This window comes from Erigeron canadensis, chromosome 8 (assembly GCF_010389155.1).
Source record: "Erigeron canadensis isolate Cc75 chromosome 8, C_canadensis_v1, whole genome shotgun sequence".
NCBI lineage: Eukaryota > Viridiplantae > Streptophyta > Magnoliopsida > Asterales > Asteraceae > Erigeron > Erigeron canadensis.
The window spans coordinates 7,435,444-7,507,532 of NC_057768.1; the positions used below are offsets into that span (position 1 = coordinate 7,435,444).

General features: G+C 34.5%; 3 protein-coding genes across 3 annotated transcripts; all 3 read right to left on the reverse strand.

Annotated features, from left to right (window-relative positions):
• Window positions 1–9,420: 9,420 nt before the first annotated feature.
• Window positions 9,421–11,566, reverse strand: LOC122579168 (AAA-ATPase At5g17760-like). Its single transcript, XM_043751281.1, has 3 exons — window positions 11,167–11,566; window positions 10,322–11,096; window positions 9,421–9,959 (listed from the first exon to the last, which is right to left on the reverse strand). The coding sequence occupies exons 1-3, from the start codon at window positions 11,448–11,450 to the stop codon at window positions 9,528–9,530; spliced, it is 1,491 nt and encodes a 496-aa protein (XP_043607216.1). The 5' UTR covers window positions 11,451–11,566; the 3' UTR covers window positions 9,421–9,527.
• Window positions 11,567–26,115: 14,549 nt separating this feature from the next.
• Window positions 26,116–29,027, reverse strand: LOC122609681 (AAA-ATPase At5g17760-like). The gene is made up of 3 exons (XM_043782631.1): window positions 28,588–29,027; window positions 27,773–28,517; window positions 26,116–26,645 (listed from the first exon to the last, which is right to left on the reverse strand). The coding sequence occupies exons 1-3, from the start codon at window positions 28,869–28,871 to the stop codon at window positions 26,223–26,225; spliced, it is 1,452 nt and encodes a 483-aa protein (XP_043638566.1). The 5' UTR covers window positions 28,872–29,027; the 3' UTR covers window positions 26,116–26,222.
• Window positions 29,028–29,741: 714 nt separating this feature from the next.
• Window positions 29,742–33,658, reverse strand: LOC122611294 (AAA-ATPase At2g18193-like). Its single transcript, XM_043784298.1, has 3 exons — window positions 33,304–33,658; window positions 30,421–31,183; window positions 29,742–30,294 (listed from the first exon to the last, which is right to left on the reverse strand). Exons 1-3 carry the CDS (start codon window positions 33,582–33,584, stop codon window positions 29,899–29,901), a joined length of 1,440 nt encoding a protein of 479 aa, XP_043640233.1. The 5' UTR covers window positions 33,585–33,658; the 3' UTR covers window positions 29,742–29,898.
• Between the last annotated feature and the right edge of the window lie 38,431 nt (window positions 33,659–72,089).

Consider the following 72,089-nt stretch of genomic DNA (forward strand, 5'->3'; position numbering starts at 1 on the left):
TTAGGGGAGGAATTTGTTAGATGTGTCGAGTCTTTAATAATGTTTGGGCTGGGCTTAGTACAGTCTCTCAAAAAGGCATAATGCCAATGTTAGAGTCAGTTAGGGTATCTAGTCGGTTACTGAGTCATGGTTAATGTGGTGCTAAAATAGTGGGTAGTTTTCTTTTATGTGGGTAGTTTTTCTTTATGTTGCAGTTGCAATCAAGGCTTATATGTAGCCCTTTTCAGTTTAATGAAGTTATCACTTTTAAGAGAAATTGTATGTGTGTGTGTGTTTTTCTGTTGCCATTTTCTACAATATATATATATATATATATATATATATATATAGGGGTGGGTTAGATTAGGGACTCTTTATTTTAGGGATTGTTAGGGACTCGATCTAGACCGTCCATTTTCATCAGATCTAATCACCACTGATCATCTCCGGCCATATTCATCTCCGGCGACATCTCCGGCGAGACTTACACATGTGTAAGTTTTACACATGTGTAAGTTGAATAAAAATTATGATTCGGAGCGGGTTTCGCCCTTAAGGATATTCATAAACCAAAGCTGGTGGGGGTGATAGGTCATTGAGGGTGATAGGTCATAGTGTGATAGGTCATAGTGTGATAGGTCATAGAGGCTGATAGGTCATAGGGGGTGACCGGAGATGGTAGTTACTTACACATATGTAAGTCTCGCCGGAGATGGTTGCCGTTGCCGGAGGATCATGGTGGTGGCTGAAGATGATCATGGTGGTGGTGGTCAGAGATGATGGTGGTGGTGGTCGGAGAAGGATGTAGAAGGAATCCCTAACAGTCCTTAAAATAAGGAGTCCCTAATTTAACTTTTCCATATATATAATATTATTAAAACAGTAGTTAACCTAGCCTTTTAAAGGCCTCTTCAAATTTAAAGCTATTTTTAAAATTTGCCACATAGGTTTTTATCCTATGTGACATCTTTATAATTTTTGACAATATTTATCTCTATTTTATATATGTCTTTTACAAAATTCAAAAGCAAAGAAAAAAAATCATAAACCATATAAACTTAAAATATACTTTTAAAACTGGAAAATATTTAATTTTTAAAATAGTTATATTATATCCTACGTATTATAAACTCTAACCATATATCACATTTATCATTTGATATATTAATTTAGTTTTTCTTTTATTATCTTTTTCTTGGTGACCATGTAAAAATAACTTGTTTTTATTTAATATAAGGTTTTTTTTAAAAAAAATTATAAACATGGAAGACTTTTCTCTTTAATTTTTATATATGTTCTTATTATTATGATTAATGTTCATCAACTTAGTTGGTAAAAACCTCCATAATGCCCAATGAACATTTTGAGAATATTCAATTATAAACATCATTTTTATTTCATATTTATCTTTAATAACATTTTGATAGTAGTATATTATACCCATATTTAACATTTTTTTATTTATATTTACATGCTTACGAATTTAATAAGAACAATCACATTGAACTAATTAAACAAAATATTTGATATTGTGTATGTCTATATCAAAACATTTAAATCTACACTAATTGAACAATAACTTATAATAATACGCGCATCGCGCAGGGTAAAAGACCTAGTATATATATATATATCTATAACTCTTATAAAAAAGTAGTTAACCAAGCTTTTTAAAGCCCTCTTGCAATTAAAAACTATATTGAAAAAATGCCACATAGGATTTTATCCTATGTGTCAACTCCATATTTTTTTTCAAAAATAAACTATATATTTAAGAAAAAAATGAACTTATATATATATATATTAATTAATTATTAATAAATAAATAAATAAATATATTATAGAAATCTATGATCTTCTCATTAGATAAAATGATATCTTCTCTTTAACTAAAAAATCACGTCTATACCTAATGATATTTCATTATCTTTTTTATTCAACTTTACATAAAGTTCTTTTCCTTTTTTTCTTATGATGATTATATGAAAGTTTTTAAAACTATATGAATATAAAAAAATAAAACAAATTAAGTGTAAAAAATAGATTTAATTAGTTAAAAGATAACATCAATAAACTATATATTTAGAAAAAAAATGAACTTATATATATATATTAATTATTAATTAATAAATAAATAAATATATTGTAGAAATCTAAGATCTTCACATTAGATAAAATGATATCTTCTTTTTAACTAAAAAATCACGTCTATACCTAATGATATTTCATTATCTTTTTTATTCAACATTACATAAAGTTCTTTTCCTTTTTTTCTTATGATGATTATATGGAAATTTTCAAAACTATATGAATATACAAAAATAAAACAAATAAATAAAACAAATTAAGTGTAAAAAATAGATTTAATTAGTTAAAAGATAACATTGAAACTCATAAATCTTAACATTATATTAACTACACCTTGAATATATGTTCCAAATTTAAACTTTTTGTTTTAATAAGCAATATCCTCTTTTAAGTATAAAAACTACCTTGGTGTATACCTTCTTCTTTGCCAATAGCCGGTAAGTACAAATAAGATGGGTTTTATGGTAAATGTATAACTAATTAATACATTTTAACAAAAACCCTTAGGTTTCGTTTAGCAAAACCCAAAAAAAAATTGAGTCATATAAATTCAAGTAATTGTAAATCACCCGGAGTCCGAGACCTACCCCACCCTTAAACCAAATTCTACATCCTAATTAAGGCATAGTCAAATTATCCTCTTTGAATTATATATCCAGCGAATTGTAATTTTTCATATGACTTTTAACTTTTTTTGAGAGAAATGTAGTGGAATTGCCACTCTACATTAAGGATCAAATTGTATGTCTTTGAGTTCTGTTGTAACAAAATGACTACATGATACATGTTCTAGATGTAGATAATTTAGTGGCAACAAAAGGCAAATTACTAGAATTACTAGAAGAAAAACATATTACTAAATTCTTAATGATAATTTAAAGTATAGCTTAATAGCTTAAGTCCTTCTATCTCTTTAAGTTCATATTTTGTCAAGCTTTTGGTTGAATCTATTTCTGTTCAACCATATGTTTATATGTTACTAAACTATCTATATAGTTCACATCACGTAATTCTAATGAAATATGTTCGCTATCGTTTCTTCATATATAAAGTGTATTATATAGTTTTTTATACAGCTCGCACATCGCGCGGGTCAAAAACTTAGTATATATATATATATATGAATAAGCAACAATTAAACGAGGCAAAGAACCACTAACTCCCTTTTTAGTTATTTAGAATTCTAGTAAATGAAAATAAGTGAAATAAAGCATGAATCATTATTTTGCATTTTCTAAAGAAATTTTATAATAAGGTTAATATTGATTAATGATTTTGATTATGTAAATGATGGAAACGGATAAATACATGTAAACCCATGTTTATGTTGGGTAAAACAAGTTCATTTGAATGCATTAAACAAGTTCACTAATGAGTAAGTATGACCTTAGGGCGGTGCCAACGGCTCTTCGTGAGCTTGTTCGTGAAACTCGTCGATGGGTCCTCCGTTGGCAGCAGCTCGTCGACAGGTGGTTCGTGGGCATGCTCTTCGACTGGTGGAACGAGAACGACGAGAGAAAGAGGAGCGGGTGGTGGGACCGGATGAAGAATCAAACAAAAAAAAAGTTTTTTTTTTAAATTTAAGTTTCAAACGGTTCTCTTTTTTTTTCCTATATTCCTTTTTTATTTAAACCACAATTTCACTTCTTTCTCATTTCACTTTTAATTTTCAAATAACACACACATATACATTCCTTTCTATCTTTCAAATCTTTATTTCATTTTCTTCCCCTTAACCAAAATCATGAACAACAACAATGATAACTTCAACCAAAATCAAAACGTGGGTGCCGATATGTGGCAACAAGTATTCGACTACCCGGCACCAGCGAGTTCATCAACAAACCAAAACCAAACAAGCCAACCCACAAGTTCTTCCAACCCGCTGCCCAATATGAGTCCTTCTGCAAGTTGTTTCGTGAACCCATATTCACAACCATTTTATAACAATATGGGTTACAATCCAATTATGGGTCATAATTGGAACGAACAACAACGAATGGCGTTAGCCCAAGCTCAGATGGCTTTCCAATACCAAAACCAACTCCAATTTAACCACAACAACAACCACAATAACTCCAATACATCATTTTATGTGATGTAATGTTTTTTAATAAATAAAATTAAGTTTGTGTCTTTTATTTTGATATATTGAAATAAATTAAAAGTTGAGGAAGAGGTGGGGTTGGTAGTGAATGAGGAAGAGGTGTTTTAGGAGAGAGAAAAGCTGATGTGGCAGTGAGGAATAGGAAGGAAGAGGTTCATGGTTGGCAGAGGCCTTAGTGACAATTTGAGAAGTTTGACTTAAAAGTCAAACTAGTCATCATGGATAATAGGCCGAATATTTGTTTTAGCGCTTTTTTTAAGTGGGGAGAAGCTTGTGCTAGAGTTGTGAGGATGAAACAACGGAGAAGCATGCCGAAAGGAGTTTAGAAAGCATCAGTGGATATGAAGCAACAAGACAAGATCAGAAATAGGAAGACAAGAAGTATGAAGATTAAAGTTGAATACATTTTAACATTGAAGGGGAGATGTTAGACTCTCATAAGTCATAATGCGAAAAAAAAAAAAAAAAAAACAATTACTTTGGGCCAAATTAGTATTGGGCTATTCGAATTTGGGCCCGAGGCCTCAAACCCATGTACAATTAAAATAGGTGTACCAACAATTTGTGTTTTGAATATTATTGTTTAGAGGTTAGGATTTGTGTGGCTGTTAGACATCTAATTTGGGTGTAGAACCTCTCACATCTTGTTTTGTTTATTCATAAAAAGCATGGGGAGCCAAACATTTATATATATATATATATATATATATATATATATATATATATATATATATATATATATATATATTAAAAAAATATTATATGAGGGGTTCTACACCTAAGCTTGGATGTCTAACTGTCACGTACTCCATTTTCTCTATTGTTTATTATTATTTCATGTTCCCTCAAATCATTAATTTACATGATCAAAATACCAGATCTGTGTGTATACTTTGATGAAGATAAAACTAGTAAACACTTTATAACCCGATGATCCCGAATTTGAACCCATAAACGGTGTGTTTGGTAAGAAGAGTTAAAGTTGGAGAAATGTAGATGGATACATTTCCCTGTTTGGTAGCGCAATGAAATGGAGAACACGGAGATATCAATTTCCAGAGAAATCCTCTCCTATGCATTTTCATTTCCATGTATTTTTGAGAGAAATTGAGTTTTAACTAAGCAATTCTCCGTGTCATTTTTGTGGAGAAATTGGTCCAACTTAAAAACAAAAGGATTATTTAATTTAAAATCACGTGACAATCACATTTCATACAAAACTAGACCAATACCCGGTCGTTGACCGGGTTATGAAATTGACCTAAAAACAACTGATTTGACATACTTAATCAAAACCAATCCACTTAAAAGCATACTTGACTAACCAAATTATCTTACTTATCAACCCGCTAACCTATAATTTAATCAACTTATTTTACTTATCAACCCGCTAACCTATAACTTGACCAACTCTGTAAACCCGGGTCGATCACGAGTTGAACTTTTGAACATGAAACTTTTAATGTTTAGAGTTAGATCAGAGAGTGCAACATGTCAACATAACTGGGTCGTGCTTATATATTATATATTATCGTAATTAAAAAGTCAATATAACAACAAATGGTAATGTAAAAACAATACAAATATAAATTCAACTTTGTAGTAAAAAAAGGTAATTGGATGGAAATCATCTCATGTACCATTTGGTATCCACTAATCCTCCAGTCAGGCTAGTGTCCAGATGATTCCCAGTCACTTAATAATCCTTTGATTATCTCAAATTTGACCTCCCGTGTAAAGTGGTGGCTAGTGGCTACTGGACTATTACCCAAAGGTTTTCAACTTTGTAGTATGATACACCTTAAACTCTCTATGTTACATAACCCTCACGGATGCCAGCAGCCAGAAATCGTCACTTACTTTTTAACTTCATGTCCTTACGATAACATTTAAAAAACATTTGGATGTCATGTATTACACGAGCACATTTCTAATCTATGTAAGAACTTTAACATCTAGTTATTTTTGAATCTATGATTACAAAATTTTGCATGTAATGGGCTCCCTTTGGGGGTACCAACGGTGTAAGGCGTCTCGAACCCAAAACATACTGCCCGTTTGGATGTCACTGCTCAACTCGATGGAATGACCTTCCCATCCACCGTTTAAAAAAAAAATTCTATCATATTCTTTCTTATAGTATTTTTTTTTCTTAGAATTTATAAATTTGGTGTGAGAGTTTATAAGTTTACCATTTACCAAATTAACTAAAATAGAAAACTTCCATTAATTTGAAACTAATCGATCAAAAATGTGAAAATATCAAACATTATTCATCATATATAATTCAAAAATAATTAAATTTTTCCCCCCATTGGGTAATTGAAATAGGCATTTCTACTTCGAGTGAGCTCTCTAGCGCGGACACGGTTAAGACAACGTATGCTAGACCTCTCGCTGTCGAATCACGACACGAAATATTCAAGAGAAATTCACCTTTAAAAAAAAAAAATTTATCTACTGTAGTGTAAGAATAACTAATTAAAATATGTTGTTATACACAAACACTCTTATCATTGTCGTATGATTTGTTTTTTTTTTAGTGTACTATGTACTTAAATTTTTTAAAGCAATTAGTTAGTATGTTTTATACAATTGAAAAGTTACCATGTTTATATCTTTTGACTTTTATAATTTTAGAAATTTGACTTTGAATTCTAAAGGCCAAGATTTAAAGGATTGTGAATTTTAATAGTTAGGATTAAAAGTTAGTTTTATTTTTTTCTCTATGCTATAGTAGCCATATATATATATATAATTTACACACAACTCCAAACCCTAGCCTCCAAAATTGGTGACCCTCCAAAAAGTCGACCTTCTCCTCCAGCGAATGCATCTCTCCGGCATCTAATCACCTTTGAATCTTCAGTAGGGGCCTTTAGTCTTTTGATTAGAGTAGGGGTCGCGAGAGAGCAGAGCGTACGGCCCTGCCATAGTCGCGAGTCTGTTTATAGTCACGACTGTTGTCATAGTCAACAAGGTTGAAACTTTCAGGAAAAAACTTCGAATTGGGAGGGCGATCCTCCCGGTGAACTGACCGTACCCCATTGGTAAAGTGAGCCAATAAATCTTCTTCTTTCTCCCTTCACTTTTACTTTGTATATTTATGGCAGATTTGATTCATATAAGAAACTTAACAAAAGAACTTGGATTATGGATAAAGATGAAAAATTAATAGATGCTTTAATGGAAAAGCATTAAACGAATTGATTTCTTGAAGGTGGTCTACACTCTACAGTGAGCATGATTTACCAAACATCACTTTTGATGTAGCATATGAGGCGATGGACGATATCAGAACATATAATTATGGTTCTATATTTATATATATGTCAAACTTTTGTTCCTTAAAAACCACTGTAGTATTATGTTGGGATTTAATGTTGTAGTTTTTGGAGATCATCATGGAAGTCGATGATTTTTATGTTGATAGACTAATGAATTTAGGATTAAACAAAATGGAAGGTGATGTGTGGTTTTATGAATTTGAAATTTCTTTTGTATGAATGTATTGTGTTTGTCAACTGCCTGAAATTATTCGTGTGAATATAGTTAAAATTAAAATGAAACAGATGAATCTAACTGGGATGATTCACAGATACTAGCTAGTTCTCATTTCTTTACTTTTAATCTACCAAACAACAGAATTCATTTCTTTTAGATTTCTTGTTAATTTCTCTATTGATACCAAACAAAGGATTTTATTGAATTTCTCAGCAATTTCATTTCTCTGTTCATTTCATTTCTCTTAATTTTTATCTACCAAACGTGCCCTTAGTTTTGTGTGTTCATTGAATATCAAGTATGTGTCTTGTGTAGTAAAATTGTGGGGGGGAAAGAAGGAAATATGATTAATAACTGGAAAGAAATGATTCCTTCTATTAACGACATTACACTAGTATATTTTCTTATTCAATATTCTAAGGCAAACAATGAGGAAGAGATGGAGAAAAATGGACGGATCCGAAATTCTATTTGGCTTCAATTCATCTTTTCTTCTTCACTGCATGTGTGGTGAATCCGCAGCCGGAGATTGGGATGGAGATGGAGATGAAGGAGCAAGCCTTGAGTATTGTGGAGTTTTAGGGTTGAACCTGCATAAAACAAGAGAGGAATGTTAATAGAATTATTCAGATAATTCTATCTCCATTTCTATATTAGAAGTCATAATAAATGAAAAATGTCTCTTATTGGTAAGTAGTTCCTATAATTACATGTTGCAATCGAATAACTCTAGTCGATCAGGGTCAATATAGCCCATATCAAGATCTATATGACAAAGCTTCGGAATCTGCAAAGCCCTGCGCACATCTATCCAAAAAGAATTTGCAGCTTGCTTTAAGCATTGGCAGAGAGATGTTCGTTCTTCGGGGTTTGCGTTAGCCATTCGTCTCATTTTTTTTGCACGCCAGCAGCATGGAATATTGACGTGGTCTTCTCCCGACAAGAATTCTAGGCAAGGCGACAACGTACTGAGCTATGACATATTCACAAGAAATTGCATGCACTAATAGGCTTGCACTATTCATAGCTAAACATAAAATCACTAACACCATTAGCATAGAAGAAGAACCTCCCACCATTCTCAATTGTATTCTATAATAACCGGTTACTATTAAAGAAGCTATGCAAGATATATAGAAGTGCAGACTTATTGTTTGCTACCTAATCTATATTTACAAGGGTAAGTATTTATCATGGACATAACCAAACTTTGGACGAATGACTATAGCGTGACATAACCAAAGTTGTGTTTATTGTATGTAATCATCTTTAAATTATGTCTATTGTATGTAAGAAAATATATCTGACCAATAAAAACTAACAAGTGGCCCTATATATGGGTGCCACGTTTGCCTTTTTACATACAAATTACATAATTAAAGATGATTACATATAATGAACACAACTTTAGTTATTTCCCATTATAGACATTCGTTTAAAATTTCTTACATTCCAGGTTATCCTTTTTATAATGAAAAGTACGGTGTAGTAAATTAAGAACATACTATTTATAAAACTCACATTATTCGTGTGTGAGTATTCAATTCAAGTTTTGTATTGTTTTTGGATGGCTGACGAAACATGTGAGCATATGCAATAATCGCAAACCAACATGATTTCGACAGAAAATTAAATCATGATTACACACATCTGTAATTGTTCAAGATGTGTAAAATGCGAACGAGCTGTAGTACTGCGATTTCTTTTGGATATACGTGAAAATAGCCATGAATTACTAGTGCTGGTCACATAAAATAAAGTTATCCATATATAAATTAGCATTAGTTTACAAACTTCATCATAAACTTCATCAAGTATTAAAACCAGACAACCATATCGAATTCTTGAGTCATGGTACAATTTTGACCTTTTTAGCCTCATGAACTTCACCATTTTCGTCACTGATCACATCTTTAGGTTCATCTTCTTCCGTCCTCTTACGTTTCAAAAAGTTCACAAGTCCTTCCAACACAACCTCCACATTATCAGACTTCATTAATTCCTCGGCCACCTCTGCTGGTGTAACCTTCTTGCAATCGATTAACTCTTTGATTTCCCTGAATCGCCAATGGTGGTCGTGAATGCTAAGGTAATTAGCCGCTAGTGTCTTGAACCCATCACCGGTCAAGTAGGACATGTGAATATGTACATCCATCCGCCCTGGTCTAAGCAATGCAGGGTCAAGTCTTTCTTTGTGGTTTGTTGTAAATATTATTATACGTTCATCCCCACAACACGACCATAGACCGTCTATGAAATTCAAAAGCCCCGACAAAGAGAACTACGAAAGCAACAATTTTTATGTTAATAACTAAACAATCAAAAGGCTCGCTTTATTAAAATTAAATTTTGCCTAATTGATGAATATATTGTTAGCTTTTTATATATGATAAACCAAAAAAGATAAAACAGAATCTAGTAAAGTAGCATAAAATCAATCTTCTATGATACCATAAAGACTCAGCATTGACGCAGCATTCACAATGGCAATAAAGTACCAAGATAAAGCAATGATTTATGAAATTTCTACGAAATACACCAGAAAAACATATGATAGACCATTCAAGATGCATTATTGTACTTTGCTAAAAAGACTATCAAAACGACCAAAATATTAGAAACCAAAAAAATATCAAAACTAACCTGGGGATCACGAGTGGGTTTATAATCAAGATAATTAGGCTGAAGAGGAGTTCCCTTCCGATCAGGCAATTGTATGCTACAATCGATATCTTCAATAACAAGTATGGACCGATTTGATGTTCTTAACATCAAGTTCTTTAAGCCAGAATCACCTCCAACATTCATCAACTGCAAATCATATATATCAAACTTAAGATAATTGGCTATGGCCGCAATCAAACTAGATTTCCCTGTCCCGGGCGGACCATACAACAAATACCCTCTTTTCCAGGCTTTCCCAACTTTTTTATAAAAATCTTTCCGTCTCAAAAACAAATCCAAATCGTCAATGATGGCCTTCTTCATCTTAGGGTCCATCGCGAGCGTATCAAACGTTGATGGATGATCTAGATTCACGGATTCTTTAGAACCACCTGGATTACCTGGATACGGGAGCTGTAGGTTATGTAACTTGACGTCTTTCTTTTGTTCCTCTAGCTCTTTAGCTTTCCTAATAATATATGGCAGATAAGAACTTATTATTATCTCTTTATACTCCTTATCAAATTTCAACTCGAAATATCTTTTCTCAATGGAAAAACCACCACTCGAGCTTCTGTTTCCATTAGAATACCCAAGATGATAGACACCACCACTGCTGCCGCCACCGCCACCACCATGATTTTGTTCACGGACATACGTCCATGTAACAGGGATTCCTTCAAACAAATCTACTACTTTCTCAGATTCTGCAAACTTGATATTGATGTGTTTTTCTTTAACAGTCTTGGTAATCCTGTAATCATTTAAAAAAATAAGTACAAAATACTAAAATATAACAACCAAATTTATTTATAATAGATTACCTAAGACGGTTGGAATCAGGGTTGATTTTAGTAAACATAAAGGCTTCAGCAGCATCAAACATGTGGTTACTTGTTATGCCATCTCTTTCGTCGAAAACTAGAGTGAGCTTTGATGATTTTGGTTTCCAATAAAATCGAATCGCTTCCATGACATAATTCCGGAGTTCTCTAGGAAAGAGCTGGTCGAACATCGTTCGGAAAAGCATGATTGAAGTTGACATTGAGGCATAGGCCGACAGCAGAGATGAAGGGGTCGGCATGTCCAGAAAGTTGCGAGTTGCCATTTTCCTTTCTGACTAGTTACTATTATGAGATACCAGAGAAAAATAAGAATGAATGTCAAATGTGTGTTTATTAGTTTAGAATAGTAGAGAAAAAAGCTTAAAGTGATGAAATTTTGTTGAGCTTTAGTGGGAAAGGAGCTTCCTCCACCCTTGTACAAATGCTGAACTTGACATTTGACATTAAATACAAATGCTGAACTTGACATTTGACATTAAATACGACTCAAGAGTATTGGGTTGGATTACAAATTGGTGTCCCTTTATGCAATCAATCCAACACGAACAAGTTATATAATATTTAGACGGTCATCTATTAATTCATGTAATTATAACTTATTAATTAAAAAAATTTTATTTGACATATCAAGTCAAAAGGTAACATATGGAATTGCGTTCACAATCTCAATTAGAGAATAATCACCAATGAATATGATTTGATCCAATCATTTAATCTATATCTATACTATCTTATAAAAAGTATTGAATTTCTAAAATTCAGCATTTTTTTTTCTTTCTAAAATACCCCTACTTAAACATAATACCCTTATATACCATCCTTTCCCCCATTTTCTCTAATCATTACACACTCTCATCGACTTTCTATCACCCTCTTCCGCCGCTGCTCTCCTTCTCCACCGTCTACCTCGCTCTCCACCACCGCCTCCCTTTTATATTGTCGTCACTCTCTAGGCGCTGCAACGCGCGGACACTATACTTGTTGCAAAGAAACTATATTCACCATGTTATCATAATTCCTTGACTATTCTAACATTTGACTTAAAAAGTCAAAACCTACAAATAATTATAGGAATTGATATCGTACCATTCTTTTTGATTATTTTTAACAAACTGTCAGTTGATGCATAAGTGTGATAGCTTTATTAAAATATATCGTAATAATATCATCTCCCAATAATTATTATAGTATCATCCAATCAAGATAACCAACCAATTGAAAAAAAAAAACCAAAAAAAATTATTACCTAAGCAAACTATTAGTCAAGTACTCAAAATCCATAGCATAAACATAAATCATCGTTGATAATGATCCTCTAAAGTAACTTTATAGGTAAGGTTAAAAAAAAAAATCTTAACTATTGGATTAAAATCAAAGAGTTAAGATTTAAACAATAGGAAAGTGATAAAGATACAATAAGTTGTAGCCATCTACAAAAATGTCTGCTTTATACAGTTGTACACTGCGCAGTAAAACATGTACATTTGTTGTGGATGACTAATAATTGTTGTAGAATTATCACTTCCCTAAAAAATAATTTTTTAATCTTTAACCATTGATTTTAACCTAATAGTTAAAATCACATGAATTTACCTATAAAGTTCATTTAAACTTTAGAGGATATCCTCATATATAGACATATAATAATCAAGTTTATAAATATGAAAGTTAAGTAAAAATTTAAACCTAAATGATGATAAACTGAATGATGATGGATGGTTTTTGGATCTTTGAACTTTTTCAATATTTTCAACTTCAATTGAGTAGTGGATAAAAAAAGTTCTCTATTTGGTTTGGCTCCATGAGTGATGTGTGGCAGTGTGAGTTTGTGATTTCCAAAATGGAAACAAAGCTACACTTACATAGAAAATTGTGAAGTAGGGTTTGTTCTCATTCCACAAACTCAGGTAGTGGACCAAAAGAAAAAGTAGTCGGGCTTTGTTGGGCTCGGCTAGACTAAAGAGAAACCCAAAAGAAATCAACCCCAATGTATAAAAAATTTGTGAAAGTAGTGGATTCGTGTATGTGTATGTTTCGGCTAAAAGTGAAATAAAAGTGAGAGTTGGTTTATGGGGGCTCGGCTAGCCAATTAAAATGAAAAGAAATAAAACTGAGGTGCTTCGGTTTTTCTATCCCCCCTAGCCGATGAAAGTTTCTTTTCCCCTTGCTTTTTGTCTCAAATTTGGCATGAACTAAATCTGAATAGCGCCACTTCATTTGATTACTATTTTATGTAATCTTTTATCCCTTTTAACTCCAAATTGCTAAACTTGATGACGTTTGATATAACATACTAATATTAGCGAATGGGCAAATTCCCTTTTACCAAAAAATATTAACACTACTTATTGAATTGAACTAATGTTAGCCATGGTCATGTATATTTCTACAATGGGTTACAATGGAAAGGTTTATAGCCTTGTCCGTAATGTAACTTTTACATTTACTTAAATTTATATTATACCCGGCATTTGAGCGTTTAGTGTTTATTTGCTAATCAAGGTGATTTTCATGGCCCCATTTTTTTTTTTGAACAACATAAAATTAAATATATATATATATATACAAAGGACAAAGCTCAAGATGAGCTAGCCTAAAAGATTACATCACGAGAAGAGGATTTAAAAGCCACTCTTCCCATTTAATGTTTATCTTACGATTCCTACTAACAAACCAATGGAAGGAATAATAGACAATACTATCAAAAATCTCGTCATCTTTAGTCTTTGTAGGCTCGAAGATGCAATTGTTACAAAACCTCCAAATAGTCCACCAAGCGATACAGGTGATCGAGAAAATTAGATCTTTGTGCATGCACTTAATATGCCAGCTATCAATAGTATCTACAAGACTACAACCATCTTAGGGGAGCCCCATTTGATTAATGTTTTTTTCGTGGGGAAAAGAAACTTTTGATATGTCATGGTTCATTGTGGTCCCTTTACGGGCCGTGGTATTATTCGTCTCTGTTATGGGCCGTGTTCATATTGGGTTTAGCAACAGGCCTTTGTTAAATGTTCTTGTCTTATTAAGTGTTTGATACACCTTACAATTGCAAATAAATGGTTTAGTTTTTCATTTTTATATATGCCATATAAAACATAAAAGTGATTGTTGGGCATATATGCTACCATTTAGCTCATTTTCACCCATTATCAAAAATTCTAAGTCGTGTGTTACCTAAGACGGTTAAAATCAGGGTTGACTTTATAAGTAAACATAAAGGCTTCAGCAGCATCAAACATATGGTTAGTTGTTATGCCATCTCTTTCGGCAAACACGAGAGTAAGCTTTGACGATTTTGGTTTCCAGTAAAATCGAACCGCATCCATGACATATTTCTGGAGTTCTCTAGGAAAGAGTTGGTCGAACATCGTATGGAAAAGCATGATTGAAGTAATGAAGTTGACATTGAGGCGTAAGCAAACGGCAGAGACGAAGGTGTAGACATGTACATATAATTAAAACCATTACATTAATTAAAATAGACATAAATAAATATATTAATAATACATAAAAGTAAATCATATATAAACCAGCCAATTATGTTTAGGTGGTGATTTATTTATTTTTTTAACTAAAACTTGTTGTATGAATATTATTTTTTTTTTAAATCATTGTTTTGGTGGTGGTATAGTTTATTTTCAATCTGGTTAGTTTACTAATAATTGTTATGGATTTGATGATTTATTAAAAAGTGGTAACAGAGCATTCTAATAATATTAATAAAAAAACTACATATAAAATAGTAAAGAGAACGACAAATTAATCCCATGTAGTTTGTAGATAAGAACAAATACACCTTCATCAAACAACCTTAGTAAAAGGAATCTTGCTTTTATTTTAAATTGAAAATATGATTACTATAAAAAAACAAAGATACTAGAAAAAAGATAAGAAAGCCTGGTGATTTCAATCATTGACCATTGTTAAACCTACTACCTACCTCTTTCATAACCATAATAGTTCGCTTGACACGTCATTCTTTTCACCAAGCTTGTCCACCTACTGACCATTCTTAACCGTTCTTATTTTTACACTTTTTCCATCACGTTAGTATCAGCTTCACATCACAATCACCTTCTATTTTTCTCACTAATCATTCACCTTCAAATAAAATACCTCACTATACCCCATAATACATCCAATCAAATCAAAATATAACAAATTAAGATAAAAAAGACAAAGATTATGGTATACTATACTATAGGTAAACACTTTCACCTTCTTCACTTCACCTACTAATTTCATATACAAGGCCTGTCTATAGGGTGTGCAAAGTGGACGACGGGCCGAGACCCATTTTTTTAAGGAGCCCGATTATTAATTTTTTTAAAAAAATTATATATATAAATTAAAATTTATACGGCTTCTGAAAAAGTCTACGCAATCAATCGAACCGGTGCTCATTCCGTCATCACACAGATCCCTTGTCCCCACTTTCTTATTAGGCCTATACTTATAAGTCGTCTTCACGGCGTCGGACGCACAAAACGAAGAAGACACTAGTAGCACTGGCGTCTAGCCGCATCTGGTGCTACTGCGTTTGATATTGGACGCGGAGAAGGAGTGCGTGTGGGGCCCGAAATTAAAAAAAAAACTATTTTTTAATCCAAGATTTTGAATTCAACGGCTACTTTCAAAATAATTTTTTTTTTAAACCCTTATTTATTCTCAACTTCACACTTCCATTTCATATCACAACTTAATTTCTTTCTTCTCCTTTCCAACTTCAATAAACCATTTCATAACCCATTTTCCATAAACCATTCAGAATGTTTAGAACTCTGTGGACTCAAAAAGAAGATCTTTGTTTGTCGAGATGTTGGGTGACGAGGAGAGACCCTGTTACGGGTAGGATTGAAACGATTAATCCCGGAAACTGCTTTTGGACTGATGTTACTAAAATGTTCAACGAGGAGACCAATGAGGAACTGCAAAGTCACTGGAGCAAGATGAGGAGGGAATGCAAAGAGTTTGAGGTAATTTGGATGCAGTTGGATGCACAAGTGAGGAACGAAGACGATGAGGAACAATATGCACTTGGGCAGAATCATTCCACGACAACTGCGGTGAAGGCAAATCAACATGGGAAGTGAAATGTACAGAACACGACAAGTGGTGGGCCAATAAAACGGTTCACCGTGGAATCGAAAAAATGTCAATCAAAAGACGACGAAGAGTAACCGTATCATTATTATGTATTTCTTTTTTTTTTTTCAGTACTGTCTTTTTTATTATTGTAGTATCTTTTATTTTTAAGTAATATAATGTGTTTTAATTATAATAAAATGTGTTTGTTTAGTTTTGTGGAAAATAAAAACGAAATAATATAATAATGGATGAGTAGTGTTAGAAGTGGGTTAGAAGTGGGGGTTATAAGGAGGGGGGTGTTCTTAGTGTGTCTGGAAGTGATGAATAGTGTTAGAAGTGGGTTAGAAGTGATTCCTTATAAATATAGGTCTTAGTTGCAGGTGATGCACTCATGCTTTTCTCTTCTTCCTTTTTATTTTTATTTTTATTTTATGGAGATAAATAATGAATGATTGATTGTAAACTTTATCCATATTTGTCTTTATAATTTATTAATTATTAATTATTATATAAAATGTATAATATTTTATACAGTTAATAATAGATATAGTATCATATCAATGGTATGATTTTGTTTTTTTTAGCTTCTTGAAAAATAATTTTTGCTATGTTTATTGGTATAATATTTATCGTCGTTTTTAAAAATTAGGTTATATAATATAAACTCGTTATATATATATATATATACAATTTCTTGCGCTTAGCCTATGGGTCCTTTTTTGGTGCTCGGCCAAGACCCATAAAACTTCGGAGCCGGCATTGTTCACATATATCCATTAGCAATTCATCAATTTCACTTTTTCATTTCACCTACCTCTTTTACCTAACCTTAACAATGGTCTTATAAATGATCTAAGTATGTTTCTATGGTTTTTATTGATATGACAGTTTTTTTTTTTTTTAATTTTTTGTTAATTAGTAATACTCCTTCCGTCCCACTAAATGTATCTAATTTTGAACTTTCAAAGTCTTTATTTATACAATATATGATGAAATTTATACCAATCAAAAATACATTTAAAACTCAATCAATTCATATAACATTTATCAAATACTATATAACAAAAATCAAGATACACAAGTTCAAAGTTTACGAAAGAAGACTTTAAAATTTTAAAATAGAGACGGATGGACTAATAAATAATGAGGAAAAAGTAAGGAAGAAAAGAAGAAGAAATATTGTTGGCAGTAATGTGTAACATGTAAAGGTGTTCAAGTCGGATATTCGAAGTTTCGGATATCCAAATTTCGGATAGTGGATTTCAATATCTGAACATATATCCAAAGTTTCGGATATACGAAATTTCCGGACCTATCCAAAATATCCAAATTTTTAAATATATATATTTGGATATTTTCGGATATTGACTATATATTTTTCGGATAGTACCACATAATTTTGGATAGTTTTGAATATTTTTGGATATTAAATAATAAAATATTGAATTTTTTTTAAAAAATAAGATTTTCGGATACTTCGGATATTCAAAATTTTCAAAAATCACTATCAGAATCCGAATATATCCAAAATTCCGGATATCTGACTTTTCGAATACAATTGGATCGGATTTTCGGATACAGATAGTTTTAAACACTCCTAACCTCAGGGTATAAAAATGTATAATAGGTTACATGGTGCTGATGTGACGATGAGGAAAAAAGTGACAAAGATGTCTCTGTTGGGAAGGCCTTAGTATATATAATCATCAAAAGATCCATCCTTTAAAAGTCCTTGGTGAAAATCCCTTGCAAATTCCTTGTTTACTGTTCGTTGAAAACTCTTTAGAAACGGCTCGCGTAACACGACCAGAGAAAAAAGGTAACCCCGACCAGGCAGTATTAGCGGCGACGTCGCCGCTAACTGCTGACCCCATCTGACACAGCAGAGACTTGCGACCGATGACGCGACCTTTGCCTTTTTCGATTTAAACAAGCATAGAGGATGGAGAAGAGGGAACCAAATAGTTTATGTGGAAGAAGCCTGATAAAAATCAAAATCAAAACCCATATTATATGTAAAATAGAAAATAAAAAATGAAGAGCAAGAAAAAAGATGAATTACCAGATATTGATTTCAAGAGAAGGCAAGAAAGTGAAGCAAAATTTGACTTGTTATATTGAAGTATCATCATGATTCACGAATCATGAACAAATCCTTAACACCAGCGTTGCATAAATAACAAATAGATCATATAAATACCAAAAATTGTTTAACCTCTGATTCCATGACAGAGAGAAAAGAAAGAGAGAAAGTGTAAATGTAGCAAAACAAAATATAATAAATTGGTTAAATATCTAGATTTTAAACGGTGAAGTTGTGGTCTTGTGGATATGATGACTAGATGAGATTTTTATGTAAATTTTCAGTTTATTGGGAGGAAAAAGAAAGAAATGTAGAGATGGTCAATATGGAGTTTAAGGGTGAGTTGATATTATTGATACGTTGGATGGTATCATGGGAGTTGGACTTTATCCGTCAACCACTACATCCTTTCAATAATATAATGTTTACATTAAGCTCATACTTAAGAGTTATCAATTTATATAAAAAAAAAATTTTAACTACTTTTTTTTTGTCATTGTTTTAGGAAATTACAATGCAATATAAAGTTACCTGTCTACAAAAGTGAACTAGATCAATACCCGGTCGGTGACCGGGTTATCAAGTAAACAAAAAGTCTTAGGGTTTTTTTCCTCCGAATACTTGTAACGGCCTATGGTCAACATCTCATTGTCTAGGGTACGTACAAGGCTTCACCATTATACGGTGAATTTTCCCTGATGTCGCATACCGACTGAATGTTCGGATAAAAAATAAGTATTAAATAATAATAAATGAATTCAACTCTTTGTAGCCACATCTCTCGAAAGTTGCTTTTCTCCAAGGCTACACGTCTTGCGTGTAGCGCTATATAGCCACATGTCTCAAAAATGAAAATATAAAACTGCTCACACATCTGAAAAACGGTGGGCGTGCTTTATTTTCCATTTCTACTTCTATTTCTAAAACCATTTTCATTTTCCTCCATATCTTACAAATATTCTTTTTACTTTTTCTGAATCTGTTTGTGCGACTTGCTCCGTTATTCACTAATTAAGATTGAAAAAGGGAAAGTAATATGTGATTATGTCCAATCTCCGGTCATAACTTCGTCAAGGTAGATGTCCCTATCAAATAGCTTTCCTCCGTTGCGTAAGTGAAAGGTTGTGCAATTCTCCAAAAAAATTTTTACTTCATACTTTCGGCAACCACTTCCGTACTTCAATCAATCAGACAAGTTGATGGTAACAATTTTCATTTATTTATTAAAGGAACCCATGTTGTGTAATCGGAAGAAAATAATCTCAAGATATGCCACGTCATAAGCATTAGCGGCGACGTCGCCGCTAATACCTCTGACATGGATCGGGCTTTGTCAGGCTTTGTCAGTCATTATTGCAAGGCTTTGTCAGTCATTATTGCAGGTGCGTCGGGTCCCACTATTAGCGGCGACGTCGCCGCTAATATCATGGTCGGGTTGATGTCCATTGGAAACACTTGCCTTGTCCTTGGAAATCCCTTGAAAGCTTATCTTTATTTCTCAAATGTAGGTTCTATTGTTATCATATTTCCCTCATATATTGACAAATGACAATACACAAAACTTCAACTAAATTGATAAAGAGCAAATACCACATTATGAACAATGATGCGTGCCAAATGAAGGGTTACGTAAGCACTAAAAGATGTAAATTTAATTATTAATATATTTTTTCAAAAAAAGCTAAAATTAATATAAAATGACACATAAGTTAGAAAATGAGTTGTAAAATATAAAAGATAGCTACATAAGATTTAAGATATTCTTAGATATATATTAGCTAAATATAATATAAATCTTCAATACATATTTGTAACACCCCAAGTTAGGCCCGAGATATTACTGAAATTATATAGCACACAGTGAAATTATCGTAGAACATAAAATACATGAATAAAAAGGGTTCGGTGAACCTAAACCAACATTTAAAGTAAAGGAGTGCAAAACAAACATAAAGTCATCGATGGGTTCAAACAACTATACAATACAATCTAGAAGGTCCTGAGCATAAACCCTTAGACGGCAAATAGATCACGGATCAATGAAAGTCCTAGTCCATGCCCTAGCAAGATCAACAAATAGCCATCAAGTCTCCAATTTCACACGAATACCTTAAAAGTGCACTAAACAAAGTCAACACTAGGTTGGTGAGTTCATAATGATGGATCACAAGGAACCATCGTCAATAATCAATGTAAGTATAGGGAAAAGTAAGCAATGACTTACAAGTAGACGTATAAATAACTAAGTCAACCGAGATAGGTAAACTTAGAGTAAACCTTGTCAAATATCAATCTGATAATGTATCAACAATAATGCGAGATGAGTGTCATAAATATGCATAAGTGATGTCAATATCAAATAATATGAGAAACAAAGAGGATGTATAAAGTAAACGTGCATGAGATATGACCACACAATGTTTGAGTGCATAACATGTATGTCTCCCAACATAACCAAATGCAACGATACTCACATGTCATCCCAATGACCAATGTGGCATCTCCAAAACATCAATGTATATACGTTATATACTCGGGGTTGGTGTGCGTCCCGCACAAATATCAAGTACTTGAAAGTACAGGGCTTCGCAACGGGGTGATAATGTATATGCACTCAATCTCACCAAACAGTCCACCAACCGATTCCCATAAATCGGTCTCCCCAATTTAAACCACAAGTCAGGCATTCAACCGACTGCCATAGATCGGTTTCCCAAATCCAACCACAAGTCAACCATCCAACCGACTCCCATAGATCAATTTCCCCAAATCTAACCACAAGCCAAACATTCAACCGACAACCAAAACAACATGTACATACACTTCGGAGGATTCTACTTTCATTGATTCATAGATGCTTATATATAGGGTGACCCGCCTTCTTCCCATAACATCTATAACCCTTTGAAGGCATAATCGACTTCCATGTATGTACAACTATCCTAATCACAAATAATCATAAATGAATGCATAACAAATCAAACAATCCAATCAAACCACCAAAAAATCAATCAAACACGTATGTGTGCACTTTCCAACCCGTATCTCAATCGAGTAGGGAGCTACGGAACTCACCTTGATCAAGCAATTACAAGTCAATATGAAGCTATGTATGTCTAAACTTCGCAAAAAGTCCACAACCTATCAAGATATATCATAATACAAGCAAATATCAACACATGCTCCTTAAACAATAAGGCCTAGCTAGTTAGTGTCATGCCAAAACCCAACAAACTCTTTATAAGCTTCCCCGCCCAAGAACGAGGGCACTTTGAACCAATATTTTTAGAAGTGGAGTTAGATTCATCCAAAATGGATGAAACCATAAGAAAGTAGACTTTTACATGATTCCAAGGATAGCTCATACGTTAAAAACGGATTTACGGTTTAAAAGTTACGATTGTTAAACAAAACGATGTTTGGTTGAACAGGGAAGGATATGCGGCGCATATTTGATGTATGCGACACATATTTCAGTCATACTGAAATATGCAGAGCATGCCTTATTTATGTGGAACATAAATCGCGTTTTCGAAGGTCATAAGATTTTGCACTAAAAACTTATGTTGCGCATTCTCGGAGTATGTTCATGAACATTTGAAGATTTGGCACGATATGCGGTGGATATCTGCTCTTAAACATCAAAAAATCAAGTTTTTGACGAAAATCGAACAACCTAGGAGTCAAATCAAGTTACCAAACTTCAGCACAACATATTTCTAGTATAAACAAGCACAAAAATCAGTTGTTTTCTATAACCCACTTCCAAAATCACTAAAACCCACTTTGAACCCAAGAACTCAAGTAAAACCGATGCGATCTAGAAATTTGGCCAAAGGAACTCAAGTTCTAGTTAAAGAATACACCCAACAACATACATATGAACTTTTGAGAGTAAATTTGACCTAGTTGATGAGTTTTCTTACACCTTGATGATCCAACTTTTGATATGATGGGAAGAAGATAATGATGATGATTATTCTAGCACTAATCTTGCCCAACTAACAATAAATGATGAAGAGCATTTAGAGAGAGAGAAAGAGAGAGAGAGAGGTGAGTATGTGTTATTGAATGAGAGTTAGAGAGAGAAATGAAAGGGTGAAATGAATGGATGAATGAATGGGTGGTGGTGGAATGGGGGATGAATAGGGTTGGGTTGTCTTGTGGGTTATTGGTCATGGATAGACCCATGGGTTGAGCCGATTGTGTATCTAGTCACTTAAACGTCGTCTCGTATAGTACCGTATTATAAGTTGATAAATCGACTCGTGAAGTTTATCACTAGCCATTTTGTCTCAAAAAGATGCAATTACATTAATAATTTACTCCTTCCGTCCCCTAAACTTTTCCACTTTCAAAATTTCAAAGTCAAACTTTACCAACTTTGACCACAAATATTTTTATTTGTGTTATATAATAGTTGATGAAAGTTATACCAACAAACACACATCTAAAACACAATCAATTCATATAACTTTCATAAAATATTATATAACACAAACAAAAATATTTATGTTTAAAGTTTGTAAAGTTTGACTTTGAAAATTTAAAAGTATACAAGTTTAGTGGAACGGATGGAGTAACTCTTTAGTCAAATCTCGTCTAAAGTCAGAAGGTTAAAATTTGCGGATGTTTACAATAATATAAAATAGTAGTTATCCTGACATTTTAAAGGCATCCACATCAACTCAAAACAATCATTAACAATTGCCACCTAGGATTTATATCCTATATGTCATCTCTATTTTTTTTTTTACAATATTACATACCAAAAAAATAAAAATAAAATTTTCTCATATTTACCAAATAAAAGCTTAAATATATGTTTGAAAAAAAAAATATTTATGTAAAACATAAATCAAATTTTCAATTGAAAAAAAAATAATAAAAAAAAATAAAATAAGCCCGTACCATGATATTATCAAATCCCAAAACTATCCTATTTCAAATTTCTTACATCAAACTAAGCTAACATCGCTTTAGGAACATTCAAATTTTTAGAATATCCATTGTGGTTGTGGTTTATATCAAAGGTAATTTCTTATTGTAAATCAATGTAATCACTTATTATTTTTTTGTTTAGTCTATGCAAAATATTCTTTATTTGATTTACAACTAAAATTTATGTAGTTTTTAGCTAATAAATTAGTCATCCATTGATAAGGTCTTAGACTTTCTCAATATTTACATCTGTATGAGTGGATTGTTAGAGGGGGATAATTCGAGAGTCTTGTGTTTCATCCAAACATACGTAGTTCGAGTTCCGCATACAAATTGAAAATGGTCTAATTTCATGACATAAAGCAATTACAGAGACAATCGAAATTTATAATACATAGAGTTTATGCTTGACAAATATGTAGAATATCAATTCCAAATGTAAAGATAATATTACAAATTTAGTGATTCAAAAATAACAAAACACAGTTTAGTAATCATCAATAGCTATATTTATTTAATTTTTTTTTTTGTCATTTTTTGTTTCAACAATAGTTTATGATAAGCAACGGACGCAACACATGAATAAATATTTCATTTTTAACCATTTTCATACATATGGATCATCAAAATTTATGTTATTTATAATTTTTCATTCACTAATTTTGTAACACAACTAGAGTAATACATTAATTTTGAAAGTATTGTGCATCATGCGAGTCAAAACCCTAGTGTGTGTATATATATATATATAGGGTAACACTCCAGTAAAAACACTTTTAAAATAAGAACGGTGAAAACACTTAAAAACATCATTTTGATGCATTAAAAGTCCATAGAACTAACATAGTGCATAACTAATTATCATTATTTAAGTGTTTAACAACACATTGATCCGTCAAAATCGAAAAAATCACGTTTTTTGTTTTGTTCATCCATCTTGGATGCATATTCATCAAAATGTTGCATCCAACAAAAAACGTGATTTTTTTAATTTTGATGGATCAATGTGTTCTTAAACACTTAAATAATGATAATTAGTTATGTACTATGTCACTTTTATGGACTTTTAATGCATCAAAATGTAGTTTTTAAGTGTTCTCATTTGTTCTCATTTTAATTTGGTTCTCATTTGATAGCCACCCTATATAGAGTAACACTCCGGTGAGAACAATTTTAAAATAAGAACGGTGAGAACACTTAAAAACATCATTTTGATGCATTAAAAGTCCATAAATATATCTATATATCTAATAAAACAGTAGTTATCTTAGTATTCTAAAGTCATCCAACTCAACTTAAAACTATCTTTATACTTTGCCACATAAGATTTTTTCTATGTGTCATCTCTATGAATTTTTCCATTTAATATATACTACATTCTTTTTTCGTTACAATATCAATAAAATAAAATAACAATATATTAGATAAAATAGTCAACTTTTTATTTGTTTCCAAATAAATAATTGCTAGCACCTTTTTTCAATATATAAGTTTGTTAATTACTAACCTATAAATACGTCTATATCAATATGTGTTTTGTACGAAGTGTCTAAGTCAGTATATCAAGTTTATTTCACAAAATTGTTATTGCTAAATGTATGTATGTATTCTAATATTTTGTTTTTCCACTCATTAATGTAGTGAATCTGATATTAAGAAAATTTTTAATATTAGATTTTTAAATACTTTCAATTAATTTTATATAATTTTTTATTTAAATGTTGCTATTTTTTATTTAAATGTTGCTTATTAGAAATTTTATTGATTAAATACTAAAAGTTTTGAAAATATAATTCAAGAACCATGCATCACACGGGGCAAAAATCCTAGTATATATATATAAGATAAAATGAGTCCACCTAAAAAAAATCTAAAAAAAGTTCATTGATTTTCGTAACTTACACACTACCATCATCATGTACTACGATATACAAGATTTTTTTGTAAAAACACTAAAACTTTCTGGTTACGGGCCCGCCGGAAAATCATGTGTAAGTTATTTACACATGTGTAAGTAAGGCCGGAAAATCATGGTGGTGGTCGGAGATGATCATGGTGGTGGTCGGAGTTAACTTACACATGTGTAAGTTACATGGACTTTTTTTAGGTTACACTCATTTTATCTTTCCCCTAAAAATATATAGATATAGATATTAATATAAATTTTGCGTACATTTATGTTTTGAAAACCATGTCTCTAAAATGTGCCGTGGTTCATTTCGGTCCCTTTATGGGCCGTGCCGCCGTAGTATTATTGGTCTCTGTTATGGGCCGTGTTCATATTGGTTTACCAATAGGCCTTGTTAAATGTTCTTTAAAGTTCCAGTATCACCTTACAATTGCAAATTAATGGACTAGTTTTTCATTTTAATATATGTCATATGAAAGTGATCGTTAGGTACATATGTCATAAAAAATCTAAGTTCGTGTGTAGCCAATACTTTGTGCCATGTGCCTTAAGTGACCAAATCTTTTATGTACATTCATTAAATTGCTAATTGCCACAAGAAAAAAATAATGATTTCATTGTATATAGAGATGTACAAAGAATATTGTACATTTCAGCGGTTAGTGGGAAAATTACCCTATAGATAGGGGGCTTAAGCCACGGATCTCTAAGTAGCTTCTTTTCACAAATCAGTTGATACCGGTTTTTCTGTAGTTGATTCTCCTGGCTTATAACGTGTAATTTTTACTCTAATGCTACGATTGTTATGTGTCACCATAATGCACGGTTCCATCAATATTGGTAATGTACGTATAGTAGTAGATTTGTCATAAGCCTGCTATACTCCAATACTCCATCATAGTAATGTTTCAATGCTAAGTTTGATCTTTATGAAATATCTAAATATAATATTTGGCAAAGCCACTAAGATATGATGATGAGAAAGAAGTACTATCAATTACATGAAATTCACGGTACAATTTTGATCTTTTTAGCCTCATGATCAGCTTTATCATTTTCGTCATTGATCACATCTTCTTCCATCTTCTTACGTTTCAAAAAATTCACAAGTCCTTCTAACACAACCTCCACATTTTCAGACTTCATAAGTTCCTCGGCGACCTCGGCTGGTGTAACCTTGTTGCAATCGATCAACTCTTTGATTTCCCTGAATCGCCAATGGTGGTCGTGAATGTTAAGGTAATTAGCCGCCAGTGTCTTGAATCCATCAATGGTCAAGTAAGACATATGAATGTGCACGTCCATCCGCCCTGGTCTAAGTAATGCAGGGTCGAGTCTTTCTTTGTGGTTTGTTGTAAATATGATTATACGTTCATCGCCACAACACGACCATAGCCCGTCTATGAAATTCAAAAGCCCCGACAAAGAGAACTACGAAAACAACAATTTCTATCTTAATAAAAGAGTTTGCATTAGAGTCAGTTAACAATAAAAATAAACTCGATATATTAAAATAAATTGTCTATATATATAATCAACTAATGAAACAGAAAAAAAACCCCACATATATCGTTGGATATCCTCATATGATAAACCCCAAAGAATATATGAGTATTAACTACATTTTAGACCCGTGTTCAATACTGGACACGAAACTTACGATATTATTAATATTAGATTTTCATACATTTAAGTCATAAAAGCTTATAATTTTGAAGATATATACGGTTCCAAGTATTATACTTTGTAAATTGTAGTATAATAATCACATGTTTGTCACTATCATTATTAGCTAAGACGTATTAATGGAATTGTTTATCGTAGTCATTTTACAATGCACATGTTGCTATAATACCTCTATTATAGAATTTTTCTAAACCAGTTGTACTCATAATGTGATATTATTATAAAGATAATTAAGAATTAAAATATAAACAAACATTCAAGTATATGTAACCAATAACACGAATAAGTTTATTTTGTATCACATATCTTATGATAATTTAAGTGGAACCCATTTGTATCCCAAGATCGATCCTTCTTAATTTAGGTGGAACTTTATGCTTAATAATATAGTTAATGTACCTATCAAGAATTTTATTACTCATTTTCAAAAAGGGGTGTATTCATCAAGAATTTTGTGTCGACTACTATATTTATGAGTGTAACTAGCTACTTAATCAAGAGGTTCAGTTAGTGTAAGTGAAATTACACACCATATTAAAGTGGTTACTAGCTATAGACTCTAGTCTTTATAAAATTTCGTAAGTGAAATTAAATCACTTCTATGATACGATAAGACTCGCATAGAAACAACGCATGTAGCAAAAATAATAATGTCCGATAAATAAAGTACCCAAATTAAAAAACCAATGACTTGTGAAATTTCTATGAAGTAGACCCAAAAATTATGCATGTTTGACCACTGAAAGTGCATTATTGTACTTGCTAAAAAGACTATCAAAATGACCAGAAACAGATAGAAAAAGACTATCAAAACGACCAAAAAAATAAAATAAAAGAATTGATAACAAAAGGAACGTCATATCAAAACTAACCTGTGGATCACGAGTGGGTTTAGGTTCGGGTAGTCTAGACGGAAGAGGAATTCCCTTCCGATCGGGCAATTGTATGCTGCAATCGATATCTTCAATAACAAGTATGGACCGATTCGATGTTCTCAACATCAACTTCTTCAAACCAGAATCACTTCCAACATTCATCAACTGCAAATCATATATATCAAATTTAAGATAATTCGCTATGGCCGCAATCAAGCTAGATTTCCCTGTCCCTGGCGGACCGTACAACAAATACCCCCTTTTCCACGCCTTCCCGACTCTTTTATAAAAATCTCTCCGTCTCAAAAACAAATCCAAATCATCAATTATCGCCTTTTTCATCTTAGGATCCATCGCGAGCGTATCAAAAGTCGATGGATGGTCTAGATCAACGGAATCTTTAGCGCCCGGTCCACTTCTATAAGATTGCAAATCATGTAACTTGACAACTTTCTTTTGGTTCTCTAACTCTTTAGATTTCCTAATAATAAATGGCAAATAAGAACTTATTATTATCTCTTTATACTTTTTATCAAATTTCAACTCTATATATTTTTTCTCAAGATAAAACCCTCCACTCGAGCTGCTTTTTCCATCACCGTCGCCGCTGCTACCATGATTTTGTTGTGTATTCTGACGGACATATCTCCATGTAACAGGAATTCCTTCAAAAGAATCTACAACTTCCTCAGATTCCGCAAACTTGATATTGATATAGTTTTCCTTGACATTTTTTGTAATCCTGTAATCATTTTAATATATAAGGACAAAATACTAAAATTTAACAACAAACTTTATATATATTATATTACCTAAGACGCTCCGAATCAGGATTGATTTTAGTACAAATAAAGGCTTCGGCAGCATCAAACATATGGTTAATTGTCAAGCCGTCTTTTTCTTCGAAAACTAGAGTGAGCTTTGACGATTTCGGTTTCCAGTAAAATCGAACAGCATCGACGACATATCGTCGGAGTTCTCTAGGGAAGAGCTGGTTGAACATCGTACGGAAAAGCATGATTGAAGTTGACATTGAGGCATAAGCCGACAGCAGAGACGAAGGGGTCGGCATGTCCGGAAACGTGAAAGATGCCATTTTTTTGAGGAATTACTAGAGAAATATAGATATGAATGAAAGGCGATCGAATGTGTGTTTATACTCGTTTAGAGTGGTGAATAAATAAAATCTTATGATTGTGAAATTTTGTTGGTTACTTTTTAAATTTAAAAAGTGACAAATGTATAGAAATGATTTGGTAATATTTCTTGTAATTGTTTTTTAATTATACATAGTTTGTCGCCTGATAAATACTTAATTGAGAAGACTCCAACGTACGTACGTTCCTGCCACTTGCTTTATCCTGGGTGGGAAAGTAAATTACTACTCATAGTTAACTACCTTGTTCAAAAGTAAAAAAATAAAATATATATATATATATACTAGTACGTTATGCGGCGGTGATCGTGGCGGCGACGATGTGGTGGCAGATGCGACGGTTGGTGACATATGATGCGTCGATTGATGTAGATTATTGATATAAATGGTTAATGGAGATATTTTAAAAGATAAAGGATTGATAATGTAACGTAATCATTAATGTTACGGGTTATTGTAACTGAAAATATCTGAGTGCTAAGTGAAAATATTATATATTTTAAGGGTAGTTGATTAAAATATTACATGGAAGGACATTTTAGACATTTTCCCCCATGTAACTTTCAACATGAGGGTATTTTCTTTAATAAGTAGTATATATATATATAATAGGACTATATTAATAATTAATAATATTAATAATATGAAAAACCTAGACAATAATGAAGATCTTGGGTTTAATCCATGGCAAATGATACCATATCGAAACCATCTCCACTAATGAGTATTCTACATGTTTTTATAATTGGATTTGTGTTGTCTATTGTAATACGATTCATGTAATTACTTTTATAAGTATGATGATTGATAAGCCTCAAATATTTATGTATTAATCTTTCTAACTTCAAGATGAATATACATGATAAGCTCAAGTAATGAGATACAGAAGAAATAATGGGTTGCAAAAGACATAAAGTTGTCATTTTAGAAAGATTAATTAGTAAGATGGTTTGTTTAGAAACAAAAATCATTTCTCTGCTTCATTTGGCAATGTATTAGTTTCACCTTCTTCCATCTTCTCAAGTTTCAAAAATTTCACCAATTCTTCCAAAACAACCTCCACATCATCAGACATCATAAGTTTCTCTGCCACCTCAGCTGGGGTAACCTTTTTGCAACTGATCAACTCTTTGATTTCCTTAAATCGCCAATGATCGCCATGAATGTTGAGATAGTTAGCAGCTAATGTTGTGAATCCTCCAAAAGTCAAGTATGACATGTGAATGTGCTTGTCCATCCTTCCTGGTCGAAGCAAAGCCGGGTCAAGTTTATCTTTGTTGTTTGTGGTGAAGATTATGATCCTTTCATCTCCACAACATGACCATAACCCGTCGATGAAATTTAAAAGCCCCGACAAAGAGAACTGCGCACAAACAATATATCAAGGCATAATCAAACGAATAAGTTAAAAAGTATGTTTTTTTTTAGTTTCATCTTAATTGGAAAATAGGTTCACTAATTTAGCACGTGTTTATCTAATTAAGCAGACCTGGGGACCGCGAACATATTTTGATCCATGAGACTTAACAGGAACAATTCCATTCCGATCAGGCAACTGTATGCTACAATCAATATCTTCAATAACCAAAATCGACCGGTTCGACGTTTGTAGCAACAGTTCTATCAAAGCCGAATCACCCCCAACATTTGACAACTGCAAGTCGTAAATATCAAACTTCACATAATTTGCCATAGCCGCAATCAAACTAGATTTTCCTGTCCCAGGCGGACCATACAACAAATACCCTCTTTTCCACGCCTTCCCGACTCTTTTATAATAATCCTTTCTATTCAAAAACAAATCCAAATCATCAATTATCCCTTTTTTTGCCTCTGGATCCATTGCCAACGTGTCAAACGTTGATGGATGGTCGAGATTCATTGACTGCTTAAACGAACCATGTCCTCCACCTCCGTATGATTGTAACTTGTAAAGCTTGACAACTTTCTTCTTGTTTTCAAGTTCTTGATGGTTTTTTAGTATCAATGGCAAGTAACTTCCTATGATTTCTTCTTTATATTGTTTGTCAAATTTTAACTCAATGTATTTTCGCTCAGAAATGGAGCTGGACTTCATTGGAATCCCAGACTCATGGTATTCATACATTGAACCGTTGTCGCCGCCATGCTTTTGATGTGATTGCTTACGAACATAGTTCCACTTAACCGGGATATCTTTGAACGAATCGGCGACTTCTTCAGATTCAGCAAACTTTATGTTAATATGCTTTTCTTTCACATCTTTAGTAACCCTGGGATAATTGTAGCATACTATTAGTATGAGTACTAAATCATATTGCACATACAATTCTTCATTGGTGTCAAAAATTTGCAATTCTGTTTTAATTTAATGTGTCCCCTAATTGTCCTTTAAAAGTGTACCATCCACATAATCACATAAAATCCACACTATCTACAAAGTTGTAAGCCATGAACTAAAATGCACAAACTATTGGTTTCTGAGTCATGACTAAAGGGTAAATTGGGTATTTCAAGCTCATCACTAAGGTTTGTAACAGACACAAACTAAGTAATCCTTGTAGACATGAAAGATGCATTCCTGTTATAATTGTCACACAAAAACATATATTAAGTTTCTCATATTAGTAACCACAAAACCTAAAGAATGAACATGTAAATGGCTGGCAAGCAGAACACAGCAAAAACAGTCAGTTTCCCAGAAAGCAGGGGAGGCCCGTGGAGAGGCAAACCCAACCAGTCCGGGCCCATTTGCTTCAGGGGCACAAAGTTTTAAAAGTTTATAACATAGTTGTTATTTGTAGAAAAATTTATTTATATACTTCAGATCATTTAGGACAGAGGTTTTTTTCACCTGTTATTTGTAACTTATTTTCTTAAAATTCTGAAAAGGTAACATATTCATGTTTTGATTATTATTGGGACAATGTTTTCAATTTGTAAGAAATAAAGGTAACAACGTTAGTTTTTAACGTTAGATATTCGTTAAGTGTCAACGTGACATGCCACATCATTAAAAAAGTCTACGTGACGTCGTGACATTTATCTTCGTAATACACATCCCATTTCTTTACACATAGTAGTTCGAACCCCATTTCATACCCATCAACGATCACCAATTTTTCTTCCATCATTTTTATACTCATCACGTATTTATTTTATTTCACAGGTCATGATACCCGATTGTCAGAAATGACGATATTGATGTGTATACTCTTTAGATCGACCATTTTCTTTGATGATGTGGCCTTTTTTATTGATGTTGTATGTCACGTTCACACTTAACGAATGTTTAACATTAAATCTAACTATGTTACGTTTAATACATACAATTTGAAAACAGGGTCCCCTACTCCCTTTAATAATCAAAACATAAATACGTTACCCTTTTTAGGAATTTAAAAAAATATGTTACATTATTATGTATTTATCCCAAAAAAAATTAATATTAGTAACAAATCATATATAACATAATATTTTTCCTTTCTTTCGAAAATTTCTATTTCTACTTTAGTTTAATATGTACCCAATTGTTTTTTCTTTTTTAAAAAAAAAAAAAAAATGAACCATCCACATAACCGACACAAAATCCACACTATCTATTGGTTTGTGAGTCATGACTGAGGGTAGATTGGGGCTTACATGTTTTATAAAAAAGTAATAGGTTTGTCATTATGGCGAGACCAATTGTCTAAACGGGCTAGGTTCATGAAGGTTTTGGAATCAATTTATATACTGAATCACATGTAATCACTTTTATTCGATCAATAATACTTATCCATTATCACCAAGGTTTATATGACAGAAAACTATACATGAAAAATGAATAACCTTTATTATTGTCACACAAAAATATATTACTCCGTATTAGTTATCACAAAATGACAATACCTAAAAAACCAACATGTAAATGGCCGGCAAAGCAGAAAAACAGTAAGTTTCCTAAACAGCAGGGAGACCCGGGGAGCGGCAAATCCGACCTGTTCTCGGCCCATTTGTTTCAGGATACAAATTTTAAAAAACTTTATAACATTAGTTGTTATTTCTAAAAACTTTTGTTAATATACTTAAATTCATTAGAGATGAGAGCTTTTTTTCCCGGCTTGTCCTAAGCACTTAATTTATCTGCTCTGCTAAACTGTAAACTACAATACATAATTGTGTTATCGTAAAAGCTCTTCTGTATATAATAAGACTAATTATTTCACAAAATGTGACAAAACTTGAGAATTTTAGTTGGGGCAAAAGTCTTTAAGAAAAAATAATCAAGAAGTCCATCTTAAAACATGACAAAACTTGAGAATTTTAGTAGCTGCAAAGGTCTAAAATAATAATAGTAATAATAATAAAGAAAGCTCTCTAAGAAAGAAAAAAAAAAAGAAAAAACACTTACCTGAGGCGGTTAGAATCAGGGCTGATTTTGGAACAAAGATAGGCTTCACAGGCAGAAAACATATGGTCAATGGTCAACCCATTTTTCTCTTCAAAAACAAGAGTAAGTTTTGATGATTTTGGTCTCCAGTAAAAACGAAAGGTGTCGATAATGTAACGTCGAATTTGTGGTGGAAACAGCTGATCGAACATTGTACGGAAGAGCATGATTGAGGTTGTTATTGAGGCATAAGCCGATAACAAGGAAGAAGGGGTTGGCATTTCAGGGAAAGTTCTAGACATTTTTGTTATTTGGTTTTTTACAAAAGGAGTATATGTTTGTTTGGTATTATGGAGAGAAAATGAAGTGAAGAAATAGGCAGTTAAGTAAATGACAATATCTATAATCCTTTATAAAAAGGATTGAGATTAAGAAATTAAACAAAAAATTTCTTCCCAAAATACCCTTTCATAAAACATAAAACCCTTATATATTTTCCTTTCTCCAATTCCCTCTAATCATTACACACTCTTATCGACCTAGCTTCTATCACCCTCCGTTGTCGCCCCCCTTCTCCACTGCCTCCCGTGATATCCACCACCGTCTGCCTTTCTCACTTTATATGCTCGTATATAGAAACAAAAACAAAAGGGTCTGAATTTAGCCAAAAGATGGAAACAATAATGTCATGGTTTTTATCTAGTGATTTGAAGTCTACAAACAAAAAAAAATGGCTTTTTTAATTTTTAAGGATTACTTTTGTTAATTTTTTTCTATTGTATAATAACTCTTTTGTTTATCCAAGTTTGTTTTGATATCTTTAGGAAATTGATATGCTCTGTTTATTTTATATTTCGTATAAAAAAAAAATAACAAGTAGAAGCTTTATAGAATTCTTCATTATTTTCTATCAAATTTTTTCTATTTATTTTTTCTTATATATATGAGTAAATCCTTTAATTATTTAAATCGTTCAAGAAGAGTCATCTCATTTCATCATGAATAATATTTTACATAATAAATATATATTGTTCATTGGACAAGTATAACTTAGTATTTAAATAAATAGTCCAACACGCAAACAAGCTTTTCCTTGTAACTTACCCAGGTTATTGATTGAATTGAATGATATGAACAAAAGTTATTACTTCCACTAAAAGAAAGTGATTGCTGATGAAGCAAATAACAAAAAAGTGGAAAAAGAACAAACGAAAGCTAGTTGCCACGAAATTAATATAGTACTGAATTATTTTACTTGTTTTCTCTACGCTTTTTAATTAGAAGTTATCAAATAGAACTCAAAAGCCTAAAGGTCAGTTTGATTCATGTTTTGAAAGAATATGAAATCTATCAAAAGAACTAAAATATGCAGGGATTAATTAAAATCTTAATGGGTTGAAATATCATGAAATTGGACAAACGAAAGCTAGACTCCGGCCAATTCCATCCCGTTTACAAAATTTAATGAACTAAACATGCCTTAATAATTATTTGGGGGAGTGAATGGAGTTCTTATATAGGAAGAGGAAAGTAATAATATTTTGAAAATAAGAAAAAAGGTTTGTCTGTTAAAAGCATCTAGCATTCGCTTGAGATGGCTTTCAACATTATATACATGAAACCGGGCATCGCACATGCTTATACTACTGCTTCTTTTCAGCGTTGTCTAGCATCAGGCGTACGCTGTGGACTACTTACATATGTTATGCGCATGCAGTTCGTCATAGCCAGTGGTGGATTCAGGATTTTAACTTAGGTAGGTCCTTGATTTTGACTTGACGACTTGATTGAGGTAAATAAAAAATATATGTATGTGTCGCAGCTACATATCGGGTCATAAATCCATACATATAACATGAATTCGCTGCATGAACAATTATACTGTGTTAGTAATGCATACATTACCAATACCACTATTAACATAGCCATATATAATACACTAAAATTAATCTTAATACACTAAAATTAATCTTGTCAACATAATGTTATCATATTCGTCCCGTGAATTTTAGAGTACTTGGGTAACATGAATTAGGTGGTGTTTGTTTGTGACTTAATTAATTAAGTCATGACTTAATTAAAAATACTTAATCCATTAAGTTATCAAAAATGTTTGTTTTTTTGACTTAATAAACAAAAAACAATTATATTGACTTAATCCATACAGACATCATTTATCCATTCAGTCATATATGAATATGAACGATGCTAAATCTCAACTATGCTTGGAATGGATTTGGGCTCTACACAACTTTTATACTCGTATTTTTATTTTATTTTCATAAAGCCAACAAATATTTAGAAATAGTTAATAGTAATCGCAAGTAAAAGATTTGCATAGAATGATGTGGAAATTATATATACAAAATATGCATTGTCTTGAATTCTGTTTTATACTTTTACTAGCTAATCAACTCGGGTTCAACCTGGGCCGCATAATTAAAAAGTTAAAACCAAAAAATATATAGACTTTTTTATGCAATTTAGGAGAGTTCTATGTATGTCTGGTTCAACCGTATTTGCTTTTTTGGCTTGCTGGATGGGCATTTAGGGGAGTTCTTGCACATACCGCTCATAATTGTTGGATCCTTGCTTGGTTATATGCACATGGACATGTTTATTATATTTGTAGGTTAATGTTTAGTAGGTTTAAATGCCCTTTTTACTATGTATTGTCCATTTTACGCTAAAGTGTGTTATGTGGTGTCTGCTATTATTCTCTAATTGTAATGTAGTCTGACGATACTCGACCGACATGTATGGTTACTAAACTTTTTACACTCTCTATAGTTTGCCTCTTTTTGGCCGGAGATCCTTCTGGAAGCAGCCTCTCTACTTTCTTGTAGGGGTAATGCTGTCCACATTCTAACTTCCCCAAACCTGGCTTTTTCCGGATTGGGTACCGTTGTTTTTATTGTAGTTGTTGTTGTACGTAATTTGTTGTCGATACATTATAAATTTTGATACGGAGATAGCAACATATTTGTAAAGATGAACATTAATATATAAAACGGATTAGGTGATAAAAAGGTAAAACTAACTACCATAAATCAATGGTAGATATAGAATTAAAAATAAAGAGCTAGAATACAATCGGTCATTTTTCATATTAATTTAAAAAAAAATAAGGTTACGAAAAATAATATGTAAAAAAAAAAAGATAACATAGGGCCTAATATAAAAAAATAGTTTTTTGAAAATAAAGAAAAATAATTATGACATCATAAATTTGTAGAAAATAGCTTAAGAGAAAATGTTGACATGCCACATAGGGAAAAAAGTTCTAGAAACAATTTTGTTTTATTTATATAAGAGATGACATGAAAATAGATACATTGGTAGAACGTATGAAAGTTTAGGGGTTAATATGTAGTTTACAATAAAATGTATATTTTATTTGGAAGAGTTTACATAGTATAGGAGTTAAAATAAAAAGAAACACTAATAACATAGATAATTAGAAGGTGCCTTATACCATCGTCATTGTGTTCGTCCAGCCAACACCCAGGGACGAGCCCAACACCAACACCACGGGTGTTGGGCTCGTCCCTGCTTCGTCCAAGGTAAACTCGTGCGTGGAGAGACAAGTTCTATCGCGTGCTTTTCCTTTTTTTTTTTTTTTTTTTTTTTTTTTTTACAATTTAGCCCCCTTTTTAATTAAATATATATATATATATATATATATATATATATATAGGGTGGCTATCAAATGAGAAAGAAATTAAAATTAGAATAAATGAGAACACTTAAAAAACTACATTTTGATGCATTAAAAGTCCATAAAACTGACATAGTGCATAACTAATTATCATTATTTAAGTGTTTAACAACACATCGATCCATCAAAATCAAAAAAATTACGTTTTTTGTTGGATGCATCAATTTGATTTTGACGGATCAATGTGTTATTAAACACTTAAATAATGATAATTAGTTAAGGACTATGTTAGTTTATGGACTTTTAATGCATCAAAATGATGTTTTTAAGTGTTTTCACCGTTCTTATTTTAAAAGTGTTCTCACCAGAGTGTTATATAAAAGTGTATGTGGGTTTGAATATATATGTGTTTTTGTGTTTGCAAGTTACCTACCAATTTTCCGGCGACCGGAATATACAGAGAAGAAGAAGGCGTGGGGCTGGGGGTAGGAGGAAGAAGACAAACAATGGGAGGTTATTATTATTATTATTATTTTATTAATATTTTCATTTTTTAACCCTAGCCTTTTTACTTTGTTTTAAAAATACCCCTATAGTATTTTCTATAATATTATAATTGTTATTCCTATTATTATTATAATTATGAAAATAACTATGTATCATTCGCGACTTTTGACTTAGTTTGACTTTTGATTGAATGTAATTAAATGTAAATGATTTCATGAACTTATATGAATTACCGAACGTTTTGTCATGTTATGACGTAACGTTTAACTTATTTGTACTTACGGGTTCGTTTTAGCGATTAAAATGATTAACGTTTAGCTATTTGTCGAAGTTAGCGGAGCGGGGCCTCAAAAATGAGACCCCAAGGCCGGCCCCCCTCCTACTCCTTCACACATCCACCCATTCATTCTCATTTACAACAAAAATCTTATCTTTCTTTTTATCCGTCATTTATTCTCACCATCTCAAACCCTAAACTAAATTCCTAATAAATGCTGGGGATCTTGTTTTTTAGATGCGAAATTAACTAAGCCTTATAACCCTAATCATAATAATCATCCATTTTTACAAAGGAATTAGAGTTTGAAAGGTGTTCATCCAAGGTTTTGCCCTAAACCCGAATTTGGAAGTCTTGGACCTTTTTGGTAAGCTAAACCTATCCTAAATCTTTCATTTTATGTTTAGAACTTCATTACTAGTCATACCTAAGAAATCCTTGCTCAAAAATCAGGTCAAATCTGAATTTGAACTTGGTATGATGTTATGGATTGAAATTGTAATGTGGGAGGTATTTGTTTATCTCAAGCTATGTTTGTTTAAGCTTCAAAATGGGTCTTGAAACACCCCAAGTCGATTTAGAAGTCAAAAATGGGGTTTGGGTGAAGTTTGGATCGTGTTTTGGCTTGAAAATCTGCAGGTGTGCAGATCCTCGCGCCACTACCTGGGTAGCTCGTGCCGTGAGTTTGGTTCCCCTTTGGTCAGAACTTTTCCCACGCCATACCTCGCGCCGCGAGGTCTTGTGCCACTCGCGCCGCGAGCTTGAATCCTCGTGCCGCGAGTTTTGTCTGTTTCGTGCGTCAGTTTTCAAACTTTAATAACTTTTGAACCGTAAGTCCGTTTTAGACAAATGACCTATCGTTGGAATCGTGAGAGAGTCTAATTTATCATGGTATAACCCTTATATTCTGAATCCATCATCATTTCCAAAGATGTCGTGTTAAAGTGTCCTTGTTTATGTTCGGTTGAACCATTAAGACACTTGAGAGTTGTGACGTAACCGAGTTGAGTCCCTATTGTTATCCAAAGTTGATTATGCTCTTCTAAGACCTAGATAGGGTTTAACACGTGATTTGTAATGTATATGTTAATAGGTGGGGAACGCTAAGCGATCGTTGGACGTTTATAACTTGACTATAACTTGTACTTAACTCTCATATCCAATCAAGGTGAGTTTCGTAGCCCCATTTTCTCTCATATTTTGGGGTGAAAAGTGTGCTCGTTTTACTTAAACGTTTTGATGAATTATTTGAAATGATTGATACTAGTAATGATTTGTTGAACGTAATTGCTTGTTTTCCATGAACGTATTATTGAATGCTTGTTGTGATGAATGATTGTGATAATGAGTAAGTCCACGATTTGTGGCATAACGTAACGAGTAAGTCCACTTTAGTGGCATAACATAAAGTCCATGTTGATGGCAAAACGAGTAAGTCCACATTTGTGGCATAACGTTGTTGATAACCATATTGTTTAACGTGTATATTGTGTACGAATGATTGGTTGTAACGTAACGGTTGTTATCCCGACACTATGATTTTAACGTTTAAACCTACGAACTCACCAACTTTATGTTGAACGGTTTTAGTACACTTTTCAGGTAATCAAGTTAATCAAGGACGTAATGGTTGATTGCATGACTTGCTAGGATTTGGACTAGACTATTGGATCCGTAATTCATTGATTCCCTTGTAGGGTTATGCTTAGGATTATTGGCCATCATTTTAGATTGTTATTTTGTAACATTTGATGGTTGTGTGCTCCTTATGCATCTTGTGATCCTTTTGTTGACTTTATACTCGTATTTGAACTAAATGTATGGATTGCCCGATCCTTATTTGCATGTAGCAAAGTCTCTACTTAATTTCCATGTCATGCTGTGCTTTTCTTGTGATATCCCATGATTCCGCCTTGTTGGGGTGTTACAAACTACTCGTATATAACTTTTATTTCAATTAATTGGTTTTGATGAATTGTGTGTTTTGTTGTGTTTATGAATATTGGGGGATTCAAACTGTAAAGTTGGATAAAGTGTATAATTATATAAAAGGTGGGTCCAAGACTAGTCCTGGGTATAAGGTTGGATTTAGGGGGATTAGTCCTTGGATGAGTTTTTGCTGATGTAGCGCTGATTAGGACTATTCTTCTTGGAGATGGGTCCTGACATAAGGCAGCCCCTTAATGCATCATCTTCTTCCCAGCTTTTTTCATTTTACTAGTAAACGCCATCGTCGGAAATTTTTTCTTTTATTTCTCCCGACCGGTCTGAATGTCAATATGTTATCCCATATACAAGAATACAATAAGGTAGGTCCTGACCGAATTATTACATGGGTCCTCGAAAAACTATCACATAGTCTTTGAATTTTTCCTGAAATTTCTGCCCCTGGTCATAGCTAGTAGTATATGTGTTCTCTAAAATTCTCACCCAAAGAGCATGAGGTTCTATAGAAAACCACCATCGCCATTGGTACAAAAGAGCCAAATTGAAAGAGCTTGATTAAGTTTTCAAAGCTAAGACCACCACAATCAAGTCCCATTTCATCCAATGAATTTTGTCATTCGTGTCATTAGTTATTGCCGTATTTAGTTGGTTGTGCGAAGAATAATGAATAAGTTTTTATTTTGTACAGGTCTAAATCATGTCTATATAATACGTAATATACAAATTAATATTAGTGCATAAAATATATTTAGTTTGACTTGTTTTGCTAACGTTTGCAGCGAATCTCTGTATGTAACAAACTGTTTTTGGAAATGTATTAGTATAATTTCGTTTGTTAAGGTGTACGTTTGCAGAGGTTATAGCCATGTAAGTTTACATCATCTGACATGCTATTAATAGTTTAATACTAGCATTACAATTTAAGTTTATAACTTAATAAATGTCATAAATAAAGTAGCAAAAACTGAAAATGATATGATATACATTTTCAACAATCGAATATACATAACAACAAATGTAATTATCTACTACGAACACTTTTTCTAATAAAAAAAGCAGTTTGGAAATAAAAAGGTCCAAATATTGTTGTTAAATTCAATTTCAAAGAACTCAAATACTCATGGTTAAATTGCAATTTTTTGATTCAATTTTTGTGTGAAATTGAAATGGGGGATACATGTCACGTGGGTGGCAAAGGAGTAATATATATGGTAATGAAGAGTCACTAGAGTGATATTTGTCTATAACATTTTATCCTTTATTAAGCAAAAAGATAGTTTTACACTCTTTGCTCCAAATTGGTATATGGTTTAGTTCAAGAATCAATTGGAGGAATCTACACAGGATCAATTTTTTTGTTAGCCACATGCTTTTGTAAGTATTTATATCAGCTATATTTGTTTTTGGTAAGTTGTGTATATTGGTTTTTCTTAACCTGGACGGTGCCACAGAATACATAACTTAACGTTTTTTTTAAAAAGCTTCAAATTAACCTTGAGGAAGTTTCATATAAACATCTTCAAATAAATCCCCATATAAGAAGACATTGTTAACATTTAATTTATACAAAGACCAATTATTTGAAACTGCCACAGTTGACAAAGTTCTAATAGTAACTATTTTTACAACTGGGGAAAATGTCTCATCAAAATCAACCCCCGCTTATTGACTAAAACCTTTGGCAACTAATTTTCCCTTATATCTCTCAATTTCCCCGGCCCTGAAGCTTTATACTTAATCTTATAAATCCATTTACATCTTATTGGTTCTCTACCAGGAGGTAAATCAGTTAAAATCCAAATATCATTTCTATTTAAAGCTTCAGTTTCTAAGTTCAGTGCATCAATCCAATTTTAATCTTTTGGGGCTATAAATTAAAGGGAAGGTTTTATACTTTTATTTAAGTTTAAAATAAAAGCACAAAAACAAGTAAAGGAGACCTGTTTTAAAGGGCTTTAGAAAGCCCTTTTACAACCAGTTTATATTAAAGGGGTTTCTATTATAAACTAAAAACCGGTCTCCTTGCAAAGATATAGACACCTCTTTTTAATTGGCTAATCGGTTTCTTTAGTATGTTTAGACACCATTTTTATTTGTAACCCTTGAATATGTATGCAAAACCCCTCTTAATTAGAAACTGGTTTCCTTTCTTATTTTAAGACGAATGTACATTATACAGAAACCAGTTTTAAATATATACGAAAACATACATATACTGTAAGGTCCTATGGTTGTGTGGATCGTAATAAGACGTGATTCGTTATGTTAAGAGTGCGGAATCTTTTTGAGATATCTAGATTGCTATTGCCTTTTGTCGATTAATGAGGAATTAACCAACCTAAGGTCACGCACGAAGTAGTAATTCGTGTAGGAGAACACATGAACAACAAACCACCTTAATTCGTAAATTCGTCAAAAGTTTATTACTAATTTTCATGAATTAGTGTTGTATTTATACTAATACGGTTTTGCTTTGTGTGGGCTTAGGCCTTAATCGAAGTATTAAGCCCGATTTAACAATCAACCAACTGGCCTCGTGCTGACGTTAGCACGAGGGCAATCCTTCATGCTGATGACGTCAGCACGAGGGTCGTCCTTTTGGTTCTCGTTTGACTTTGTTTGACCTGTACATAACATCCAACCATCGTTTAAGTGTTCTACGACACTTATAAACCTTGGTTCTATGTTCTTGTACCTGCAAAACAATATATAACACACAAACACAAAACAAAACATAAACAGATATAATATTGAAGTTCAAACGTAATCATTAAATACCAACAAAAGTTCTTACTTAAATGATTACAAACATAGTTCCTAAAACATAAACGATAATCAAATCTATGTTGCTATTGTCACACAAATCTGAATCTACAGACTCCCCCTTGACAGTTACAACTAGATTTCTTTAAAGTCTTTGAACTTCAAAGCTATCCATTAAACAAAAGCCTTGTGCTATTCGCATAAATTCTCTCTTGTAAACAATGAGCGAGAATGTTGCGATAGCGCCTTTCTTCAACTCTCCAAAATTCCACTGCTGAACAAGGTGTATTCAAAAGTCTTCTCTGATCACCTCTTGACAAGTTGACAACCTGCATCGGATCATACATGCGTAGCAACATTTGTTTCTTTGAATCATCAACAAACATTTGTGCTTCACCTGACTTGATATCTATCTGCCAAAATGTCATCGTTGTCAGCATATCTTTTAACTATATCTGGATATTGCATTAATTTTTCTCCTTTCGCAGCGTATGATCCATTAAAATGATTTGCTAGAAGTAATGAATCTACATATACTTTAAGGTTCCTAATATTCATATCTTTAGCCAATTGCATACCAGAAATTAAAGATTCGTATTCTGCTTCATTATTAGTAGCTATGAAATGACAATTTACTGCTTGGGGTATGATATCCCCCTGTGGCGATTTTAGTACGATACCTAATCCTATTCCTTTAACAATAGCAGCACCATCAGTATATAGGATCCGTTTTTCAGATGCTTCTTCTAGCATTTTAACTTCTAAGTCCACTTTTTGTTGTAAGTCGGTACTAAAATCAGCCACAAAATCAGCTAAAGCTTGAGATTTTATAGCATTTCTAGGTTCATATATTAAGTTAAAGGCACTTAATTTTACAGACCATTTAGCCATTCTTCCTGATACTTCAGGTTTTCTAAGCACACATTTTATAGGGTAATTTGTCCTAACATGTATAGCATGCGTTTCAAAATAATGTCTAAGTTTAGTAGATGCCATGGCTAATGCAAGTATGAGTTTTTCAAGATGAGAGTACTTGGTTTCAGCATCAATTAAACTTTTACTTACGTAGTAGATGGGATTCAGTATGCCTTCAGATTCCTTTACAAGAACTGCGCTTACTGCATTTGATGATACTGCCATGTAAAGATATAAAGGCTCACCATCTCAGGCTTCATCAACAGCGGAGGGGTTGATAAGTACTTTTTTAATTCCTGAAAGGCCTCTTCTAGCTTTTCACCCCATTCGAATTTCTTATTCTTTTTCAGAATATCGTAAAATTCTTTGCATCTATCTGAGGATCTTGAAATGAATCTGTTGAGAGCTGCTAATCTGCCAGTTGATCTTTGGATGTCTTTAGAATTCGACGGAGACTTCAAATTTAATATTGCTTTAATTTGCTCCGGGCTAGCTTCAATTCCTCTTTTGGTGACCATATATCCTAAGAATTTTCCAGCTCCGACTCCAAAATTACATTTGGCGGGATTTAACTTCATATTGTACTTGTCCAGGATGTTGAAGGCTACTTCAAGATCCTTTAAGTGATCTTCAGCTCTCTTGGACTTTACCACCATATCGTCTATATAGACTTCCATGGTATCCCCCAGTTGATCTTTGAACATCATATTCATTAGCCTTTGATATGTTGCACCTGCATTTTTAAGACCAAAAGGCATTGCAATATAACAATAAATACCTGTCGGTGTCATGAAGGCTGTGGCTTACTGATCTTTAGGTTCCATTTGTATCTGTTGAAATCCTGAGGAGGCATCCATGAATGTTAGCATCTCATGTCCCGAAGTTGCATCGACCATTGCATCAATATGTGGTAGTGGAAATGGATCTTTTGGACAAGCTTTGTTTAGATCAGTAAAATCTACACAAACTCTCCATTTTCCATTTTTCTTTTGTACGACCACCACGTTTGCCAGCCATTCTGGGAATTTAACTTCTCTGATCATTTTAGCTTTTAATAATCTTTCAACATATTCCTGGATTATAGCATTTCTTTCAGGAGCAAATTTTCTTCTTTTTTGCTGAATAGGCTTGAAGCTTTTGTCGATTCCCAGCTTGTGTGTGATGACATCTCTTGATATTCCAGTCATATCTTCTTGTTTCCAAGCGAAAGTCTTCATTCTAGCTTTGAGGAAATCAGTAAATTTGACCTCCATATCTTTTGATATCTTTTTCCCTATTAAAACTTTAATGTTAGGATCTTCAGGAACCAAGATAACTTCCTTTACATCTTGCTCTTCTGGTTCGTCTACATCGAAGACCCTTTTCTGTAATTGCTATTGTGAAATTGGCTTTGCAGCTGACTTCATGCTGGATGTGTAGCATTCTCTTGCTTCTTGCTGATCTACCTTGACAGTAACTACTCCCCAAGGTGTTGGAAGTTTAACACATTGGTGATATGTTAAAGGTACTGCCTTCATTTCGTGTATCTAGGGTCTTCCCAAGATTATGTTGCATCCTGGGAGAGAATCTACGACATAGAATTTCTGCATCGAATTCATCCCTCCAACATAAACTGGTAATTTTATTTCACCCACTGTATATTTAGTTTCCCCACTGAATCCAATCAATGGAGAAGCCTTTCCATTGATATCTTCTTCCGAGATATCCATTCTTCGTAATGTCTACAGCTTGATGATATTCACTGAGCTCCCATTATCTATCAAAATCCTGCGAACATAATGGTTAGTGATAAAAAGAGTAATTACCAGCCCATCATGATGAGGTTCCATGATGTCATCAAAATCTTCTTCAAAGGAGATAATGTCTGAGTTCGAAATTGATGCTTTCTTCACACTTTTTTCTCCTTTATCTGCTTTGCTTTGCTTTGCAAGTCTTTTTGCTGCTGAATATGTTGTCCCGCACACTTCCGATCCCCCAAAGATGGTATTAATTACTTTTGCATTCGCTGGTGGGGAATCTGCTTTTTGTGTTGATTTTGGTTTGGAAAAGTCCAAGCCTTCAACATCTTTGGCCTTCTTCCTTCCAAGGAGTTCTGTCAAATATCTTTTTGCTAATAAAGTGGATATTTCTCTTCTTAACATCTTGCAATCTTCGGTGATATGGCCAAAGTCTTCATGATAAGCACACCACTGGCTAGGATCTTTCTTCTTGAAGTATCCGTCATTTTTCTTCTGAGGCCATCTCACCTTGTCTCCAAGATCTCTAAGTGCCATTATAATGCCAGGAGTTCCTACAGAGAAACAGTATGATGCCAAAGTTGGATATTCGACCCCGCCATCTTCTTCAACGACATTGACTTGATTATCTACATGTCTTGAGTAAGGTTTGTGTCTCGGTTTAAACACCGGGGTTCCTGCCTTCCGATTTGGACGATCATATGATAAGATATCTAATTTCGAAGTTGTAAGTTCATTTTCTTCGAGCCTTATAAATCTTGCTGCCCTTGCTTTTGCTTCATCTAAATTTCTACATGGCGTCATTATGAGATCTTCCTGGAATTTAGATCCTTTATGGAGACCTCTCTACAAAGCTTGAATAACGGTCAACATATCTAATTTAGGAATATTAAGAGATTCTTTTGTAAATCTAGTCATAAAATCTCTAAGTGATTCATGCGGTTTTTGAATTATTTTATATAGATCATCAGTCAATTTCTCAAAAGTCCTACTGCATGAAAATTGACTACAAAATAAATTTGTTAAATCAGCGAAAGAATTAATAGATAGAGGAGGCAAACTCTGTAGCCATTTTAAGGCTGATCCAGATAGTGTCGATCCAAAGCTTCTGCATAAGCAAGCTTCTATCAAATTTGATGGAATCGGCACCGTTTCCATTTTCTCCAGATACAACGCGATATGCTCCTGTGGGTCAGTGGTTCCATCATATGGTTTCATATTTGGAACTTGGAATTTCTTCAGGATTTCTACGTTCGCAATCCTGTTGCCATATCTGTTGATTAGATAGGACGCAGGGTTGACTTCAGGAATTGGATTGCAAAATCCAGGAACGCTCGAAATCATGTCTTTAATTATCTGAAATTCTCTAGCGATGTAATCATTTGCTCCTTGTCCCTGCGATGGATTAGTAAAAGCAAAAGATCCAGCAAAATTATTAGAATTGTTCAAACCTCACTCATGGTGGCCGATGTTCCAGCAACATGAGTGTTTTGCGGAATATTACTCCCAAAATTAGGAGTCATAGTTGGCATCGACGTATTAATAGGAGCAAACTCAGGAGCAGTTGGAGTCGTTGAAAGCAAATTCCTAGGAGTCATCGGTGGTCTGTTTTCAAAAATCCTTGACTCAAGAATTTTGAATTGTGCCTGATTATATTCTTGATTAGTCTTAATTGTCTTATCAAGATTCTGCAAAATAGTAAATAAGTCAGGCAGTTCTTCAGAGTTAACATTCCTAGATCCGGTATTGTAGGGATCTGGATTGCCATAATCGTCGTAAAAACTCCTTCTTTGAGTTTGGCTTGATCTTGCATTCTCCTGAGATGAGTTTCCTGCCGGAATTTCTCCAGATAAGTTTGGGATCTGGAATGAATCCATTGGCTCCTTTCCTTCTTCCTGGGCAGAAGTTCGAGCAGCATTGTTCCTGTTTCTTCGATAAGAAGCACGTCCTGAAGGTGGAGGAGGCAAATGTTAGAACTAAAAATGGTGTTAAAATGTAAATGTTTTGGAGGTGGAAAGGGCATTAGTGAAACTTAGATTTATGATATAAATAGCCCCCTTCCACACATTAATTGTAAGCCTTTCCCACATTTATCCTAATCATTCCATTTTCACTCTAATTATTCTCTCTTTATCTCCATCTTCAACCTCTATACACACACAAACACCTTTTCCCACACTAACCTTAATTTCTCCATTTTTGCACAAATTGAGCTCAAATTTCTATCTTACATTTGGTATCAGAGCAAAACAACAATCTGTTGACGATGCAGAACAAATTTCATACAGATTTGTGAAAAAGAACAATGAAGTCGAACAAGTGTGTGTGCTTTCTTGATTCTTTGAAGATTGTTGAACCATGAATCAGAGTTGTCTTTTGAGGTGCGGAAGGTATAAACATGGTTTTGGTTTGTCAATCTTCGATTCTTGAGTGAAATTCATCTTCTTGGAATGAAGTATCATGAACTTGTACTCTCCCCCTTGATGTATGCATTGGAACTTCTTGAACAAGTGTTATTGTATGACTTTGAAAATCTTGAATGAAATATGTTGATGAAGACTCTTTTGAAGCTTTACTTCTTTGTCTTGAATCTTCCAATCAATCTTTCAACCTTTGTAGCTTTGATCTTTGTCACATTAACTTGAACACTTTGGAGAGTAAACATAATGAAGTTTGGATAAGTCTCTTATGAAGTAATCATGCTCCCCCTCAATCCATGAGTATAAACATTTTGGAGCATCTTTGAACATTTGTTCCATCTTGAGATAATATCCTCTCATCTTTGGTCTTATTCTTATCTTTGTAATCATCTTAGTTTTTTTTTTAAGTCAAGAATTGTGAAAATCTGAGCTCAATTGATTGAAATCTAATTATTCTTTCTCAACTTCATCTTCCATACACCCAACCAATACAACCTTTTCACACTAACTCCATGATTGCACAAATCAAACTCAAAATTTTCTTTCTCAATCAATCATAATCTTTTTCTCCCCCTCATAATGACAAAGTTGGGAACCAATGTCATTATGCAAATATTGATTGAGAAAAGAAATATGACAAACTAAAACGAGATTCACATGGAGAAATATCAACCATCAACGTATCAACCCAAACCATTAGCCTAACCCAACGAATCCTAAGGGTAACTAAAATGTAAGGTTGAAGTTGTTGATACAAATGTTATAGAATGGTGTTGGTGGTTTTGTTTGTGAGATGAGAAATGAAAACCGGATAAGAATGATCCGTTAACATATTCAAAAATCAAAAGGATTAATGAAATGACCGATAGAAATGTATAACATTTTTCGGATTTCCTATGTATCATTGAGACATGCACAAAGCAACAATTACAAGTGATACACACTTTCAAGGTGACTAACACACTTGATGCAATGCGGCTGTGTTGCTTTATATAGAGGAAAAATTAGGGCAACACAACCTTCCTTTGACAGAGATAGATGGTGGTTACGTTGTCGACATTCCATTGGCTCCTTGTACTTCCAGGCAAGAGCCTTTGTCTTCTTTACCAAAATGGGTATGAAAGAGAAAACCCAAGTTTTGGTCCCAACGAGTACCTTTTCCAGTTAAGGTATGTTACAGTTGGAAGAACCATCATGTGACTCTTGTCTTCATATGATTTGAATACTTCCCTCCATGATGAACTTTTGGTCAGCATGCAACCCACTGAAGAGAGTCACTGGACTCAATAAAGACTTGCTGACTATGCATGTCAGCGAGTAAGTCTTATCAGCGAATCCAGGTCTCAACAATCTCCCCCTATTCGCTGAAGAGACTTGCTGAATAAGTAAGAAGAATGTAATATGAAGAAAAGATGTCTTTTATATCATCAAAGTGAATTACAAGCTGAAGCATAAAGCTTTTACAAAGTTGACATCTAAAGATTAGCAGCTTCTATCTCCCAAGCGTCTTCCTGCTTGGCAATTCTCAGCACTGGATCTTCTCTTCTCGCTGGCTTCATCAATTCTTCATCAATCTTACTGATTATAGATCTAGCACTAATCATCTTTGCAAATCTTCTTCTGATGCTGATCAGGAAACCAGTAGATGCTTGTTCAATTTCTGCCATTCTAAAGAAGAGTTGATTGTTTCTGAAATTTTGGAAGAATATGCCAGCAGGGTCTTCAAGTATTCTTCCTTCTTCAAAAGAACACCTGGGAGGAAGCCTCAAATTCAATCCAGCATCACTAGAGATAGGAGGAAGGTCAGCAGGCAAGAGTTGCATGGCTCGCTTTCTTTTCAGGACACGCTTGCCTGCTGAAGAGGAGACAGCTGCTGGAGATCCAAAGACTGCCCTCAGCATGGGAAGGTCTGCCTTGAACTTAGTTTCAAACTTCAGTGCCTTTTCAAAGTAATTTTTCAGCATCCCCTGAAGTTGTTCATAGCTGGCAGCCTTTTTATCTTTGATAATCATATAGATTTCATACCACTCTGAAGCCCCCAAGTTGGTCAGCTTTACATCTTCAATTTTGGTTGGGGCGCTGTGTCCTTCCCTTAGGAACTTCAGATTGGTTTTTGTCCCCATGGCAGCTTTATGAGCTTCAACTTTTGTGATTCTCTGAGGCCTCTTCCTATCTTTCATGATCTTCAACCACTTGGCCTTCTCCACTACAAATTTTTCTCTCTTTTCCTTCAGTAGCTGCTCTACATCAACTTGCTTTTGCCTGTAGAGAGCTTCAGGCCCACCAGTGGTCAGCAACATTCTTTGCTCTCCATCCATCTCATCTTTCTCCAAGAGGGCCAGCTACTTGATATACTCAAGATTTTTCTTTTCATTTTCTTTATTTGCTTTCAGCCTATCTAGCTCCTGCAGGGCCTCCTCTTGAGTTTTTCTCTCAGCAGTAATTGATAATATGTCGATGATTTGAAATTGATTTCCTGCTGGGGATGTGATGGATACATTTTGAGCAGTCAGAGGCGAGGGACTCTTGAAAAAGCCAGTATCAGTTAGCTGCTTTCTTTGTGCTGCTGTTATCTTAGAGACTTCAGCATTTCCAAGGAAGCGAGGATGGAAAATATTGAGCACTTCCCTGGATGTGTCCCTAGCCATTTCTTGTGCAAATCCGGCTTCCCAAGCTGCTCTGACTGCACGAGGACTCATTTCCTCTTCTTCTTCAATTAGGGGAGCTTCAGCAACTATCCGTTGTTGCTCCCCCTCAGCACTTGCCTCTTCAACTGTCTCCCCCTCAACATCAGCAGGGGGAACTTCATCAATTCTTGTCTCCCCCTCAACATCAGCAGGGGGAGAGTTAACCTTGTCTTCAATGACGGCCACTATTGCCAGTTCATCTTGTTTATGAGTGGCCGCTGTAGTGTTTTCTTCACTTGCAACCTTGTCAGCTGAAGCTTCATATATATCATTTACAGCTTTGTTAACAACTTCACTGACAAGTGCCATTACGACAGCATCAACTTTCTCCCCCTTGGAGGTAGTATCATTAATAACTACCTCCACTGTTGCTGTTGGAGCTGCATGCTATTGAAGAAGTTGGGACAACATCTTCTTAATATCCCCAACCTCTTGCTCCAACTTTTGTTGGCACTTACGATCTTCCTCAGTAAATGAGACTTGAGGAGGAGGAAGACTGGCCACTGTAGTTTCCAAGGCATTGATAGCCTTGGTGGTCTTCAACCTGGGTGGTAAGACGAGAAACCAGGTCAGCAACCCTTTTTGCTTCAGCAGCAGCAGATTCATTGTTGTTGGATGCCTTCTTTGCTGAGAACCTTACAGCAGTTCCAATTTTGCACAGCGATCGTGAAAACCCACGAATGGCCTGCTGATCCTTTTTGATAGCATTTGTATAAGCGCGCAGCTTTTCTTGATCAGCAGCCATAGAAATAGATTTTTCTTTAAGAGTCTCGATGCTGGCAGTGTTTTCGTTCTGCTTGCTGTACCAGCTCTCCAAGATCTTCACCAATCTGTCATCTTCATGATTTTTAAGTTGAACAGCAAGTGTGGCAGCCTTGGATAGATCATTTAATTGGTGTTCCACTCTGGCCAGCCTATCATCAGCAATTTGAGAATCGACAGGTTTGGTAGAAGGAGTTAGCATCTCAGTTTCTTCAGGATTAGCTGCTGCATTGTCATCAGCAGCAGCTTCTTGAACATTTTCATTGTCGGCTGCTGCAATTTCATCAGCAGCAGCAGCTTCAACATTTTCATTGATGGTTGCTGCATTTTCATCAGCAGCAGCAGCCTCTTCATCAACCTCCATATCACTTGCCTCCATTTCATCAGCCTGGTTGGAGGAATCCAGCTGGAATTCATCAGCAATAAACTCTCCCAACTCAAGATCACTTTCCTCCTCATCATCATCTTCTTCAACAACATTTCCTTCAACCTCTACATTTCCAACCTCAACCTCCATCCTTTCATCCAAAGAGAAATTTAGAGAGGTAGGGGAACCGGGTGCCTCAACTTCAGTGTGTTGTATCACCGAAGCATCATCGGCCGTAGACTTTGTTGTCTCTAGCATCACCTGTGATATGGCTGCTGACAACGACTCAGAGGGTTGAGAAGAAGAAGAGGGATTAATTTGTTCGGTGGACTCAACTCTAATGGGCTGGGGTGGCCCTTGATCTTCACCAACCTCGCCTACAGAAGTTTGAGGTGGCTGCTTGCAGTTACCCTTTTTCTCGTCAGCAGCCTTTTTTGAGAGAAAGCGTGTAAAGGGCATCGAGCTTGATCTGTTCTTTATTGTGACCTTCCCCTTCAGGTCTTCAAAAATTACGCTGGCAAAGTTAATGTTGCGACCATTTGCCAGCGCATATATCATCTGCATTTGTGCAGCAGTGGCTTGATCAAAAGAGCCACTGTTGCCACCCAGACACTGGATTACATGGGTGAACAGCAACCTCCTTACTCCTGGCAGATATTTCTTTTGAGGGTTGCTGTGCACAGGTTGTGCTGGTTCCATGTTGGTCCCATACCCAATGGTTAACAACCATTCCTTCCACACTCCAATGGGGACCAACTCCACATATGGATGCTCTTCTGATTGTTTAGGAAGACGAAGAGCATCTCCTAATGAGTCTACAAAGATGGAGATAGTATGTTCTTCTTTAAGTACAGTTCCAGTGATGGTGCTACTGGCAACCTTATAATCACATGTCCACTAAAACTCCCTCAAGAGGTGGACACACATTTCCTTTGGATCAGAGTAAATAGCCTTTCTGGCAGGACATCCCACGATGAAATCTAACATAGAGAAGTATCCTTTGGTTTTAGATGGGATCTCTTCAGATCCCAGATAGTTGTTGGCCTTGATGACAAGTTTTGAAGCTTGGAAAGATACTTGATTAGAAGGATTAATGCCTTCATTATCATATACCTTAGAGTTGAGATAAGAAAGATTTTGTTGCTCAGGAGCAGATGAAGAAGCCATTTTAGATGAGAGTGAAGATAAAAAAAGATTAGAAAGATGAATATTTTTAAGGGAATATGAAAGATTTGAGAGAATATGAGAGATTTTAGGAGTTTAGAGAGAAAGAAAATGAACGTAAAAGAAGGTGAAGAGGAAGAGATTTGCATATATATGGCATGGATATAGGTCCCATGACTGCAAAAAGTGAGTCATCATGTGTACTCTCTTTCATACGTGGCACAGAAAAAATTATATTAAATTGTGAGACACTGTTTATATGTACGTATGAGAGAAGTATGATGTGACTATATGGACCACGATTTCAACTGTACTCAAGTTCATACGGCGCGTACAGTGTACAAGTTGCCCATTTGGGAGAAAATCGAGGTAACCGTTTGAGATATATATAATAAAATATTAACAAAGATACGTAGTGGAATACACTCAGATAAATTGAGGTATCCACTGAAGAGTTTATGTAATTTTAAAGAAATAATGGTTACCAAGTTTTAATCAGCACCACAAAGACAGAAAGAGTGGATGCTGATGAGTATCAAATAATTTTTGGCAAATTGTCAGCCATCAACGGATTTTAGAAGTCTTTACCAGCAATCGTTTGCTGCTGGACTAGATAGGGACTTTCAACACCCTATTACTTTTGGTATGCTTTTTCCCAAAGCATCAGGGATCAACGAATTTTATGTGTCGTTACCACAGCCGTTTGCTGTGGACTGGATGGAAACTTTTGGCTTTCCATTGCCTTTATTTTGCTTTTTCCCAAAGCAACAGGGATCAGCGAGTAAAAAGGAAGAGCTCGCTGATGACTTTGACTTAAAAAGTCGCTGCTCATCTTCATAAGAGGAATATGGGCAGCAAAACATGAGTGATCATGTTGCTGAACTTGTAGAATCACCATTTAACATTCCCAACCTGCTGACGAGATCCTTGAATCTTTTTTCATCTAAAGGTTTAGTGAAGATGTCAACAAGTTGGTCATCAGTGGGAATGAAGTAAATTTCAACATCCCCCTTCATGACATGATCACGAATGAAGTGATACCTAATGTCAATATGCTTAGTTTTGGAATGCTGAACAGGATTATGTGTGATAGCAATAGCAATAGTGTTATCACACATGATGGGGATCTTAGAAAAGTTTAGGTCATAGTCAGCAAGTTGGTTTTTCATCCAAAGGACTTGTGCACAACAACTTGCTGCAGACACATACTCTGTTTCAGCAGTGGAGATGGAAACTGTATGCTGTTTCTTACTAGACCAACTAGTCAGCCTTCCCCCCAACAGTTGACATCCACCACTGGTACTTTTCCTATCTAACATGAAACCAACATAGTCAGAATCAGAGTATGCAACTAAGTCAAAGTTAGAATCCTTGGGATACCAAAGACCTAGAGAGGAAGTCCCTTTAAGATATTTGAAGATACGCTTGACAGCGAGAAGGTGAGACTCCCTGGGTGATGCTTGATACCTTGCACAAAGGCAAGTAGCAAACATAATGTCAGGACGACTCGATGTGAGATACATCAGTGAGCCAATCATCCCACGATAGAAGGTGGGGTTCACATGCTTACCATCAAGGTCAGCATGGAGATTGTTTGGAGGAGACATGGGAGTAGGCTTTGTGGTAATATTAGACATATCAAATTTGGCCAGCATGTCTCGTATATACTTTTCTTGGTTTATAAAGATGCCATCAGTGAGCTGACGAATTTGTAGACCAAGGAAGAAGGTTAGCTCACCCATCATACTCATTTCAAAGTGAGAAGACATTAGTGAGCTAAATTTATTGCAAAGTTTCTTGTTGGAGGATCCAAATATGATGTCATCGACATATATTTGCACATAGAAAACATGAGCACCATTTCTATAGATAAAGAGGGTGCTGTCTATAGATCCTCGCTGAAACTCATGAGAAAGAAGAAATTCAGAGAGAGTGTATTACCAAGCTCTGGGAGCTTTTTTAAGACCATATAATGCTTTATAGAGACGATAGACGTGGTTTGGCTTGGTTAGATCTTCAAAACCAGGTGGCTGCTCCACATAAACTTCTTCTTCGAGTTTTCCATTTAGGAAAGCACTCTTGACATCCATTTGATATACAGTGAAGTTTCGATAAGCAGCATGTGCCAGGAATAAGCGTATTGCTTCAAGTCTAGCCACTGGAGCAAAGGTTTCGTCATAGTCGACACCTTCTTCTTGAAGGTAGCCTTGAGCTACTAACCTAGCCTTGTTGCGTATAACAACACCATCTTCGTCCATCTTATTTCTATAAACCCATTTAGTTCCAATGGGTTCTTTGCCAGGAGGAAGAGGAACTAAGAACCAGACATGTTGTCTTTGGAATTGAGATAGTTCTTCTTGCATGGCTGCAACCCACGATGGGTCAACCATGGCCTCTCCAGTACTCTTAGGAGTGGTCATTGACAAGAAATTAACATATAGACATGTGTTTCTAGTCGCTGATCTAGTCACAATACCTTGCTGAGGATCACCAATAATTTGGTGAGCAGGATGACTGGAAGTCCATTTAAGTGAAGGGACACTTGATGAACCTAGAGTGGCAGCAGAAGACATTTGTATGGGATTAGCAGGAGAAGAATAAGAGGAGAAATCAATGGTAATTGAAGGATCAAGAGGAGTCTGATTAGTGGAGCCATTTGACTGATTTGAGTTATCAATGATGGGGTCATCAGCAAACTCCATGTCTTCAGTGTTAGCTGAAGCATCATGAAACTCATCATCAGCAGAGTCATCAACTTGCACATCATCAACCAGTGATCTAGGTTTGGCTAATGCAGCATGGATTGACCTTAAGATTGGCTCAACTGGCTCAATCGTATAGATATGAGCAGCAACTTGATCTAGCTCATGGTCAGCTGGACTGTCCTCAGTGAGTTGCTGATCAAGAGGAGGTGAGCAAGAAGCATCAACAAATGAGTCAGCATCCTCCTTAGGAGGATTAGTGAACTCATTGAAGATCTCTTTAGTAGAAGATGGTTAGATATCTTTAAGAGCAGATGAGCTTTCATCAAAAGTGACATGAATACTCTAAAAGCTTTGCTAATGGAAGAATATCCAACAAAGTAACCATCAACAGCTTTAGGATCAAATTTGCCTAAATGATCCTTATTATTAAGAATAAAGACAGGACAGCCAAATACATGGAAGTATTTGATTTGAGGTTTCTTTCCTCTTAAAACTTCATATGCTGTTTTGTCATGTCTTTTAACAATGAGACATCGATTTTGAGTGTGACAAGCAGTGTTGACTGCTTCAGCCCAAAACCTACTTGGAAGATAGGACTCACTGAGCATAGTACGTGCTGCCTCTATAAGAGTTCTATTTCTCCTTTCAGCAACACCATTTTGCTCAGGAGTTCTAGTGGAAGAGAAGTTTTGTGAGATCCCTTGATCAGCACAAAAGGTTTCAAGAGTTTGGTTTCTAAACTCAGTGCCATGATCACTTCGGAGTTCTTTGACCCTTATGCTGTTGAGATTTTCCATTTTCTTAATGAATTTGATAATTTCATCAGCAGCATCACTCTTAGAATTAAGAAAAATTGTCCAAGTGTATCGTAAATATTCATTCACAATTACTAAAGTGTATCTGCTACCCTTTAGACTTTGGACATTCACCGGTCCAAAAAGGTCCATGTGAAGAAGGTGAAAGCAACCCTTAACAGAGTTAGCTTGTTTAGTTTTGAAAATAGCTCTATGGCATTTGCCTTTTTCACAAGAACCACAAAGTCTATCTTTTTCAAAGGACAGAGGAGGAAGGCCACGAACAAGGTTCTTTTTGGCCAGTGAGTTTATGGTTTTGAAATTTACATGCGACGTATGCTTGTGCCATAACCAATTTAACTCGGATGCTGACTTAGCAAAGAAACAAGTCTCACTATCAGTCTTGATAGGAGTGAAGTCTACAAGATATACATCTCTTTTTCTTGGTGCAACCAAGACGACTTCCTTGTTGATGTTTACTACAGTGCCTTGATGTTTATCAAGGATTACCTTGTAGTCAGCATCACATAGTTGACTTATGCTGATGAGATTATGCTTTAATCTATTTACATAAGCAACTTTCGAGAATTTTATGAGGCCATTAGAAAGAAGACCATACCCTTCAGTCTGTCCAATGGAGTTATCACCAAACACCACTGTAGGACCAGGTGCCTCAGTATAGTTGTCCAGCAGGGACTTAGAGCCTGTCATGTGTTTTGAACAACCGCTGTCCAAATACCACACTCCTTTACCTAGCGAGCCCTGCATGGAAGGAAAGAAAGGATTTAGGGTTCACTTTGTTCATCCGTTGCTATGTCAGCAGGATTAACTGAAGGTATTTCAGAGGAGGATATTTGCTCATCAGAGAAAGCCTCCCAAAAGTAGTGTGATTTCCTACAGAGGTAGTAGTGTTATCTTCATTGAAGGGCATTATGCTAGCTTCATATCTATGAAGATATGCACAGCTGCTCACTACATCAGGAACGCTATACTCAACCAACATTGGAGGTTGTCCCCAAGAGTTAGAAATAATCCTCTGAGAATGGGGAATTTCAATGCGCTGAGCTGCAATGTATTCAGCAATGCTTGCATTTGTGACAGAGGAAGTGTCACTGACAACAGGCTCAGTACAGAGGTTCTTACTGATCCGTGTAGAGGAAGAAGATGTTTCAGTAGCTGCAGTGATGTCTGGTTGAGATACAACCGCTGGAGCATCTCTTGGGCTGAATAAAACACATTTAGAGGCAACATGTCCTCTGCTGCTACAAAGATAGCATTTTTTGTCAGAGGGGTTTCCATGATTTTGAATGAGAAAGTCCCTCAGCTGAGAAGAAAGATCATTTACGCGCTGAGTAAGTTCATTTATTTGAGGAGTAGAGGAAGAGGAAGCCTTGCTCTTTTGCTTAGACTTGGACTTATTCCTTTGTCTAAGTTTAGGAGGGGGCAATTGAGAAACAGGACCAAGGATAGGAAGAAGAGGAACCCTGCTGAGACTAATTCACATGGTTAGGAGTTGTGGATCTGACTTGACGCTTTGGAGACTGACCTCATTTGCCTATGAGGTAAGTACTCCCTGTTGGACACAGAGGATTGACTGTGCTGAGAGGGCACTTGTCCTCTTTGTGGAGTGGTAGGTCTCATTTGCTGATGTGGCAAATGTCCTCGCTGAGGAGTTATAGGCCTGTTTTGAGAAGGCAGTCTTCCTTTTTTAGGAGTAACATGCCTTAGATTTGATTTTGAAGGCATAGATTGAGGTGCTGTAATAGTTTGAGCATCAGCATGTACAACCTTTGTGGGAAGTTCATGCTGGTGTCTTGCATCAGCGAACCTAACCCTTCTGTTTATTAGATGATCAGACATTAAATCTGTATGGGTAGGTTCCAGCTGAGAGGAAGATTGGGCACTAGAGTGTTGCTGAACGACATGATTGACCCGCTGAGGAGTACCATAGTCATAAGGAGCAGCAATAGTGCTTCTTTTAAAGGGCTCAACACCTTTTGCAGATAGACGTTGAGGAGCAATGGGTACATACCCATCACTTGAGATATCCCCTTTAAAGGTTCTTGGAGGAGAATGTTGTATTCTCCCTTCATGTGGCATCATGCCAACAATGGGAAGATGGGAGAACATGTCAAAAGTACTGGTTGAGGAACTGGTACTTTTAACATTTGAGGAAGAGGGCACACTGGTGGATGCTGTAGCCTTAGAATCCATCTCAGCATGGTAGTCATTTTGTCCCTTAACAAAATAACACTTTTTCATCACTTCTTGAGAGATGGAGGATGAACAGGGTGGAGGAATAGAGATTTCAGGTTTTACATCATCATTAAAAGGGTCAGCGATAGAGGCAGCAACATTAAAATTGCCACCAATCACTGCCTGTACTTGAGCAGGGACTTGGTCGCTCAAGCATTGATGATGAAATTTGGAAGCCTTTGACCAGGAGGTCACAATCTTCTTTAGATTAGAAACTTCAGCCTTGAGAGTTTCATTCCCAAGTTAGAGTTTCTGAGTCATCAACTCATGAGATTGAAGTTCAATATGAACATTTTTCAATTTCACAAGTTTTTCAGATTTTTCACTTAACTCTAATCCAGCAGAGTTAAGTTTAGATTGAAGTTCAACACGTAGACTTTCTACGACCTGAAGATCACAAGACAAGGACTCAATAATTTTGGTCTTGTCTTGATTAGAAGAGGAAGAAAGAAGAGAGTGTACCTTTTTAACAGTGACGTTCACCCACTGACTAGAGGAGACTTGATCCTTTGTCAGAGCATCACTGTCAGCAAGAGCCATGAGGCACATGGCATCAACATAATCGTCATCATCAGAATCATCTGAGTCAGCCCAATCATGTTCTTCAGCAATTAGACCTTTTGCTGGAACTTTGGCATCCTCAGTTTCAGCCACCTTAGCCTTCAGCTGATAGTATTTGTTCCTATATTCATCAGCAGATTTGGAAGGATTAGTTTTGGGAGCAGCAGGATTGGGAATAGATACTCTGCACTCCTTCTAGTAGTGGCCTTTTCTGCCACACCTCCAGCACTCTTCATGTGATTTATCAACAGGAGGTTTGAGGGGAGCAACCGTTTTGCGATTGTTCCACCTTCTGGAGTATCTTCTACCAGCAATAAGGGCAAATCCCATGAAGTTATTGAACAAATCTTGTTTTTCTTCATCATCCAGCTCATCAATGAGGGTCTGAATGGGTGCTAGAAGATTGGAAGTACTGGCACCGTCATAGAGATCAATGGGCTCAGTAGAAACAAGAGCGATAGGGTCAGAAATAGGATGAGAGGAGATGCTGACAGAAGAAGAAGAAGGGCCAGCATGTCTTTTGGCATGAGTAGAGGCTCGAATATTTTGAGCCAACACTCTTTCTTCAAATTTAAGAGTGCCAAAAAGTTCTTCAAGATCAAAATCTTGGATTTTCTTCGTTGTACGAAGAGTTTGTCTTAAGTTTTGCCACTTAAGAGGAAGAGAGTCGATGAATTTATGACATACTTCAAAGTTATCATGAGTAATGCCAACATTTGTCATATCATTGAGCAACCCTTTAAAGCGAGTATAGGTGCTCTCAAGACTTTCATCAGGAAGAAAGAAGAAATTTTCATAAGCTCTTTTCAAATCAATTTTCTTGATTTTGATGAGGTCAGCAGATCCTTCATAGGTGCTGACAAGTCTGTCCCATACTTCCTTTGAAGAGGGATACTTGATGACTAGTTTCATGATTTCAGTGGGAAGAGTAACGATAATCATGTTTTTCAATCTAGCATCAAGATTTACCAGCTTTCTTTCTTCATCTGTCCATTAAACCTCTGGTTTAACCAGGTCAGTGACTATCTCAGGAGCTTCAGGTGTAGCTCCTGGAGTCTTTTGGACATACATCGGTACGTATGGACCCTCAGTTAATATGGTCATTCAATAGGGTTCCACACCATAGATGTGAAGAAGCATCCTCTCCTTCCAAGACCCAAAATCTTTGGGCTCGAACTTAGGAGGTGTCGACACGTAGCCAAAGTCACGTGTGTTCACTAGGCTGGGAACAGAAGACATGTTCTTGTTTTAGAAAGAGAAGGTTTCAAGAAGAATTAAAGAACAGAAGTTTTAAATGTAAACACAAGGAGGCAAACAGATCTTGTTCCAATGATTTAGGAACGGTGGCTCTGATACCACTTGATAGTCCACGAATGCACAACTTATGTTTTATTTAAATTAGACTAAGAAAGTAAATAAGCAAGTAAATAACAAGAACAATATTAAGTTCAATTGTAGTACATCAATGCAAGGATAATCATATGTATCATTGATTAAACGATGAACACATGGTTGATAGTACATCAATGCAAGGTTAATCATATGTATCATTGATTAAACGATGAATACATGGTTGATCTTACACACTTGACTTACAAGAATACAAAAGAACAGAAGTAATTGCTAAGCCTAAACACACTAAAAACTTAAACAATTACAAGTGATACACAATTTCAAGGTGACTAACACACTTGATGCAATGCGGCTATGTTGCTTTATATAGAGGAAGAATTAGGGCAACACAGCCTTCCTTTGACAAAGATAGATGGTGGTTGTCGACATTCCATTGGCTCCTTGTACTTCCAGGCAAGAGCCTTTATCTTCTTTACCAAAATGGGTATGAAAGAGAAAACCCAAGTTTTGGTCCCAACGAGTACCTTTTCCAGTTAAGGTATGTTACAGTTGGAAGAACCACCATGTGACTCTTGTCTTCATATGGTTTGAATACTTCCCGCCATGATGAACTTTTGGTCAGCATGCAACCCGCTGAAGAGTCACTGGACTCACTGAAGACTTGCTGACTATGCATGTCAGCAAGTAAGTCTTATCAGCGAATCCAGGTCTCAACAATATGGATCTGGATATAAATGGTGGCAACAAATTTTATAGATTTAGATACAGACCGGTGGTGTGGTGCCCGACGGATATGCGAGCACAACATGTCCGTCTCCGTTTGCGGCAGCCTCATGTGGTGTGGAGGGTTGAGTGAGGGGTGGCGTTAGTGCTGGTGATGAACGGGCATGACGAAGTTGGTGATGAGTAGGGCTAACGGCGACGGTGAATTGTGAGGTGTCGACGGTTTTTGGTGGTGTGGTGATTAGCGGTGGCGGTAGTGTGGGTCTTATGTGGCAGGTGGTTTCCCGATGGGGAGATGGAGGTGTGGGGTAGGTGTTGTTGATGTTGATGTCTAGCATGTGGTTTTCCGGTGAGGTAGCAAGAAACTCCAAAAATAGTTTCAGAAAAAGGTACAAACTGTAACTTATCGAGAAAGAGAATGATAGAGAGAGGGGGTGACAAAATGAGATATATGAAAAATTTAGAGATATATGTATAGATTTATACTTAGAAAGAGATAGATGCAGATGTATCGATATATACCAAAATAGTCACCTTTCGTCCTTTAGAGTGAAAATGACTAGAATACCCCTCACGTGGGAAGCACGTGGGGGGTTTCACGGAGAGAAGGTGACGGTCAAATGGTCAAAGGACCAAATATGAACCTTATCCTCCTATAAAGGACTGTCCTTGAGGTTTTGGATTTTTAAGGACGAAAAGTGACTATTTTTGTAAACCGCAGGGATGATTTATGTCATTAACTCTTATTATTATTATTATTATTATTATTATTATTATTATTATTATTATTATTATTATTATTATTATTATTATTATTATTATTTTTTGTTAGTGCATGTTTTGGTGTCTGATGCAATACAATTCTGATCAACAGGTTCCCATATGAGCCTTGTAGCTCAAACGAACCTAGAAGCTCATTTGAGGTTCGTTTGACACAAAACCCATATAAAGTCAAGCCCATAACCTATGTAGTTACTATATACACATGTCTTAGGTCTAAGGTTTCAGTTGATGGTTTGAGTCTAGACAAAAACTATCCAGGAACGGGGTAGAGATCTATACCCCATACCACTTCAAATATTTAATTCTAGATTAAGTCGTCATTATGTTTGTAATCGGTAAACATAATGATATAGTCATACAAATTCTATGATTGTAACCATATGACATGTATAATGAAGAATTACTTTATTTATCTCTAATTCTATGTATATATGTGTGATAATATAGCCTCATAAAAAACGGATTCATGTGGATTCCGCACACATGAATGTCGTATAGATCTCGTATTTACAAGCAATCATCATCATCATCATCGTCGTCATCATCGTCGTCATCATCGTCGTCGTCATCGTCGTCGTCATCGTCGTCATCATCGTCGTCATCATCGTCGTCGTCATCGTCGTCGTCGTCGTCATCGTCGTCGTCATCGTCGTCGTCGTCGTCGTCGTCGTCGTCGTCATCGTCGTCGTCGTCGTCGTCATCGTCGTCATCATCATCGTCATCATCGTCGTCATCGTCGTCGTCATCGTCGTCGTCATCGTCGTCATCATCATCATCATCATCATCATCATCATCATCATCATCCTCGTCGTCGTCGTCGTCATTACTTGTAAGTCCCAATTTAGATGATAACCCGACTGGCAAGTAGTTCAGAATGTAAATGCAAGAAACTTAAAGTGCAGAAACTATATAAATATATATATAATCAAGTATGTAGCATTGAGACAAAATGTATTTTTCAATGTATTTTATTCATATACATAAACAAAATACAAAGGTTGTTGCGGACAAAGATAATCACAATTGTGAAAATATCTAAACAACCTTAAAATACAATTGATCTAATAACTTGGAAATACTCGTAAGAATTACTTAGAGTATATCTCACAAGTTACAATGCCAAAGTTTCAAGCCATTTGCAAGTTGTAAGAAGCCTTGTATTTATAGGGAAAGTCTATGCTGATGTGGACTTGGTCGTACAATACGTGGTTGGGATACATTTAAGGAATTCAAAATGATTCCTTAAATTATATATATTAAAATTAAGTGTGAAAGTCATTTAATGTGAAATTTCACACTTTATTCCCAACCATTTGACTTAATCGAAAAGCTTTCCAAGATATAATAACATTATCCGGGTAAAGAATGGTAAAGTAAAAAGGCTTCCTCGTAATCAGTGTAAAGTGTTGTAAATACTTTACACCTGAGATGCTTCAGTCTTCGATCAGATAGAATCTCCTCAGGTCTTTACTTCTGAGATAATTCTCTTATTCAGTCTTCAGTCTTTAACTTCAGAATAAATGCTTTCAGCTTGGGCTGATCTTATCTGAAGTGAAGCTTTAATGAACTTATCCTGAATGGCTTCAGAATTTTGTATAAGTATTCTTCACTGAGCTTCAGCTATTTTTGAACAAATTACACTTGGTCGATTTTCGACCTAACAAATTCCCTCTATCTGTTCTGAAATAGTACATGCATTTCAGACTTCTATCTATACGTGTTTGTAAGTCAGAAATGCAAATTTTGTTTAAGTTGTAAAAATTTTCTAAGGACATCTTATAGATCATTGATGGCTCAGAATTTTTCTTGTGATTTTTCTAACTTAAACTTATCATCTACTTATTGGCTACAATTTGTAACATATATATACATACATAATTTTTTTATACAATTGCAAATAAATTACAAGTAAATGATAAACTGAGTGAGGAAACTACTTCTTTGCAGGCCTTGAACCGGAAGGTGCATCAGTAGCTTTTCTCTTCAGAGAAGAATGATCCTTCTTCCTAAACAATCTTGTCTCCATCTCAACCTTGGCTTGTAGATTCTGCTGAATCCTTGACATCCATGCACCAATGAAATGAGACTTTGGCTTCGCCTTCAGAATGGGGATCATTTCTTTGTGTTCACTTATGCCAAATTCGTGAACTAAAACCTGATTGTACTCAGATGGAGCCCTTCCTTCTCTTGTGATTACCATGTCAATTAACAGCTTCAATCCAGCTTCCTTAATAACTTCAATATCAATAATCTTGGAAGGATGAGATCGATGCTTCAGATAATGCTTATATTGAGCCTTTTCAGCTTTTCTCTAAGCTTCAGTAGCATCATCTTCTGAGACTAGTTTAAATGTGGAAAGATCAGCATCATGAATATTTTTCCTTGTTGATCTTGGTCCACTCACTTTGGCTTTTGGTGGTGGCCTGGTTAGCTGTTTCTCCAACTTTAGAACTTCATCCAAAATATATTTCTTTTTAATTTCCATATCTTTTTCTCTGTTTTTCACTAAGTCCTTAATGAACAACTTGAATGTGAGATGGTCCAGCCTTTGTTCTAAAGGGGAATACTTAACCCCATATTCATAATCTCCAATACTGCCAATGCATTCTGCACTCTTAGATCTCTTTTAATTTTCTGATATCTTTCCAAGGAAAGACCCAAAGCTGTAGCATCAATGTGATCAAGGGTCTCCATCGAAAGATGTTGTGCCCTTTCTCTTTTCTTGTTTTCTTTATAGGCAATGAATTGATTAGAAACTCTCTTCTGAAGTTCGAGCAGTTTCTTGGGTTCTTCTTCAACTGGGCCTTGCCTTTATCCTTTCTCACTGGTTTAGAAACTTATGCTTTAGATTTCTGTTGTTCCCCCTGAGCAGATGCACTACCAGCTTGTGTTTCAGTTTGCTTCTTTGTAGCCTGAATCATCTCTTGTGTACTGGATAGAATACCGATAGGCATCTAATCTTTTCACCCTTTGGGGACCTCTAAAGGCAATTTTTCGAATTTTTCAATTGCCATATGCATGTTCTTCAGAGGTTCCCAACTATGTTGTTGTAGACAATCAGAAAGTCCTTTTAACAATTGAGCAAACTGAGACCTCAACCTGAAGTTGGAATTAAGGTTCAGTGCTTCTTTATTAACAATTTCTTGAAGATTCTATCTGTCTTGTATAGTGAATGATGGAGGATGAGAAGGAGCAGCAACACTTTCTTTCTTGAGCAAGGTCAGAATTTCATCTAACTATTTTGATTGGCCCTTCACATGTTCATCAAGAGTGGATATGGAATTCTGTACATCTTCAACTCCTTTATCCACTCTCTTGTTTGTATCTTTTGTAAGTTCAGCGACCATGATTCTAACCTTTGCCTCAACCTTTTCAGCCATAATGTTCGAAATCTGAACAACAAGTTCCTAAGAGAGCTCGGACTTCATCTTTTCAAACGCTTCACCACTGATAGAAGACCCGAGTACTTTTTCATCAACAATGGGCTTCTTCACCAACTCATTAACTTCCTTCTCGACTGCCAAGACATCCTCTTTAATCAGTTTAACTGAAGACGTCAAGTTCGCAACAACTGAAGCTTGCACATCCCTCTTGGTCAGTCTGAAGGCTTCCTTGATAGCTGTAGTTATTTTTTTGTAAGAATGTACCAGCTCATTTAGCTTCCCACCACTAGTCCTTCATTTCCAGCAACCTTTGTCAGCTCAATGCCAAGAAACACTTGAGCACCTTTTAGATCAGTCAAGGACTTAGTATTGGTAGCCAGAGATTTAGTTAAGTCCTCAACCTTGAAAGGTAGGTTTTGAACTTCGGCATTTTGGATCTCTAGCTGTGCTTCTATACTCAAAGGAAGTGGTGGTTGTGCAGAAGTAGAAGCAACAAAGGGAATATTACCAAGCCCATCCTTTTCAAGTTGCATTTCAGTTGGACTCTTAGATTCAGTAGTAGAGTCCAACTCTTTCTCAGTTTAATCATCATAATTGATGGGCCTTGGCACTTGGTGAATTTGTGCATGTAAGTGTTGGAGTTGTGGTTGAAAAGTGGGAGAAGTAACAAAAGCGGGTGTTGAGCCTTATGGAAAGAAAGGATGTTGATGACTTGTTGGCGGTGGGAGATATGGTATTTCAACATTTTGGATTTCTGGGAGAGGAGGGATGTTTGCGAGGTTGAAGGCTGGCTCAAAATCAGTCGACTGATTCTCCTCCAACAATTCCTCGTCAAAATCAAAGCCAGCAAAGGAATCGAGATTTCCTTGAGGTGGCTCATCGTCATCCAGAAAGCAGTCATGACTGTAGTCTGATCAAATATGCCCTGGTTTAGATCATTGGTACCTGAACCTGCTGCTGGTTCAACAACTGCTGTTGTAGATGCATCGTCACCAGCTTCAAAAATATGTGGCTCAACCATAGCTTCATTGCCAACAACAGCTGAAACATGGATTGCCTCAGTGACCCTTGTGCTATCAGCAAGAACCACTTCATTGGCCGTAGAGTCTAGATACCCTGTCTCTAATGGTGTAACACCCGTGAGTCGACCATGAAAAATTCTAACTCAAACAAGGAATAAGTCAGTTTTTCATTCCATTTTCTAGGAGCTTGTTTTAAACCATACAAAGATTTAGTCAATTTGCATACTTTATTAGATGAATAAGTATAATATCCTTCAGGTAAATCCATGTAAACGTTCTCATCTAACTCACCATACAAAAATGCATTATTAATGTCAAGTTGAAACAACTTCCAGTCAAATTGAACTGCTAAACTCAAAACACATCTGACAATTGCCATTTTTACAACTGGTGAAAAAGTTTCATCAAAATCTATAACCTCTCTTTGATTATACCTTTTAGCTACTAACCTAGCTTTAAACCTTTTAATTTCACCAGTTGATTTATATACCTAACCTTATATATCCATTTACAACCAATAGTATTTCTTCCTTCAAGAAGATCAGTAGCAATCCAAGTATTATTTCTGTGCAAAGCATCCATTTCTAAATTCATTGCCTCGTTCCAATTTGGATCTAAAATAGCTTCTTTATAAGACTTAGGTTCTATTGTTTTATTTAGACTGGACACAAAACAAAGACAATCATTACTCAACTTAGAGTAATTAACAACTTTTTCAAGACCATACTTCACTTTGCCTTCAACAACAAAATCTTTAAGTTTAACAGACAAGCTTTTATTCCGAGAAGATTTTCCAATAGTTTGAGTTTCATTTATATTCAAATTTTCATTAGAATTACCCTCAGAACTGTCTTCATTATTGTGATCAGAATCACTAGAAGTGTCAGTGTGATCACCATCCTCAGATGTTGCAGAACTAGCACCACCATCAGAATTACCCTCAGAACAGAAAATTTTATTCGAAGAATTTTACATCTCTTGAATAAAACAAAGATCTATTTTCAGGATTATACAACTTATAAGCCTTTTTGGAACTTGAATATCCAACTAAAACACATTTATCAGACCTGCTACTAAATTTGTCACTATTATTTAACACATTTGCAAAACATAAACACCCAAAAGGGAGAAATTAGGTTCTTTTATATAAACTAACTCAAATGGACACTTTCCATTTAATATAGAAGTTAGAAGCCTGTTAATCATATAACATGTAGTCAGAACACATTCACTCCACAAATAAAGAGTAACCCCCCCTAAAACATAAAAACCTAGCTACATTCAAAAGGTGTCTATGTTTCCTTTCCACTACTCCATTTTGTTGTGGTATGGACAGGAAGTTTGATCAACAACACCTTTTTTACTTACAAAAATTTGCATACTTGCATTTACAAATTCAGTACCATTGTCAGACCTAAACACTTTAACAGTTTTACCAAATTGATTTACTAACAGGTTATAGAAAAACTCAACATGTTCAAAAACTTCAGATTTTCCATTTAGCATAAACACCCAAACAGCTCTTGTAAAATCATCAACAACAGTTAAAAAATATGTATAACCTTCTTTGCTGGTCACTCTATAAGGACCCCATACATCTAAATGTATTATATCACCAAGACATTTTGTTTTATGATCACTTAGAGGAAAAGATTCTCTAGTTTGTTTTGCTTTAAGACAAGTTTCACATGGTTCATCATTAAACACACCTTTTAGATGTAACTTAGGTTTTGTCACAGAAAATACTTGATTTGACCAAGTCTATTATGGCACAAAACATTTGAAACAACACCAAACATACAGTTATTCACATTATTTTTAACATCAAACAAGTATAGACCTCAAGTTTCACTACCAGTCCCCAGAATTTTCTTGGAGACCAAATCTTGAATTAGACATTTATTTTCATCAAAATTAACAGACATCTTACTATCTCTAGCAAGTTTATGAACATACAACAAATTCACACAATACTGAGGTACAACTAGAACATCATGTAAAACAATGTTCTCATTTAATCTTAATGAACCAAATTTAGTAATGACAGCTTGTGTACCATTTGGATGTCCAACTTTACGACCAAGATCAGACACATCAATAACATTAAACATATTTTTACTAGATGTAGTCATATGCTAATTTGCACCAGAATCAACAATCCAAGCAATTAAAGTAATTAAAGTTTCTTGCACAGAATTACATTTAAAAAATCTTTGAAAATTCATATTAAAAAAATGTAATGTTGTTATAGAACACATTTGCAGATGCAGGTTTATCACTAATAAGAGACATAAGCTTTGTAACCTATTCATTTGTAAAAGGAAACACAGAACCAGAAGAACTAGTAGAAGCATGATCAACATTATGCATACAATTATTCACAGAATTATCACTCATATTTGACTTAAATTTGTTTTGACCAGTAGAATTAAATGATAACTTCTTTTTAAAACCAGATGGATAACCAACAATTTCATAACATCTATCAATTCTATGACCAATCATATTGCAATTTGGACATTTCAGGTTTGGATTAGGTTCTCTTTTAACAAAGTTTCTATTAGTACCTCTATTAATGTTAGATTTCTGATATTGTGACACAAAAGTAGAAGAGTTACCAATAGATCTAGAATTATCAACTTTAAATCCCTTATGTGATTTTTCCCTGGACAGTAAAGCAAAAGCAGCTTTTACACTAGGCAAGGGATCAGTAATTAAAATATTACTTCTAACATGAGCAAACACTTCATCTAAACTCATTAAGAACTGCATCAGTTTCAGTGTATTATTATGATCACAGAAGGCTTTAGAAGCATCACAAGTACAAGCAGGCAATTTAACCAAAGAATCATACTGTTTCCAAAGAGTGTTCAATTTATGATAGTATTCAGACAAAGACAAGCCAGTTTGCTTTAGAGAACAAATTTTCTGATGAACATTAAACATGAAAGATCCATCTATTTTATCATAAGTTTCTTTTAATTCATTCCACACTTTAGCAACATTATCAAAAAAAATTTGACCTAATTACAATTCTTCAGACACACAATTAAGAATCCAAGACAACACAACAGAATTACACCTATCCCATTGTTGAGACAAAACTTCATTATCTTCATCTTTAACACATTTTCAATCAATAAACCCTAATTTGTTTTTTGTTTGCAAAGCTAGTTTCATAGCACAACTCCAGACACCATAATTTTCAATACCTTTCAATTTAAAAGAAATTAATGGAACATTTGTAATATCACTAGCATGCAAATACAAAGGATTTGAAAAATCCAAATTACTCATTCTTTCTTCATTATTACTATTGCCTTCTTTATTCTTATTCTTATTCTTATTTTTATCTTGACTTTCACTAGTTTCAACCATTGTTAACAATTAGAAAAAATACCAAACAATAACAATTTAGACAATTAACAAGACCACAATTTAACAAATAAGTAACAACTAAATACAATAATCAGACAAATCAACAAGAACACAACCAACAATTATTTAATCCACAGAATAAACTGAAATATAAATAATCAATAAAAAAACATTTTTTTAAAAATTAGAATCAAAGGCTAGAACAGGATTCTAAGCCACTCAAGGTAACCGGTCAAGGATAACCAATGATTTAGTTTTTTTTCCTTTTTTTTTTAAAAACACGAGAAATAAATTTTATATAAAGAACAAATAACCACTTAATCACAACAGGAGCCCTGGTTATAGGCCAAGTATGAACAAGTGGGGGCAGTTGATCCCTGTAAGCACAGAAACTCCCACTCACAGGTACTTGCTACCACACAGGAGAGAAGAAAATTACTTACAGAGTACTCCACCAACAAACAAAAGAAGATCGAACAGCGGAAGACTTATACCAGACAGAAGAAGGATTTCAGAGATAGAAATCCCAATCAACATATACCATACGATGAGAGACAATAAACCTCCTTTATAAAAGGGAAAATTTCATATATGCCATTGGTAAGTTACAAAATATCATATTTGTCCAATTAAATTTTCAAATATCATATATGTCATTTCTAATTTATCAATAAATCAAATATGCCATTGTTGAGTAACAAAATATCATAGATGTTATTTCCAATCTACTAATTATCAAATGTGTCGTTGTTAAACAAAAAAAATTAAATATCCTCAGATAAAATTTTAAATATCATATATTCTATTATTAAATTTGAAAAACACCATATATGTCAATGAAATATATCAGATATGCCCCATTAAATTAATTTAGTCAAAACAAAACATAATTTTTTTAAAAATATTATTAATTAAAATTTTGAAATTCACAGTTACTCACGTGTTTTCTCTTATTTTTATAGTTCAATCCATTATTTTTGTCTGAACCATGTAAATTTATTTCAATGTTACCGTCATGATTGTATTAATTGATCTTTTTAAATCCGTTATTCATTTCAATTCATGGTACATAGTAAGTGTTGCGATCATGGTTTGTAAGCGACTCAACGATATGTGATGCTTTTATATTTTTGCTTACTAATTCGTCTCCACGACATTTGATGCAAGAAAACTCATGAATTAAAAGAGAGAAGATAAATTTGAACTTAAAATTTAATGATAAATTTAAAGTAATGACGACATATATAACATTTAATAACAATGTATTTAGGCACATATGATTTTTTTTTTTTATTTAATAATGGCATATTTGATATTTGAGTGCATTAGGAATAACATATTTGATATTTAAGCGTATAAGAGTGGCATATATGATATTTCAAAATTAAATTGGGCAAATATGATATTATTTGACTTATCAATGGCATATATGAAATTATCCCATAAAATTAGGGTTTCTTAAAAAAAATTAGGGTTTCAATCAATTGAAACCAAAACCAGACGTAGAAGACGATACGAATCAAAACCCACAGACTTAATCGAACCCGAGCTAAAACCTTCAAACCCTAATCCATCAAACCCTAGCGCTCTGATACCATCTTAAGAAATCAACAACACAATAAATGGAATGCACTAGCTTCGTATTAATCAAACCTATTCTATTACACTGTAACCTTACTACATAAACACTCACACTCAAAGTTTATGATAACAAATAGATTCAGACGAAAGAGATGAAAGAGACGAAAGAGAAAGATATTTTCTCTCAATACAATACACACAATAATACAGAATAATGAATCTCTAACCCTAATTGTAAACTATTTATATAGATAGAAAGAATTACAAAATAGCCCCTACACTTCTATACTTCTTCAGTTCCTACATAAGAAAATATAGAATAACAAACTAAACCTTACCTTTATTACCTTTTGACAAAGTAAGTCCTTAGCTTTTAACCTGCACTTAATAAAAGATTTTAAAGCATAAAATCTCAATATTTCATAATTGTATTACTTATTTTAACAACATCATATATTTTTAAACTTTCCAATTCTAATTCTTTCAACAAATTCCAATTGCTTTAAAAACATTACGTGAACCAAACGTCCTTTAAAAAACAGGTATTATTTACATTGTTAGACTACCGTGGCATGAGTTGGTAAAATGCTCCAAAATAGACCATCTATACTCTATAGTATTGAGTCGGGTTTCAATTAATCTTTTTGGACCCATTTGAGTAGATGTGGGCCAGATAAGCCCAAGTTCAAATAGTGGTTGCTTATTACTCCATACAATTTTAACGAGTAATTAATCTCATGAAAAATAAAACTTATTTGTTGACTTGTTCTGTTTTAATTAAAAGGTTGATGACTTAATGTGGCATTGTGGCCAGAGGTTGCCCACAAGGCCATAATCAATTAAATACAAAATCTTGTGTTTCGTGACCAAAGTATATTTTATTAGATAATAGTTGGGAAAAAGAAATATAATGTTTATATTAAAGTTTGATGATTGTACAACCCGTTATTAGGCTAATGTAAGCTTTGCAATAAAAAGACATAGTTAAAACCATAAAGAATAACCATGCTTATCAAAAGTCAGAGTCAAATGTTTCCAATCTGACCTAACTTAACAAGCATACAC

Coding starts and splice junctions, on each gene's coding strand:
- LOC122579168 (XM_043751281.1), bottom strand. CDS start 11,450: ATGGCAACTCGCAACTTTCTGGACATGCCGACCCCTTCATCTCTGCTG. Junction 11,097..11,166: donor CCTGATTCCAACCGTCTTAG/GTAATCTATTAT, acceptor AAATGATTACAG/GATTACCAAGACTGTTAAAG. Junction 9,960..10,321: donor AACCCACTCGTGATCCCCAG/GTTAGTTTTGAT, acceptor TTGCTTTCGTAG/TTCTCTTTGTCGGGGCTTTT.
- LOC122609681 (XM_043782631.1), bottom strand. CDS start 28,871: ATGGCATCTTTCACGTTTCCGGACATGCCGACCCCTTCGTCTCTGCTG. Junction 28,518..28,587: donor CCTGATTCGGAGCGTCTTAG/GTAATATAATAT, acceptor AAATGATTACAG/GATTACAAAAAATGTCAAGG. Junction 26,646..27,772: donor AACCCACTCGTGATCCACAG/GTTAGTTTTGAT, acceptor TTGTTTTCGTAG/TTCTCTTTGTCGGGGCTTTT.
- LOC122611294 (XM_043784298.1), bottom strand. CDS start 33,584: ATGTCTAGAACTTTCCCTGAAATGCCAACCCCTTCTTCCTTGTTATCG. Junction 31,184..33,303: donor CCTGATTCTAACCGCCTCAG/GTAAGTGTTTTT, acceptor CAATTATCCCAG/GGTTACTAAAGATGTGAAAG. Junction 30,295..30,420: donor AATATGTTCGCGGTCCCCAG/GTCTGCTTAATT, acceptor GTTTGTGCGCAG/TTCTCTTTGTCGGGGCTTTT.